The sequence below is a fragment of the Vitis riparia genome, chromosome 19 (assembly GCF_004353265.1).
Source record: "Vitis riparia cultivar Riparia Gloire de Montpellier isolate 1030 chromosome 19, EGFV_Vit.rip_1.0, whole genome shotgun sequence".
NCBI lineage: Eukaryota > Viridiplantae > Streptophyta > Magnoliopsida > Vitales > Vitaceae > Vitis > Vitis riparia.
Window position 1 is genome coordinate 17,967,648 of NC_048449.1, and position 72,089 is coordinate 18,039,736.

Sequence of the window (72,089 nt, forward strand, 5' to 3'; positions counted from 1 at the left end):
CGTCTCTAAAACTATGTATATAAAAATATTGAGACAATTTTTTAATTTTGTCGCTAATTGATACATTTAGGGACAATTTTTTTCCCCAATCTAAAAATTTTGTCGCTAATTATTCTATTTCTTGTAGTGGTGGGTTCTAGTTTTCTGGAATGCTTCAACAATGTTGGCTGGAATGGAGAGTGACCGGAGTTGGACCATCTCCCTCCATGTCCAGCGTGTGCAAAGGCTTGATCTGAATCACTCTCTGGCGAAGGAAGTATACCCTAGGCTTAAGGATTCCAACGCTCCCGCTGGTATGATTCCATACGTGGTCATATTCCAATGAGTTGCCAAAAATTACATCGGAGAGAAAAGAGATGAAAACGGTGTGACGCATAGTATCGGAACCTAGGGGAGAAATCACCTTCCATGAAAGATTTTCCTTTTTTTAAAAAAAAATTCCTATTCCACCACTTTACAATTCTATCTTTTTCTAAATATTGTACACAATTTAAATAAAATCATAAAAGATATTTTTTTTCACATTTATAAAATATTTTTAAAATGGTGGAATAATTTTTTTATATGAGGTTTTATTATTATTATTATTATTATTATTATTATTATTATTATTTGGTTGTTTTCTTTCCTATGAAATCCTTTCCTTTGTAAATAAAATAGAATCATGGTATTTTTTGTAAAAATAAAATTCATTAAAACTATCGAATTGGAAATCAAACTATTTTTTAATACTTATGAAATATTTCTTTTACAAAAGTAATAACATTTATTTTCTTGTGAATAAAATTTTTAAAAGTATTTTCTTTAAATGAAATTAAAGCATTTTTCTTATTATTTAAATTAATCAAAACCTTCTTCTATAAATAAAATTTATTAGAACTATCGAATTGGAAATAAACTGTTTTCTTTATAAATCAAGACTCATGAAATCTTTCGAAAATGTGTAATATTATGAAAGTCAAACTACATTTTTTTATAAAGAAAACAGTTGATTTCCTATATTTGAATATGACTTTCATTGTGAACTATGCCTATATTTGATAGTGCTTGGGTGTCTTGATATATATGTTTCATTTGTTCTATTATTTCTGATAAAGCGCATGCTGGATGATATACTATTTGAACTAACTTTGATGTATTGTGATAGCGCTTAAGAAGTAGTTCAGGTACGCACCCTAAATCTTCTTCATGATTGTGATTAGTTTTCTTGTTAGGCATGTCATTTTTGAACTCACCTAGCCTACCTACATACCCTCAATCAACCAATTAATTGCCACATTCCCCTTAATTTAGTCAGTAGAGACTTCTTTAGGGCTTAGAGGGGTGCTACCTCTTAGAGGTACCTTCCCAATAAGTAACCTAATCCTCGGACCTAGACTTGGGTTTTTCAAAGACACGCTTTTCTAAAAATTATGGAGTCATTTTTTTTAGGGTTTTCTTTCTTGTTTTATTTTCCCTTTTAAAATAAAATAAAATAAGTGGTAACTCCGAATTTTCCAAAACCATTTTTTCACCCAATAATAATAAATAAATAAAATGCAAGTCTCGCCGATTGAGTGGGGGCGCATGTGAAAAATGCGGGTCCCACAACTCCTGGACACTAGTAGTTGCCAGTACATATTACCTTTAGTCTAGAAATAAAAATGGTCATGATTATAATTTCACACATTCGGTTACACTTTTACACGTGACTTCAACTATATGATTTATCTGTACTTTCTATGGTCATACTTTGTCACGGTCGACTTTGTTCACAATTAAATGTTATAATCATGTTTTTTCCCGTGTTTAATTGTGGGATTTGGTTGTGACTATAAACTTGTTTTTTTGTAGTGAAAGTTGTAGTGCATTACCACCTAATTTGAGGGATGATTTGTCTTGGCCATCAAGGTGAGTTTCTCATGTTGAGTACACTAGTGTTTTTGGTTACACATTGGACAGGGCTTACAATGAGTCATGACATAAGGCTATCAAGTAGTCATGACTTCACCAAACTACTTCACTGTGTTGTCTCTCAACCTTGAGAGAATATTGAGCTTGTGCTAAAGTTAGCAATTGATTTGACATATTCCCTATGGATTGAGTTATTGTTGATGGAAGCCAATAGAAATAGGAATTTTCAATAGAAGCACCTTGATATCTCATGAGATTGAGACAAAGTGTCCTCTTGGGTGATCCTAAGGAGGTGTGTTCATGTAACCTATGGTCATAGTAGTTCTTTAAGTGGAACTTGACATAGACTCTTTGAGAGCTAAGACATGTAAGTTTAACACACAATAGGAGGATTTGTAATTCAAGGATAGTAGAGGTAGTTTTGAAAGACTGATAACTTTTACCTTATTAGACTAGGACACCACTTCATAGAGAGACTGAACGCAATGAATAGTAGGTCATGGATCTAAGCACTTAGTGTCTTGTTGTTATTTACATAAGGTACTATATTGCAATTGATTATCTATAATGGGATATTGAATCAACTTTATAATTGGATTTTGAGGGAGTTAGTATTGTCCTATGGGTCCTTATGATCCTTGCTCAAGTTCATATACTTTGTGGCATGATTTATGAGGGTTGAATTAGCTTTAGGTTCATTTTTGTGCACAAAGGCGTTTTGCATAGGATTAAGTGATACAAGGCCTTTAGATTGGGCTAATTGATTAATTAGTATGTCCTATTGAGTTAATTAATCAATTAGAACCCATTTTGAGTTAGATTAAGTTATTCAAGCCCTTAGTGGGTTGAACTTAAGTCCACTAAGAGACCTTATAAATACCCCTTTAATGGTTAGGGTTTCCATAGTTTTTCCATAGAGTTGTCTTCCATCTCTAGAGAGAAAGAGAGTCATCACCTCCACCTTCTTTTCCCCCACATCGGAAGTGTGTCAAGATCAGGGAAGAGCCATTGAGTGGAAAATCTTGAGTCGTCGAGATTTTTTACTACATCGATTTGATTCTTCAACACTTGGATTCAAGGTTTGGGAACATCTAAACCTAAAGGTTAGCACTTTAACCTTAAAGATCATTTTTTTTTATTAAATTGTTATTACTTCAATTGCTTAGATCTAATATGCCAACAAATGGTATTAGAGTTGATCCCTAACCCGACGTATCTATTTGTTTGGCCCTGTAATGTTGTGGGACACAACGAGCCTGTTATGTCTGTATGAGGGGATGATTATGATACCCCACATAGAATGGATGGGAGGAAGAGGGGGGGGGGGGGGGGGGGGGGGGGGGGGGGGGGGGGGGGGAGGGGAGTTCCTGGTGCTATTTTAAAGTCATGAAAGCTCATTTGGGTCTGGAGTGGATAATATATACACAGTTGAGTGCAAGTTGTTACAACTAGTAGCTTTGATTAATTTCTATTCTACTATTACTTTTTTTCTCAATTTCTATTCAATATTTATGCAAATTCCAACACTAAGGCCTTATTCGGTAATTATTTTTAAAATAATATTTCATTCTCCAAAAAAAAAAAAAAAAAAAAAAAGAAATCACATTTAGCAATCCAAAAATAGAAATTCATTTTCTGTTCTTAAAAACAAAAAACAAGGTGTTTTCAAAGAATACATTTTAGTTTTTTCAAAATTTTCACTTATTTTTTAGGATTGTTTTACAAGAAAATTACACAACTATGAAGAAAAATTAAAAATAAAACACCATATAAAAAGTTATTTTTAAAATATATTTAAAAACATAGAAAATATGTTAAAAATATTTTAGATTCTCAAATAGACTTTTATTTTATAGAACATCATGGAATATCAAAACTGTTTTTGAAAACGCTTCCCTAATAGAGCCTAATATTTTTATAGTTTCAAATATTTTAATCTTGGGGTTCCAACCCCCCCCCCCCCCCCCCCCAACACACACACATACATGTATATATCCATAAATAAATAAATAATGTATAAATAAAAGAACAAGTCACCCATTTCTTGTTTGAAAGCTATTTGTCTTTTTCTTAGATCTCTTCTGTCTATTTTAGTTGAGTTTGGATAGAAAAAGACACAATTTAACACTTTGAGTGGAAAATTACAATTGATCATTGAACTAGTGTTGGTCCCCTACTCTTGATTATGTATCTTATCATGTTGGTTCAAGAATGATTCCCATCCATATGATAATACAAGAAATGTAACAATTGATATTTATCCACATATATAATTATATCATCAAATGTTCTATCTATCATCTTTTCTCTTATTTCAAGAAGGGGAAAAAAATATCCTTCCAAGGTTGAGAGTCCATATAGTATAGTAGCTTGGTGAATTATGACAATTGATAGTCTTACGTTATGATTCATTATGGGTCCTATCCAGTGTGCATTAATTATACTAGTACACTCACCATGAGAAACTCATCTTGACGGCCAAGACAAGTTAACCCTCCAATTAAGAGGTGGTGCACTACAACCTCAATTGGATTGCCCAAATCCATGAATTGAATGCAAACAACTTATCTACTTACAAGGAACCCATGACTTATATCCTCTACACAACTCCTAATGTATCCAAGTCATATTCAATATAAGATATATAGGTTGAATGCTTAATGATTCGTCCCCATTGCAGTCATGCCATTTGATTATGGCTCAGACAGGTGTTATCAACAAAATTTATAAAACCTAAATCACCTCACACTAGGGTAGCATAGCTAACATAGTATAGTGGCTCTAGGATCGTCCACAGGGGTGGGTTTTCATCGTATAGTTGACTTAACTAAAGGAAATAACATGGTGCTTTTTCTTATGAAAGTTAGCTTTAAAAGAAAATGAAATTGTGGTTTCAAAGATTGATTTTAAGTTAAGCAAAAACAATAAGTGAAATTAACTATAAAGAAAAGGTCTCTTGGAGCTTTAGGTCACTAGGATCAAGTTCCTTAGGCAAATGGGGAGATTTCGGATCTTCTCATCACGTTGGGGATAATAACATAAAGGATGGTTATCTCCCGAACCGATTTTATATTTAGCAATTAAGATTTGATCCAAAGGTTTCATGAAAAATGATAGTTGCTTCCCATTAATGTCTTCAAACACTAAAGACTCTCACCTTGAACCACCTTCCAATGGCTCGTAAATGATAACTAGTAGACATCCATGGATCTAGCAATAAGCATCCATGGAATCTGAAAAGCTTACCAAGTATTGGCCATTCAAGGTGATTTTAAGGGATTTAAGGCTAAACCTTAAATTAAAAGCCATTGATGGTTAACAACTACTGTCATTTAAAGCAATGACAACTCCCACATTTGCATTCAGGTCCTTCACCTAACTTCCATCACTCCAAGAAACGTAAAACCTAGCCACTCATCCCCTGAGAAATCATCCTGAGAGGTTGTTTGGCTAGAAAGAAAAGTGAAGACGAAATGAGAAGGAAAAACAGAGCAAAAGCTTTGTATATTTCTTACTACGGGAATTTTATAAATGTTTTTTTTATGAAAAACATGCATCATTCTATCACACATATCTCTCCCTTTATATATCTGCTACCTAAAAGATATATAAAAAGATATAAAAGAATATATCTAGGTTGGTTACAAGGAGAAACTAGGAAATTACATAAAATATTTGAAGATAAAAATCTAATGGAGTCGGTGCACAAGAAGATTTCGCATACCATGTGAAATTTGGCATGGTTTATGAAATCCTCTAGCTGCCTCAAGAGGTTTCGTATGGTGTGCGAAATTTCGCACAGCCATGCGAAACTGCTTGTTGTTGGATTTCTTCCCCTGGCTTTCCTCCTTGCATCTCTGATTAGCTTGAAAAAGGGCTATGAAGTGCTCCAAAGCTTGGATTCTTCATGCATTTGAGCTTTAACTTGCATTGCCATGGATTTCACCAACTTTTCCCTCATTCTTGGCTTGTTTCAATGATCAAATAGCTACTGAAAACACCAAAACTTGCCAAAAACTAATTAGTAACCTTTGCTAGGTTCCTTAATGTGCCAATTGAGTTAAAAGGTATTAACTACTACTCAAAAGTCTTTAAAACGGTTAGTTTCAAGCTATAGAAGAGTACTTTTTGAGTAGTAATCACTTAATACATAAAAAGGATAGCCTGGGGGTAATGAAGTTTGACTTTGTTACATCACATCTTGCTTTCAAGGGCTTAATCCCAACATAAGAACCCCTTTTATAAGGCAAGGAGTGGTGTAGATTTGGACAGTTGTCCTCATCTCCTCTAAAGCCTAATTCTCTTAAAAAACCCCTTAAACCAAGACAAAACTGCTAAAATGCAATAACCTAGTGTTAAGGCTCATACAAACACTCCTAAACTAGGCCTAAGGACCTTAACAAAGAAAAAAAGAAAAAAAAAAGAAAAAAACTAACTAACTAGAGTGACACTCAAGTCACGCCATAGATAAAAAAGATCCCTCCAAAAGGTCTCCAAAATTGGATCAAAAGTCAATGCCAAAGTCAAGTAATAGGTAGACCACTAAGGAGCACGGAGAACAAAAAAGCTAAAGAGGATCCTATGCACACATTTATGCAAGGAATGAAGTTATAGGTATTAAATATGGTCAAAATCATGTGTTATAAGGACAAAAAAGAAGGTTTATGACATTATTACCAAATGTTACAAATTTGATCATAGATGTATTATTTTTTTTTAATAAAACAATCTCATTATGAATATTATTACTTGTTTTATCATTTTAAAAAAAAAATTTACAATATTTTTATTAACTTTGATCAATTTATGTTGTAATAATATTTTTCTCCATTTCTATTCAATATTTCTACAAATTCCAACCACTAAGACCTTATTTGGTAACTGTTTTTTTAAATAGTTTTTTGTTCTCTAAAAAAAAACACACACACACATTTGATAATCCAAAAACAAAAAACCATTTCCATTCTTAAAAACATTAAACAAAGTGCTTTTAGAGAACATCTTTTAGTTTTTTTCAATTGTTTTCACTTGTTTTTAAGGATTGTTTTAAAAAATAATTATACAACTATGAAGAATTATCAAAAATAAAACACTATATATAAAAGTTATTTTTAAAACATATTTAAAAACATAGAAAATAACTCAAAAATATTTCAGATTCTTAAATAGGCTTTTATTTTATAAAATAACATAGAATAGTTTTCAAAAAATTGTTTTTTAGAACTGTTTTTGAAAACGCTTCCCTAATAGAGCTTAATATTTTTGTAATTTCAAATATTTTAATCTTGGTTCCAACCACATATATCCATGAATAAATAAATAAATAATATATAAATAAAAGAAGAGGTCACCCATTTCTTGTTTGAAAGCTATTTGTCTTTTGTGAGAGAAAAACACCTAACCAAAGATCTCTTCTATCTGTTTTAGCTTAGTTTGGATGGAAAATGATACAATTTAACACTTTGAATGGAAAATTATAGCTAATCACTAAACTGGTGTTGGTCCCCTACTTTTGATTATGTATCTTGTTGTGTTAGTTCAAGAATGATTTCCATCCACATGACAATACAAGAAATCTAACAATCAATATTTATCCACATATATAATTATAACCTCATATGTTCTATTTATCACATTTTCTCTTATTTCAAGAAGAGACAAAAAAATATCCTCTCAAGGTTGAGAGTCCATGTAGTATACTAGCTTGGTGAATCATAACAATTGATCATCTTACATCATGATTCATCGTAGGTCCTATCTAGTGTACATTACATATACTAGTGCACTCACCATGAGAAGCTCATCTTGACGACCAAGACAAGTCATCCCTCTAATTAAGAGGTGTTGTACCACAACCTCTATTGGATTGCCCAAATCTATGAACTAAATGTAGACAACTTATCTACTTACAAGGAACCCATGACTTCTATCCTCTATGCAACTACTAATGCACCCAAGTCATGTACAATATAAGAAATATGAGTTGAATGCTCAAATCAATGTTAATGCATAAAAGGGATAGCCTAGGGACAATGAAGTCTAACTTTGTTACATCACGTCTTACTTTTAGGAGCTTAATCCCAACATTAGAACCCCTTTTATAAAGTAAGGAGTGGTGGAGATTTGGACACTTGTCCTCATCTCCTCTAAAGCCCAATTCTCTTTAAAACCCCCTTAAAACAAGCCTAAACTACTAAAATGCAATAACCTAATGTTAAGGCTCATAAAAACACTCCAAAATTGAGCTTAGGGAACCCTCAACACACAAAAAGAAAAAAAAAAAAAGAAAAAAGAAAGAGCTTAGGGAACCCCCCAACACACAAAAAAAGAAAGAAAGAAAAAAAAAAGGATGTTGCTCAAATCACTCCATAGATCCAAAATTCCCTCCAAAAGGTTTCCAAAAGTATCTCAAAAGTCAATGCCAAAGCTGAGTAATAAGTGGACCACTAAGGAGCATGGAGAACAAAGAAGCTAAAGAGGATCCAATGTGCACATTTATGCAAGGAATGAAGTTATAGGCACCAAATATGATCAAAATCACCTGGACAAAATAGAAGGTTTGCAACATTATTACAAATGTTACAAATTTTATCATACAAGTATTATTTTCTTCAATAAATTAATCTCATTATATATATTATTACTTGTTTTATCATTTTTTAAAAAGTTTTTGATAATATTTTTATTAACTTTGATCAATTTATGTTCTAATAATATTTTTCTCAATTTCCATTTAATATCTTTTTGCAAATTCCAACTACTAAGGCCTTATTTGTTAACTATTTTTTAAAATAGATTTTTGTTTTCCAAAACAAAAAATTTGGAAAACAAATTTGACAATTTGAAAACAAAAAATCATTTTCCATTCTTAAAAACAAAAAACATGATGTTTTCAAATAACATATTTTAGTTTTATTTGATTGTTTTCACTTGTTTTTTAGAACTATTTAAAAAAATAATTATACAACTATAAAGAATAATTAAAAATAAGATATTATATACAAAAGTTATTTTTAAATATAAAAAATAGGTTAAAAACATTTTAGGTTTTGAAACAAACTTTTATTTTATAAAACATCATAAAATATTACTTTTCAAAACTATTTATGAAAACGGTTCCCTAGTAGAGTCTAATATTTTTACAATTTCATTCAAATATTTTAATCTCGGTTCCAACCACATATATCCATAAATAAATAAATAAATAATATATAAAGAAAAGAAGAGGATAGCCCTTTCTTGTTTGAAAGCTATTTGTCTTTGCGAGAGAAAGACACCTAACTAAAGGTCTCTTCTGTCTGTTTTAAGCCGGTTTGGATAGAAAAAGATACAATTTAACTCTTTGAAAGGAAAATTACAGCTGATCACTGAACTGGTGTACTGGTCCCCTACTCTCGATTATGTATCTTGCCGTGTTGTTTCAAGAATGATTTCCAACCACAAGATAATGCAAGAAATCTCACAATCGATATCCATCCACGTATACCATTATATCCTTACACGTTCTATTTATCACCTTCCTCTTATTTCAAGGGAAAAAAACTTATATCACCTCCATTTTAAAATGAAAATTAGGTATTGAATTTTGGGAATAGATCCATAGAAATAAAATAAAAGTGAAAAATAAAAATAATTTTTTTAATTATTCCCAAAAAAAAAGAAAAAAAAAGCAAAAGAAAGGTGGAAAATATTAGAATAGTTATTTATTGGGTTTACTTATTTCTGCCCGGAGAAGCACATAATAGATACGGCATGAGCATGTACATCATGAAATTTATGAGGCAGATAAGGTCAAACAAAGAATATTTGGAGTATGGCATTATTCCAAGATATAGCAACATCATTTGTGGAAGAAAGTACTTGGCATTTTTGTGGTGAAAAGATATTATGTTCTTCCACTGTACAGCTTCACTCGTGATTCACAATGTGCCATTTTCTAGCACCTAGCCATGATTAAGCTAAAAATGTAAGATAGAAATTTTGTTAGAGTAAGGCTATAATGACATTTTCGAAAAATATATGAAATGACACATAAGATTTGGATATGTGATGAGATACAAAAAAAATGGTACTGACCCAAGTTACAGTGAAGTATCATTAATGGTCCTGTTACCGATACTCATCTGTCAACTGGAAGCTAGACCACAAGCTTTTGCTGACATTAATTGCTGCCAAAAGGTAGTACTACCATCATTTTTTTGCAAGAAATAATAGAAATAGACCATATGGATATGCATGCCAAGCATTATGACCAAAAATTTGTTAAGAGAATTAGAAAGCAGGTTCTTGACCAGGGATTCAATGCCAAACACTATGATTATTCTCTTGCTTCCCTTGTCCTTAATCACAAATATTTAAGTTGTGGCTGTAGTACTTTTTCTGGTTAAGAAACTCTTATTCACACTTGAGGCAATGCTGGAATTGAATATCATTTATTGCCGTAATCCTTTTGAGCTCGAAGCTACTGTTGGATTCATGTAAATTCCTAACATTATCTTCAAATTTCTCCATTGATTTCCCACCACTACCATTTCGGTATCAGAGTGAAATTGGGTGTGAATTTATGAAACTTAATTACTATTTTTATCAGTATTGAAAATGTCAAAGTACATGTTATACATTGTTAGTTAAATTGTTTAATATGACATTGGAGCCTCCTTGGTAAGATTTTCTTAATTTATTAAATCCAAAAAAAGATAAACCGCTTTATTTTTCCAATTTATAAAGTCTAAATGAGATTATCCATGAGAGAAACGTTGAGGTGTATTTCGGACTCAAATCCTAAGAATTTAAACTTTTAGAAAAAATGGTTATTTGAACTCGAAATTCAAAATTTTAGATTTTCCATCCCCCAACAAAAATGTTTTGAAAAACTCTTAATTTGACTCGAAAACTGAGTATATATATATATATATATCCTACTTTCATGCTATTGAGAGATTTAGAATTCGTTTAACATTGATTTTATAAAGTGTTTTTAGTTTAAAAAATATTTTTGAAAACACAAAAAAAGAAGGTATTTGACAAAATTTAAAAAACATCTTTAAAAATTTGAAAAATTATTTATAATGTTAGAAAATCACTTGTAATATTTTATAGAAAAACACTTGATAGGTGATTCTCTAAAAACACTTTTAAGAGAAAACACTTTAACTAAAAATACTTCGAGTAGAAATATTGTCAAAAGCACTCTTAAGCAATTGAATTTCAAGGTCATGAGTTTAATAATATTGTGATAACAATCCTTATCCCTATATATGTACTGATTTAAATTAATCTTCATGCTAGTGAGCTTGTTTAAATCTTTGGAAGCAACACAAAGGAAATGCTTGATCATCTTACAGCTAGCAAATCTCACAAAAAAATCTTGGTTTCTTTTCCCTCGCATTCTGATCAACTTGATGAGTAAGCTTTGTCGGATTATTTCGCATGGTTTGGAAAATGGCTCACCCTAGTAAGCCCACTGAGTTGAAACCTCCCAACTCATATTTTGATCATAGAATTATCCCCCATAACTATCGATTATCGGCACAAAACAGTAATTTATATCTATACTTTTTCCATGGCTTCATGGCCCCTGAAGTATAAACGCTACTTCATAAATCAGAATTTGGGGCTTATGAATAGAGAAACAAAGGATCACACCTCAAAGAGACCAAAACGCTTTTGTTTTTTGGTTCACCAACAGGGGCATTCGTGACTGTTAACTCATCACAAAGTTTTGGTCGATTTCAATGGCACATACCTCTTGAATGACCGGATGGAGAAAAGAAAGTTTGTAGCAGTATTTGCACATGGATTTTTTATTCATGCATGACTTATCCTTTCAGCATTAATCACAAGAAAAAGTGGAAGTGGAGTGACAATGCAGTACCATGGAGAGTCACCTCCATGGTTTGGTCCCCTCTAGAAATCGTGTTTCCGCGGAAAGGTGGGACACGCAATTAACCTCATAGCCAGCAGTTCTTGAGCCAAGCATGTTAAAAGGGCCTTAAAGTCTGATCGTATTCAACCCACATGCCTATGGACCACATGATAGCTATGTCCCCTTCCCAAAAATGCCTACTACCACAACTTCAGCCTTATAAATTCACTGGAATGAGCGTCCACCAACACAAATCATCACTCCTCTCTTTTCTCTACTTCTTCCATTTGTTTTTCCCTCTTATCCTTGAGTCCTCTATGCCTGCTTCCCTTACTTTTTCTTTCCTACTCATTCTTTATTCTGGGGTTCAGTTTCAGGCACTTTCTAGTTCTGTATTTGGTGGAATCCTATCACCATTTTATTGCCCGATGCATGAAATGGCGAAGTCACAGAATACAAGGTTCACTATGGAGGTTGCTCCCCCACGATTCATCTCTGTAACCAAGCGCCAATTAACAAAAATTTTGGACACGATCATGGAGGAAGAAAAAGAGTGTAATGTGGATGAGAAGCTTGTTTCATCCATTCATGGTTCAGCTTCATTGTACCTCTCCACACAGATAGAGAGGTCTTTCTTGTTGAACAACTAGTAATCAGCCTGCAAGCTAGCTAGTATTTAGTCATGTAGAAGTGAGATAAATAAAAAAACCCATGAACTGTTTCCTAGTCATGGGCCAGCGGCAGAGTTGAATAAATGAATCTGAGGACTGATGTCGGTGCTTAGACTAGTACTGCTCTCTTCTTACTTGTGAACCACGTAGTGTTTTATGTCTGGTCTCTGGGATGAAAAGTTTTCAAGCTCCAACCTTATTTCAGTGTTGGCAATAACTTTTATCTGTGTACTAATCGGAGACAAATTAAATAAATAGAATCGATCCCCTTTCTGGGTTCATGTTTTTCTTAAATTTCAAGTGAGAAATCAGGCTGCGAGGCCTAATAAAAACTAATGTACGTACCATGCGTTGAAACTTTGTGGTTTTCTTTAATATTTGAACCCCTTAACTCAGCATATGAAATGTAATCCGCACTTCCATTGGAGTGAAGGAAAAGCGCTCTCTTGCCCCGTTATCTGGTTTCCTTGCTTGCAATTCCTTCATTTATTTTCTGACGAAGTAGTCAACCTGTTCAAGCCTGTTACCATGATTGCCAACTTAATAATAATAATAATATTGATACAACTTTCCTTGAAGAGGATGGGATGGTGTTGACCAGAGCCCACAAAGAGTGACCAAAGTCAGACATCCTTGGGAATAATCTTGGGTTGATGCCGGTCAAGAAGTAGGGGATGCCACTTTATAGTGCTAATATTTGTGGATGAAACTTTAGACTTGGCGAAACCACACCTTCCATCATAACATGTTCTAAGAAAGAGGACTCACAGAAAATACGTTAGGGAACCAATTAAGAACTTGTCCTCTTTCATTTCCTCCTTCATACATATAATTTGGGATTCAATATGCTTAACCAGGATTTCCAAATATAAACCAGAAACCAAAGCAAATAATTATGACTTCGACACAAACTTTTTCTAAGTTCTAAAATAATGATCAACTACGTTTGACCCTTGAATCAAATAAAAAACGCTTATAACTATAGATGACACCAATAATGGTATATCTACTTTCATGAGGTAGTCACTATGCTCTTGAACTGTATTTCTCCACCTAGAATTTGAAGGCAATGCCTCCCAAATGTTGAATAACCAAAGAGAAACCCTTGACAAGGAAGGATTTGTCCATTGATTTTTACAGTGTGTTAATACATTAATTCAATAACTAAAGAAGAATATTTCTTTTTGACTCATTTGATTTCACTACCGCAAAACTCTTCAAAAGTTTATAAACTTGCCCTTTTAGCCTTTGTTAGATTCTCCAAAATTTGAGAAAAGTGAAAGACATAGAAGAGATATGCAGAGATGATTCAAAATCACACTCTTTCATCCGTTTATAAGCATATTTTAAAATAATGAGTTAATAATTACAATTTTTCATTCTAACTCTACAACTTTTGTAATTTTGTAAATTCACTTTTCTTAACTGATAAAGTGAATTCCTATAAATAATATAATGCAATAATGTTGTGTCATAAACTTTTAACATTTCAACAACAATCAACTTTGTTTTGATAAATTAAGGTGAGGAGGTATTGTGAGAAAGTAAAGACTAATGTTGAATGAGAAAAACACCCGAGAGGGGGGTGAATTGGGTTTTTCAAAATCTTTTTCAACACAACAAATTCAAGCACAATAGAAGCAAATATAAAGAAATAGAGTTAGAGAAATCAAACTCAGATTTTATAGTGGTTTGACACTTCCTTGCCTACGCCCACTCTCCTCAAGCTCCTAACCGAGTGAGGGTTCCACTAACTTGAAGCTTCAACCAAGCTTCTAATTTCCTTTACACTTGGATTTCGGCTCCAATGGGCTCTTACACAATCTCTTCAAGATTCAACTCACTTGAAGGCTTTAACACTCAATTTTACAAGAATGAATCCCTCAACCTAGCTCAATGATAGCTTAAATACAAATCAAAGTTAGGATGAATCACAAAAGTGCACTAAATGATATGCAAGTAAAGATTTAATGCACCAAGAAAGAAATGAAAGCTTTTAAGGCAAGAACAAGTGGGTAGACAAATAAATGCAAGTGTTCTCTATGTCATAAATTAAGTGGAGCTCTCAATTTATAGGTTTCTAACCTCGGGAGCCAAGAAAAACAAAAAGGAGCCTCAACCGGTCGAGTTGGGGGTCGACCGGTTTACTAGCCGTTGGAGCATTTAATGCTTTGGCAGGTTACCATTGCTTCAACCGGTCCTCAACTGGAGATCGATTGGGAAGGAGGATACCTTGATCGGGAAGAGAAGACTACTGGATGAGAGAGAATGTTTTTAGCACTCCTCGACTGGACCTCGATCGAGCAAAGGGAACCGGTCGACCGGTACCTTGGCCGGTTGAGCCGGTTAGCCCAGTGCCTTGACTGGTTCAATGTTTTGGCCTTGAAAACCTATATTTTTCTATTCTTTTCTCTTCTAACACTTAGGCAAGGCCTTTAGGTAATTTAATATTCCAATTTTAAAATGTTTTGTCTAAGGTACACTTGATAAAACTCGGTTTTTAATGAAACTTTAACTTTAAGGAATAAACCGAGTTTTCCAAAGATGCTTGAAAGAATATGTAAAACCTAAGTGCACCCATGCATTCATCTTACATTTGTTTCCTATGATTAAAGGTCTTCCAAACATCTTGATCTTGTATCCATTAGGTCCTTTGATGAATTTCCAAATTAATACCTGAGATTTTTTATAATTCAAACCAATTAGTAACTTAACCATAGGTTGTTATCATCAAAACCTGATTAGGAAAACCCTTGGGCTAACATATTGCATAGGACCTTTCCAATAAGTAATGTAGATCAAATAGGGATGTTAATAATAATTATATCTTTTTTTTTTTTTTTAAATTTCATCCAAAGAAAAAATATATATTATTAAATTTCCCTTTGTAAATGTACCGGTATTTATAATTAATCCTTCTTTTGAATTCATAACATTAAGAATTTTAATTTAATTTATATGTGACCTAATGTTATATATATATATATATTCCCTCGAACTATAAAAGTAATAAGTAGTTGATCCAATATCTACTAGTAGCTCTCATATATCTCCAACCAATATCAAAACTATATCAAAGGAAATATAACGCTTAGAAACATTCATGCTAAGTGAAAAGACTTTTAATATGATAATAAGAAGTCCTATTATTTTCTACCATTCGAGTTTGATAATTGGGTATCATCTTATAGTCATTTATAAAATTTACTAAATGTTAATTTTACTTAGACCTATGAGGTTTGATTTAAATACACCTTATTAGGATAGAACCTTTAAAACATAATATGATGCAATAATAATGGATTTATTATTTATTAATAAGATTCTAGTTCTCAATTAATCTATCTTAGTCATGCATTACCCTTTTTAAGCATTCTAACTTGATATCTCTTGCATTGTACATGACTTTGGTGATTGAGGAGTTACACGAAAAATCCAAATCATGAGTTCCTTGCAAGTAGATAGTTAGTTCATAGTTAGTTCATGGACTTAAGCAATTGAGGTTGTAGTGTACTATCTCTTAATTAATTGCAGGGATGATTGGTCTTGACAATTCAGATGAGTTTCCTATGCACTAGTGTGTACGGTTATATATTGAACAAAATCTATGGTGAATCATGATATTTACAATCAGGTAGTTATGATATTGATTATCAAGTAGTCATGATATCACCAAGCTATCCTATTATATGGGTTCTCAACCTTGAGAAGATACTGAGTTTATGCCAAAGTTTTTAGTGGTTTTGACCTATGAGTGAGATCTTAAAGTGGTCGTATATTTTCCATAGATTAGGTCACTATTGATGGAGCCTAATGGCAATAGATATATTCAATATAGATATCATGATATCACAAGAGTTTGAGTAAACATGTTTCCTTAGGTAATCCTAAAGACATGTCAAATATCCACAAAATTTTGCACAACTGCTATGAAGGGATAGGGCAAGTTTTTAAAATGCCCTTAAGGGTATATCCATAATTTGTGAACCAAAATTGCCCAAAATACCCTTCATAGAGTTTTTAAAAAATTATACATGGAGATAGATGAAGTGACAATTATTTAATGGGAAGAAGACCAAAATATGTCAAAATCCCAAATGTGGTTTATAATTTTAAAACTCAAAACCCCTAAAATCTCGAAATATTTGTTAATAGCTTAAAATTTAATTTTTTTTTTACTATTATGCATTTTAAAATTTTTGAATATAATGTTTCTTTTGAATATATTTCTTGTTTTTTTTGTTTTTAAAAATAGAAATTAATAATAATTTTTATAACTTAAGAAATAAAATTTCTTATATAAAAAATATATGCTTATTTTATATCCTTAAAAATTAAATTTAAAATTTTTAAAATTTGAGATGGTAAAAATTTCTAATACCTCAAAATTTTAATTTTTTAAAACCATTACTCTTTTAATATAAGCCTCTAAAAGTTTTTATATTTTATGTAAAAGTTATTATTATTTCATGTTTTCAAATTATATCTTAAAATTTAATTAAAATATTTTATTTTCCTATTTATTTTTAAAATATTTACAAATCAAGTGAAAGATATATATATATATATATATATATATATATATATATATATATATATATATATATATATATATATATATATATATTTAGATATTATTTTTCTATTTTTAATTTTATCTTTCAAAAAATAACAATCTATTTTTATGTTAATTAGATTTTTTTTTAAAAAAAATTGAAAACAAAATTTGATACTTGCTTTTTTTATTGTCATTTGTAAAAATGTTTCAAGTGTTTTGGTGAAGGAAAGAAGCAAACAAGTTGTAAAAAAACACTCAAATTCCTTCACAATGGTCGGTTTTGTACAACTCTTGTACAACTAGTTCATTGGCCTTGTAAGTTGTGGAACTGTTGTTGTTCAAAATCCATGTCCAAATTCATGTAAATGTGCACAAGCATGTTAATCATATGTTCCACTGGTTTGATAAAAGGAATTCATAATTCATGGACATCTGCACAAGTATGTTAATCATATGTTCCACTGGTTTGGTAAAAGGAATTCATAGCCCAGTTGCTTCCAAAGAGGAAACCCATATATTTAGTGAGGGTAGAGATTCAAAATCCCAATGTATTGGTGTACAGATGTGTATAGGATGAGTATGTGATGTGTTAATGTGTTTCTTAGAAGAGAAGAACCCCTAGGTGAGGGAAAAAAGTAGGGAAGTTGATAAGAAATACTCAAATTCTTTCATATGAATTGTCTTGCACACCCCTTACATATATAGTTAGTTCATTAACTTTGAATAATTAGTACAATTGTATTATATAGTTGTTCAAAATCTACATCTATATTCTATTGGCATGAGCTGTTAGAAACCAACTTAGGAAGGATACAACTTTAGACGTAAATATAGAATCATGCCATACAAGTATGGCATGATCTTTGCCGAGATATTTGTATAGACAAAAATAGAACTGTAATTTTCTTATTTATTTTGTATTCTCTCCATGTAAATAATATATTGAAAAACCCAGAAAAGTTGATATGGTATTAGATCAAGGAATTCGATCCTTGGCTCCCTTCATCAGAAAAACTCTAGTTTTGTCTGTTTGATCTGTGCCCTTCATCTATGACCGACACCGACATTATCACCAACTCTAGTGATCCTCCATCACATACCGACTCCATCATCACCACCCTTACCAGCCAAATGACTGAAGCCTTATCCAAAGTCTAAGTCTTGACTTCAACCATCGAAAACTCAACTACTCCAATCGGTATGAAGTTGGATGGTTCCAACTACACCCTTTGGTCCCAGGTTGTCAAGATGTACATCTCTGGCAAAGATAAACTGGGTTATATCAACAGCGATTGTCCACCACCGCCACAGGAAAATCCATCATTTCGAAAATGGCGTACTGATAATGCCATTGTCAAAGGATGGTTGATAAACTCTATGGATCTGACACTCATTGGCAATTTCATTCAATTTCCCACAACAAAATTGGTCTGGGATGCCATTGCTACGACTTATTTTGATGGCAGCGATACTTCTCAGGTCTATGAACTCTAACGACGTGTGACTCGTCTACGACAAGGTAGTGGATCCCTTGAGAAGTTCTACACCAAACTACAAAGACTATGGCAGGAAATTGATTTTTGTCATCCTAATCTTATGGAATGCACCACCGACATCTACCACTACAACAACCTACTCCAAGAAGATCGTGTTTACACCTTTCTTGATGATCTTGATGATCGCCTTGACAACATCCGCAACGATGTGCTTTAGATGCGCCTATTTCCCTCCATCGAGCAAGCTTATGCTCATGTTCACAGAGAGGCTCTTTGGCAAGCGGTCATGAGCACTAGCAATCCCGACAATACCTTAGGCATGGTTCTGACTACCAAAGGGTTGAAATTGAGTTCAGTCAACACAAACTTTGTTGTAGTCTCTAACCAGCGCCACACAAGTGAGAATTGTTTCAAAAAAATGGTTATCTTGATTGGTGGTATGAGTTGCAGGCAAAGAAAAAGAAGGACTCAGCTGGTGCGGATGCAAACAAGGGCAAAGTGGCTATAATGTCAATCGAACCTCACCTTTCCTTGATTCCTCAGGCTGAGTCTTCTTAAGATGCAGGACCCGTCTCTTTTATAGGTAATTGTGGTTCTAATTTAGTTACCTCATTCTATGATGTTGATCGTGGTGCATGGCTTCTTGACTCTAGAGCCATAGACCACATGACTTTTGTAACTACCGACTTTACTACAACATCTCCACTGCGACGCACCAGTGTTGCCAATGCTAATGGGGTTGTTTCTCCTATCACAGGGGTCGGATCTGTGTATTTATCTCATTCACTTCAATTATCGAATACGTTACTTGTTCCATCGCTCTCACATAAATTACTATCTGTTAGTCAAGTTACAACAGAACTAAGTTGTGTTATCCTAATGTATCCTACATTTTGTATTCTTTAGGATATTCTCACCAAGGAGATAATTGAGCTTGGTACTAAAAGCCGGGGGGGGGGGGGGGGGGGGGGGGGGTCTATACTGCATGAAAGATGTTAGCACAGGTCATGTTCACCAAATAAAAAATGATGTGAGAGAACGAAAATTTTGGCTTTGCCATCGACGTTTGAGGCATCCAAATTTTGATTGTTTGAAGCATCTATGACCTAATCTTTTTTCTAATACGGGTTGTTTGACCTTAAATGTAATACCTGCATTATAGCCAAAAGTCATCGGACTTCCTATCCACTAAGTATGAATAAAAACACTTTTCCCTTTGCTTTAGTTCACTATGATGTGTGGGGTTTTTCCCCTATCTCAATTGGTTCTGGTGTTCGTTGGTTTGTCATATTTGTTGACGACTGTACCTGTATGACCTGGCTTTACTTGATGAAACATAAAGATGAAGTATTATATGTGTTTCAATCATTCCATGCGATGATCCAAACTCGGTTTTCTTCTCCACTCTGAGTTCTCCGCTCTGATAATGGTGGTGAATATGTTAATTAGCGCTTCTGTACTTATTTCGAACATCATGGACTTGTTCATGAGACATGGTGTCCTTAGACCCCTCAGAAAAATGGCATAGCTGAGCGGAAGCACCTCCATATTCTTGAAACTGCATGAGCTTAACTACATGAAATGCATGTGCCACCCCAATACTGGTCTGATGTGGTGTCCACTACCGTCCATCTACTCAATAAACTACCCTCGAAAGTCTTAAATTTTAAGACTCCGCTCCAAGTTTTGGCATCACAAGTCTCTTTACCCACAACCCTAATGCTTCCTCCTAGAGTATTTGGGTGTGTAGCTTATGTACATCTTCACAAAAATCAAAGAACCAAATTGGATCTGTGTGCTCGTCGTTGTCTCTTCCTAGGCTACGCTGTGCACCAGAAGGGTTATCGGTGCTATGATTCCTCTACTCGATGCACCTATGTAACTATGGATGTCACCTTCCTGGAGTCTGAACCTTTTTTCCTAGCCCCCACTTCTTCTCTTTAGGGGGAGACACGAGATGAAGAGTAGAAATGGTTGCACTTTGACTGGCCAAATAGTGAAACTATGGTGGATGAAGCACCAAGACTAGTGTCAATTGATCCCACAAGACTAGATGGACCCACATAGCATAATACAACTTCAGAAAATTATATGCCTTCAACAACTGAACCAAGTCCCCCCCTCCTCCTTAGTACATGCAGACCCACCTCCTAAGAATATCCCTGAGGTAAGCATTCTTGACACGCCTTCCAATATAAGTGACTTGAATACTTCTACTAGATATACATTGTCTTTCAAGGAAAATTATGGCAAGCCACCAACTAGATATTCTCTTGATATTGAAAAGTGAAAATCAAAGTATCCAATTTCCAACTATGTGTCTACCAGGAGATTATCTGAACCCCTCAGAGCATTTGTCTATGTATTTTCCTCAAGTCAAATCCCAACTAGAGTTCAAGAAGCCTTGTCTGACCTGAAATGGACGTGGAGGCACTACTAAAGAACAACACATGGACCATAGTTCCGTTACTTGAAGGAAAGAAAACAGTAGGATGCAAATAGGTATTTTCTATCAAACACAAGGCAAATGGTACGGTCGAAAGATACAAAACAAGACTGGTGGCAAAAGGTTATACACAAACATACGGGGTAGACTACCAAGAAACTTTTTCACCAGTTGCAAAAACTGAGCATTGTAAGGGTATTCTTATCTCTCGCAGCCAACCTTGATTGGCCATTACATCAATTTGATGTAAAAATGCCTTTCTACACAAAGATCTTAAAGAAGAAGTGTACATGGAACTTCCTCCGGGATACACGACATCTACTGAAACCAAGGTTATGTGCAAACTACAATGAGCACTATATAGATTGAAACAATCACCTCGAGCGTGGTTTAGGCGGTTCAATTTAGCAATGAGGAAATACGGATTCAAGCAAAGCAACTTGAACCATACACTATTCATAAAACACAAAGTGGGAAAGGTAACTGTGTTGATTGTCTATGTGAATGAAATGATTATCATAGGAAATGATGAAGAAGAAATAACCAGACTACAGAAGGAGTTAGCCATCGAATTTGAGATGAAGAACTTGGGAGGACTCAAGTATTTTCTAGGAATTGAAGTAGCCAGGTTCAAACAAGGAATATTTCTTTCCCAAAGAAAGTATGTGTTGGATATATTAACTGAGGTAGAAATGTTGGAGTGCAAACCGGTGGATACTCCAATTGTCCAAAACCATAGACTCAGAGAATACTCAGATCAAGCACCAATGGATAAAGAGAAGTACCAAAGGTTAGTTGGCAAACTCATATACCTCTCACATACTCGTCTAGACATTGCATATGTTGTAAACATAGTTAGCCAATTCCTGCATAACCCTAGTGAACACCACATGGATGCAATAATCAGGATACTAAGATACTTGAAGTCCTCACCTGGGAAAAGACTTCTATTTTCAAAGAATGGTCATTTAAGAATTAATGGCTATACAGATGTAGACTGGGCTAGAAATATCTCAGACAAAAGATCTACTTCAGGTTATTTTATGTTTGTTAGTGGGAATCTTGTTACATGGAGAAGCAAGAAGCAAAAGGTGGTAGCACTTTCTAGCGCTGAAGCAGAATTTCGTGGAATGGCAAAAGGGGTGTGTGAACTACTCTGGATCAAGAGACTACTTACTGAACTAGGTTTCACCTTTGCCTCAAAAATGGATCTTTATTGTGACAACAAAGCTACTATTGCAATATCTCAAGACCCAGTCCAACATGACCGTACAAAACATGTGGAAGTGGATTGACATTTTATCAAGGAAAACTTAGAAGCAAAAATAATTCGATCTCCATTTGTGAAGTCCGAAGACCAATTAGTAGACATACTCACAAAGGTGGTATTAAGCAAAGAGTTCCACAACTCACTCAACAAGTTGTGCATTAGAGATTTGTAGGCATCAACTTGAGGGGGAGTGTTGGCATGAGCTGTTAGAAACCAACTTAGGAAGGAAACAATTGTAGACGTAAATATAGAATCATGCCATACAAGTATGGCATGATTTTTGCCGAGATATTTATATAGACAAAAATAGGATTGTAATTTTCTTATTTATTTTGTATTCTCTCCATGTAAATAATATACTGAAAAAACCTCAGAAAAGCTGATATATTCTTGGATGCGTGCACAAGTGTGTTAACCGTGTTTCAAGTGGTTTGATCAAAAGTAACCATAGACTGATTGCTTCCAAAGATGAAACCTTGTACATTTAATGAGAGTAGGGATTTGAAACTTCAATGTATGGTTTGACAAACGTGCATGAGATGGGTATGTAATGTGTCAATGTATTTCTTAGAATGGAATAACCTTTAGGTGAGGGAAAGAAGTAGGGAAGTTGACAAGAAATACTTCAATTCCTTCAAATAAGTTGCCTTGTACACCCCCTTATAAAGTTAGTTCATTAACGTTGTACAGTTAGTACAATTATTGTATATAATTGTTTAAATTCCATATCCGTGTTCTTAGATGTGTGCACTAGTATGTTAACCATGATTCAATCATAATCCATACAATAAAAATCTACACGAGCACAACTATGTAGCTCAAGTTTTAAAACTTTAAAGATTAAAACAATAAGCACAAAACTCAAATTTCATTTCCAATCTTCTTCTCCTTTTCTCAACAACCAAACAAAGTAAAGAACAATCATTTGACTTAAGTTTCAAAACTTTGAACACCAAGACAACAACAATCACAAAAATCAAATTTCATTCTCAATCTTCTTCTCATTTTCTCAACAACCAAATAAAACAAAGAAGAGATTGACTAGTAGAAGTGTTTCTAGAAAATGGAAGAAAAGAAAACCCTTTTAGGTTGATGACGAAGACGGGATCACAACTATAATTGGTGCCATTGGGACAATAAATTATTCGGTTAAGAGAAAGATTGAGATCATGGATTGTTGTGATTTGAAAATTTCTTTACTTTATTTCTTGGCAATCAAATAAAGCAAATAAGAAAATGAAAGGAGTAAATAAGAAAATTTTCACTTTAAAAAGGCAATTGATTTCATTGTTAAAAATATCATTAAGAACTCGATTGAATATCAACTTTGATTAGGGTAAAATGATCATTACATAACATAGCAAATATAAATATGTTAAAAAATTTAATCAATTTTCTCTATTTTAATATAAAAATCAACCTTTCTTTCAAAATCATGGTATTATTTAGAAAACAATTCTTAGCATTTTCAATGTTTTTTTTATTTTTTATTTTTAAAAAGAATACTCCTATTGTTCTATTTTAATTAAATTCAAGTAAGCATGTTTATGATATTAGAAGTTTTCTTTTATGATTTACAATGAATAGTATAAAGTATAAATCTCCAAGAGACAATGCTCCCAAGAGGATGAGAGAAAGAAAAATATATGTAAAAAAAAATTGTGAAAAAGGTAAAGAGAATAAAAGCTTGTTTGGTCATGTGATTAAAAAACAGTTTTTAGAAAATAAGTAGAAGTTTTTCTATATTTCCAATTTTTAAAAACAAAGTGAAATAGAAAACAATTTTTAGAAAATAAGTAGAAGTTGTTTTTACTCATTTTTTAAAACAAAGGGAAAACATGAAGATTTTAAAAAAAACCATAAAAAATAAATAAAATTGAGCATTATATCATTTTTTTCTCTCACTATGATTTAATGCCAATATAAAAAATCTTCAAATATATTCTTTCTTTAAATTACACATAGTTTTCTATTTTTTTTTTTTTCTAAAATTTTTCATTAAACAAATAATTCAAAATCAAACTATACTATATACATAAAGTTCATTAATTTTAAAAATTAATTTGAAGATAATTTAAAAGTCGAACTCAATAATATTAGAAAGTTATAGATTAAATTTGTTTTAAATGACTTGGTTATTTTCTTCTTTACATATAATACATTTTTACTAATTTTTTCACTAAACAAATAAACTCCAAATTAAGCAAGACTTAATGTGTTGGATTTATTAACGAGTCTAATAATTTTTAAAAATAATTTAAAATTGAAACAATGATCCAATTAATATAAAAAATGTATAGATAAAAATTGATCCAAAACGACTTTGTTTTTTATTTTCTACATAGAATCATTATTATTTTTTTATTTCTCTAGGTAAATGAACTCCAAATTAAACAAGACTCAATGCATTGGATTCATGAACAAGTCTAGTAATAAAACTCAAATAGTGAATCAATTAATACCATAAATTTATGGATTAAAATTGCTTCATTATGGCTATTATTTATTTTTTACACATAATTATATATATTTTTTAAAAATTTCTCACCCAAAAAATGAACTTCAAATTATGCAACACTTTGTATTGAATTTATTAATGGGTTTTAATTTTTTTTATAAAATAATTAGAAATTAAAAAATAGATCTAATTACAAAAAGAAAATAGATCAAATCTAATATGTTTTGAGTCATGACTTTATCGTTTCTACATACAACTATATTATGTAATTTCTCACTAGGTAAATAGATTATAAATTAAATAATATATAATTAATAATTTAAATTCTTTAATGAATATTTTATTTTTTAAGAATAATTTGGAATTCAAAAAACTAATCTAATTAATGGTAAATTAAATCAAAATGTTCTAAAATATTATGTTTGTAATTGAGTACTAAATGTGTGCATATAATGAAAGAGTTGGTACATTTATATGTCAAAAGGTTAAATTTTTTTCATTATTTATTTTTAATAAAAAAATTTACAAAGATATTAATATCTTCTAACATATTCTAAAATTGTATATATATTTTATATAAAAAAATATAATTTATAATTTTATTCTAATATTATTATTTATATTTTACTAAAAACTATTTTTAAAAAAAAATTATTCATAAAAAAAATTATTTTTACTTTTAATAAGATTTGAATTGACTTTAATTAATATTATATTGTTTTTAGGAAACCAAAGTACAAAAATTACTTTTAAAAACAACTTATCCAAATAGGTTTTCTACTTTTTATTTTTAAAAATAATTGTCAAACATTCTTATTTTCAAAAAATATTAAAAAAATATTTTTTTGTCATTTAACTTAAAACTAGTTTTTAAAAATAAGCGTCCGAGAACATGGCCAAACGGGCCCTAATTAACTGGGTTTTTTAAGCTCCAAGAGGATAAAGGCCATACCATGGAGGAATGAATGGACACGTTTAGATCATAGGGGAGAAATTGGTCCAATAAGGCCAACTAACTTAATATGCGTGTGCTTGTAGTCCACCAGTGCTCAACCTTTGTCAGCACTGCACGCCATAAAAAGCTTTGCTAGCCCACGATCCATGTCCTCCATGGTAGATTGATTCACTCTTAGTGCATGGCAAACTAGGCGCTTGTTGCCCTCCTCAACACGATCCCCATCATTATTGATTAGTGTCCCTCCGATCATGCATTCGCACCACTCCTTATATGGATTATGATATGGATATGTCACTCTCCTCAGCACAACCTCCATCATTATTGATTAGTATCCCTCCCATTTGTGGTGGACTCACTTTTTTATCACTCCACTATATCAAAAGCCCCAAAAGACGCTATCTTATAATAGACAACTAATGCGAAGGTTATTTTATCCTATTATCATAGAAAATAAGTTGGTTGATACAAAAGCCAATTATCCGGTTGATGATGCTGTCACATTTTCGATCCCATAGAGCAAATGGAAGAAGCACCTAAGGCTACCTTAGATCAACCTAAATAGTATTAATTCGTGTCCCGTGCTCTTAGAGAGACGAGTAGGAAATGCCAATAACGGAGCCCTCTATTGTTAATCCAAACAGAGTGGCAAAATTTTCAATTTTACTGAAGGGATTAGTGTGTAGGACTCTCGGAAAAACCATAGAGCGAAACCAGCGTCTGGATATGAACAAAACATTCAACGATGGAAAACATGATGAAATATATTTTGTTTCAGTAACCTCTCAAATAAATCAGAGTGGCGCAGCGGAAGCGTGGTGGGCCCATAACCCACAGGTCCCAGGATCGAAACCTGGCTCTGATAAATAAAGGGTGATGTTTTCCTTGATGCTCGCTGCTTGTCTCTTTTTGTTTGGCCGAACATAATAAGAGCCTACTTTGAATAAAATGTTAAAACCAAAAAGTTAACAATAAAATAATTATAATTAAAATTTATTGGAAAAACATCACCTCAAATTCTATTATATATATATATATATATGTAATTAAAATTTTTATAAAATATATTTAATTCGCAATTATTTTTCAGAATGTATTTAATAATGTTTCTATTTAAAGTGTTTTTAGTGAAATCGTTTTTTCTAAAAGTGTTGTTAAGAAAATCATTCATCAAATATTTTCCAAAAAACATTATAAGTATTTTTTAATATTTCAAATAATTTTTTAAAATTTTAAAAATAATTTTTAAATTTAATTTGTCAAACATCTAATTTTTTTTCAAAAACATTTTTTTTAGTCTAAAATAACTCCCTACAATCACTATCAAATAAAACACCTAGTCCACATTTCATGTTCATGTTTAGCCGCGACTTGGCCTCCCACATGTCCCACAAGTCATTCACCTTCCTACAACAAGGACAGTATCAAGTTGCATACAAAGAAAGGTTTCAACAAATGTTAGATACCCATGCACTCCTTCATTGAATGTAAAGACAATCGACAAAGGAATCATTGTTTGAAAAGTAGGATGAATTATTGATATGGCCCAGAGGTGATTGCATTTTTCATCAAGAAGGATAAGATTATATGGTCCTCAATATTCGTGCTTACTCATACAACAACTTTCCTTTGATATTATACTTTTCTCTACTCCAGTCCAAACTGTCTTCTCACCTGCAAAATAAAGTCATAGACCTTCTGCTGGTGAGGGAGAGAAGAGGACACACTCTCCTTTTCCTTGCACCTCTATGCCCATAAGTTCAGTTTGGGACACTCTTCCTCTATGCTGAAGTTGGCAAAGGTCTCGTATGCGTAAAAACTGCTACAAAATGGCACCAGAGCAATGTCCACTAATCCCAACTTTACACCACCGAAGTAGGATTTGTCTGCAGGCTCTCCTTCCAGCAGCTTAAGGCATTCTATGAATTCCTTCTTGGGCATCTCCAGATTTTCTTTTTTTGACCATATCAACTTGCTCCCAAGGTTGTATATCTACATTTCACGGTCAGTCTTATCAAGGAAAAGAATAAAAGAGAACATGGAGTGACAGAACATGGAATGACAATAATAAAGGTAATTCATAAAATAATGATATGAGTCTACTTCTATCAATATTTCCATAAATGCCAAATTCTATTGTCAAATAATAAAATTACCAAATTCTTCAAGTCCGGTAAATATTTTAGCTAGAAAAAATTGTTTGTTAATGAATTCTATGTCTTTCGAGATAAGGAGAGGCAAAAAAGGAAGTGTTGGAATCCATGCAACGATTTATGGTGAAAAATCAGGGAAAACGAGAAAGAAAGAATACGCAGATTTAACGTGGTTTGACAAATTGTCTACATCCAAGGGAATAGGGAAGAAGAATTTCACTATGTATTAAATTAGGGTTACATAAAAGGGTATTTATACTAACCCTTAGGAATAAAATTCCAAAAATACCCTGAACCGTACTGCCGAGGGCATTGCCCCCCGCACCCCCCAACCTATCATTCACCCACAACAATAGAAATACAAGCCTGAATGGAAAATGTCGTCACTCCACTCCACTCCACTTCGCTCCTGCATTTGCCCTTTTTTCTCCATATGTCTTTCGCTCAAATATAAGCCCTATACTACAACAATCTCCACCTTAGCGAATATTCTCTCCCCCCTCCCCCCTCTCTCTTAGGAGACAAGAAACATAGCTTATAACTCCACCTGTGACAATAGGTTGGGGTATCTCCTATCTAGCATCTATGGTAAGAGGCTTTGTCAACATGTCTGATGCATTCTCAGAGGTGTGAACCTTCTCAAGTAACAATTCACCAAAAGAAACCAATTCCCTGATCTTGTGAAACCTCACATCTATGTGTTTGGTCCTTGCATGATACACTTGGTTCTTTGCCAAATAAATGGCACTCTGACTGTCACAATATAATTGAACTCCACCTCGCTGAATACCCAACTCCTTGACCAAACCTGTAAACCATAATGATTCCTTTACAGCCTCAGCTATTGCCATATATTTTGACTTAGTAATAGATACTGCAACTAAAGACTGTATCATAGACTTCCAACAAATAGGTCCCCCACTAAGAGTGAATACATAACCTGTGGTAGACCTCCTGTCATCCAAGTCTCCTGCATAGTCTGCATCAACATATCCTCTAACTGAAGGATCACTCTATTGTTTGTTGAACGCAATGCCATAGTCTGTAGTATCCCTTAAATATCTAAAAATCCACTTAACTGCATCCCAATGCATTCTTCTCAGATTTGATAGAAACTTGCTCACCACCCTAATAGCATGTGCCAAATCTGGTCTTGTACAAACCATAGCATACATCAAGCATCCCACTGCACTTGCATATGGAACCTTTGACATGTCATTTACTTCGTCATCTGTCTTTGGGCATTGACTAGTAGACAACCTAAAATGATTTGCCAAAGGTGTACTTACTGGTTTTGCATTATCCATGTTGAACCTCTCCAATATTCTCTTGCCATAGCTATGCTGAGATAACCATAATCTCCTTGAAGCTCTATCCTTGTGAATCTCCATTCCAAGGATCTTCTTGGCTGCACCTAAATCCTTCATGTCAAACTCCTTACTCAACAAAGACTTCAACTTATTGACCTCAACCATACTATTTGCAGCAATTAACATGTCATCCACATAGAGTAATAGAAAAATAAATGATTAATCATCATCTAGGCTCTTTACATAAACATAATAATCACACTCACATTTTTTGTAGCCAATCCTGATCATGTAGGAGTCAAATTGCTTGTACCACTTCCTTGGGCACTACTTTAACCCATAAAGTGATTTCCTCAATTTACAGACCAAGTGTTCTTGTCCATGTTGAATAAACCTTTCTGGTTGTACCATATAGACCAACTCCTCCAAATCACCATGAAGAAAAGTTGTCTTTACATCCATTTTCTCCAACTACATGTCAAAATGTGCTACCAAACCCAACACTGTCATGATGGAAGTGTGTCTCACCACGAGGGAGAAAATCTCATTATAGTCAACCCCTTTCCTTTGTGAGTAACCCTTTACTACTAAAAGAGCCTTGAACTTTTCACCCTCTTTTTCTAAAACTGCTTCTTTCTTCTTGTACACCCATTTACATCCTATTGCTCTCTTCCCCTCTAGAAGCTCCACCAAATCCCACGTCTGGTTCTTATGCAAAGACTGAATCTCCTCCACTATAACACTCATCCATCTACTTTTCTCTTGGTTGTGTATTGCCTCTTGAAAGGTAGTAGGATCCCCACTACTAGTAATCAATGCATAAGAAGCTAAATCTTGAAAACCATACCTAGTAGGTGGCTTAATAGTACGACTGTGTCTGTCTATGGCTATACTGTGATGCTACTGATCTTTTGAACTAGACTTCCCTGTATTCCGAGCATGATCCTCTATATCATGGGTCTCTAATTCCACCTGTATCAGCTGCTCAATACTGTTGCAATTTTCTCTCATTTCTGAGTACACTGTAACATAGGTTTCTCATCAAAAACCACATCTCTATTGATCACCACCTTATTTGCCTTTGGATCCTAGAGCTTGAAGCCTTTCACCCCTTTCTGATACCTCAGAAAGATACACTGTCTAGACTTCGCATCAAACTTTGATCTCTTCTCATTAGGAATGTGCACATAGGTTGGACACCCAAATACCCTCAAACCAGAATAATCTACTGGACTGCCTGTCCATACCTCCTTTGTTATTTTCCCATCTAATGCTGCTCTGGGTGACCTATTGATCAAGTAACGTGCAATGTTCACTACATCTGCCCAAAATTTCTTTTCAAGGCATGCATTCAATCTGAGACATCGAGCTCTTTCAACTATTGTTCTGTTCATCATTTCTGCTATACCATTATGTTGTAGTGTCTTGCGTACTGTGAAGTGTCTCTTAATCCCATGTTGCTCACACAATTCTGTGAACTTTGAATCTGTGTACTCAGTACCATTATCTGACTTGAGGCACTTTATCTTTCTCACTGTCTGGTTTTCTGCTTCAACTTTCCACACTTAAACTTGGCAAACATTTTTGACTTGTGTCGCATGAAGTACACCCAAACCTTTCGTGAGTAATCGTCAGTAAAACTCACAAAATACATATTTCCTCCCAATGATGCTACCCTTACTAGTCCCCAAACGTCTGTATGAACATAGTCAAGAAACCCTCTGTCTTGTGTGTGGCTATCTTGAACTGCACTTTATTCCGTTTCCTAAAAACACAATACTTGCGGAAATCAAGTTTACATGTTTTGATACCCTTCAACATATTTCTCTTATGAAGCTCCATCATCCCACGCTCACCCATATGCCCTAACCACATATGCCACAAAACTGTACTGTTTGACTTAGACTTTGCGGTTGCAACTCCACCTACAATTATGGTACCTAACAATTTATAAATATTTTGTGCTAGTTTCTGCCCTTTCATCACTGTCATAGCATATTTGCTCATTTTCATTACTCCACCTATAGATTTGTAACTAAACCCATTATAGTCTGAAGTCCCCAAAGAAATCAAATTCTTCCTTAAATCGGGTACATGTGTAACATCACACAATGTTCTAACAACATCATCAAACATTTTAATTCTGATATTCCCTATTCCAACAACTTTACATGAAACGTCATTACCGTCAGAATAGAACCATAATTTACTGACCTGTATGTGTTAAACCAATCTTTTTGGGGTGTCATATGATAAGAGCATGTTGAATCCAAGATCCACGAATTTGTAAGATGATTTGAACTAGATGAAACTGACAGCATATCACCATCACCACTCTCCGAGTCTTCTTCTGCCACTACATTCGCAGACTTTGATGAACTCTCTTTATTTTTCGATACCGAGCCCTATTTCTTTTTCTCTGGACAATCTCCTTTCATGTGCCCCTTTTTCCGCACTTATAACATTATATGTTCTTTCTCTTCCTGGATTTAGATTGAGATTTATTATTACTCTATTCACTCCAGAATTTGTTTCTCCCACATTCCTGATTACTCTTTGCCACATGCCTTTCACCCTGAGAGCTCTCATCATTAGCTTTCTTCCTCTTATTGAATCCTAAAAGAACACTCATGATCTCCTCCAAATCAAGAGTTTATTTCCTCCACATCAGAGTTGTAACTAGATTTTCATACGTAGAAGAAGCAGGAAGGGAATTCAGTAACATCAACGCTTTGTCTTCGTCTTCGAACTTCACATCAATTCGCTTCAAATCACTAATGATTTGATTGAACACGTTGATATGTTGGCTTAGATCTAAGCCCTCTACCATCTTAAGACCATACAGTTTCTACTTAAGATACAACTTGTTCGTCAACGACTTAGACATATATTGACTTTCCAACTTCAACCAGATTGCCATCGGTGATTCCTCATCCATAACATGGTATATCACATCATCAGCCAAACAATGCCTGATCGTTGCCGCAGCCTTCACTTCTAGATCATTCCAATCCATATCGTTCATTCCTTTTGGTTGTGTTCCATATAACGCCTTCACCATACGTTGTTGCACTAATAGATCCTTAACCCTTCTTTGCCATAGGTCGAAATTCCTAAATCCATTGAACTTTACCACATCAAACTTCGCAGAAGAAATCCCAGACATCGAACCTAGAGTTTTGATACCAATTGTTGGAATCCATGCAACGATTTATGGTGAAAAAATTAGGGAAAACGAGAAAGAAAGAACATGTAGATTTAACGTGGTTCGACAAATTGCCTACGTCCACTAGAATAGGGAATAGGGCTTTCACTATGTACCAAATTAGGGTTACATAAAAGAGTATTTATACTAACCCTTAGGAATAAAATTCTAAAAATACCCCTAAACCGTACCGCCCTTTCCCCATATGTCTTTTGCTTAAATATGAGTCACATATTACAACAGAAAGGCAAACCCTCAGAGATATGACAACCACAAACAAATCCCACATAATATAGATCAACACTAAGGAACACCACTAATTAAAAAGACATGATAAGTAAGTAGCAAAATAACATTAATTTTCAAATTAAACAAGAATTCATTGTCCGGAAAGAAGCTTAAACTGGCTGATACATATAATTTTGAATGAATAGCAGAAAAGACTTACCATCTTGTTGATGTAATCAGCCCAAAACCTAGCTTGAGCTTTCTGGTAAGGATCAGTGGGCAACAATGGAGACTTATCATTCCAAACTTCATCAATATATTAAACTATTATCAATGATTCACAAATGGGTTTGCCGTTATGGATCAAGATTAGGATTTTCTTATGAACTGGGTTCATTTCAAGAAGGAGAGGGCTCTTGCTTCTCAAGTCCTCTTATCTGTTTTCATACTTGATACCCTTCTCTGCTAATGCAATTCTGACCCTCATACAAAACATGCTAATCTAGAAATCCAACAAAACTATTTCATCTGCCATTTTTGGTTCTGTGCTAAGATACAAAGTAGTTCAAGGGATGAAGAATGATCTACTATACCATATCTAATAATTCACAAAGTCTCTTCAACTTTGAATGTTCTAAGGTTGAATGGTCTACCATCCCATATTGTTTTTCTAGCCATAAACTCTCTTTATCTCTAGTGTACATAAAAAATAATTTTGTAATTTCCTTGATTTTTATTAATACTAAATTTTTGGATAAATGTTTAAAAATTTATTCAAAATGTCCTATAGCAAAATATCGATCTAACTTATGGTTACATTAGGTTACTTATTTTATTTTATTTTAATTGAAGTCTGAATGAATTTGAATTTATTTAAAATTTGAATAAAATTAAATACAAAATATCATTTGAACTTCAGAAATTAGATAAAAGCTAAATTCTTTATACAAAGGAAAAGTCATATAGATAGATGAGTTTGAGAATAGCCTCAGCTTCGTCTAATCATTGCTTAGGAGTAGCCATATATTGGATATGTCCAATGCGTTTCATTGTTGAGAGTATGTTATCTTTTCATAATAGGTAAAAACAAATCCTTGTGAGAACTTTTTTCGGAAAAATGTCTCACCTTTCATAAAGAATACACTAGATCTAGCTAAATATGTTGATTTGATCTACTGGTGTATTAAAGTGTTATTTAAAGTCCGTTTGATAGTGGTTTTAGGAAGCGCTTTTAAGATAGAAAGTGTTTTAGAAAAAAAAAAAAAAAAATAGATGTTTGACAAAATTTTAAAAATACTTTTAAAATCTGAAAAGTTACTTATAGTATTGGAAAGTTACTTATAGTATAGGAAAATCACTTATAAGTAAAACAATTAATAAGTGATTTTCTTAAAATCACTTTTAGAGAATTTTTTTTTTTTTTTTACTAAAAACACTTCAAATAAAACATTGTTAAATGCATTTTAAGAGTGTGTTTGACAATGATTTTAGGAAATGTTTCTAGTCTTTCTAATACTTGAAAGATAAAAAATTTCAAATGTTAAAAATGTTAGAAACGCTTCCTAAAATCACTACTAAACAAACTCTTAATCTTTAGTAATGTTGATTTATATGTATTAGAGTTACAAGCAATCTTCCCCAAATATTCTAATTTCTTGAAGTCGAGTGTGGTGTGCCTGGGAATGCTCCTATGTCTTTTCTTACTCAGATGATTGTGAATTCATGTTAGGACCCCTTGTACACACTGACTTTGCACCAGTACTAAGATAAAAAAGATAGTAACAATTATCAACCAAAAGCATAAAATATTAAAAATAAAGCTGCCATTAGAAAAGCCAATGCACTAAGGATTTCTCCCAAGTTTGGCTTACTATATGTTGAGCTTTAGAGAGAAATAATTTAAAATAGAGTTTCTTATTAAATTAATTAAAAGAAATTTCACTAAGAACATGATTAATATCAATCATACCACACTATATTTGTTGACTCCACCTCAAACAAGGAAGTCTCCCAAAGGCCTTGTATTGGGTATTGTTTTATAGAACTTTGATTGCAGTTTCCCAACTATACGACTTCACAAGAGACTTTAGAATTAGCCCCTATGACATTGATTAGCTCACACCTAATAACTAGAGAGTGTTTGACATATTGATGGTGGTCTACTAGTCATTCTCCATTGGTGTATATATTAGTTGGATACTACAATAATAGTAGTCTATTGAGTGGTGCGGCATGACCCCTATTAGAGGAATTTGTTGGGATATTTAAAAAAATAAAAAATAAAAAATCTATTCCAAGCTAACTTTGGATCTCAAGGGTGCTTGCATCTATCATACCAAGATGCTAGATCTAATAGCAACAGAAGCATATATACATTAAAACAATAAATCCAAGAGTTTTGAAAACTTTACCTTTGATTTAGATGTTCCCACATCAAATCTAGTCAATGAAGAAGATCTTGAAAACACATGAACTTTCTACTAAAAAATTCTCTCTCGTGCATGAAAAATCCAAGTCATGTGTTCCTTACAAGTAGGTGATTAGTTCACAAGCTTTTATGCACAAAAGCAGGTTAGGACAACAAGTCATGCAAAGATTGAATTATTCAATAAACATAAAAGTGAGATAAAAATCAAAACAAAAATTCTACAACATCTCAAGATGTCTAGAATACATTACAAAATTCCAAGGAGCCTAAACATTCACCAATTAACCTAGACTTTAAAGAACAATTCACAACTCTAGACTTAGGTCAATATAGAAAGCATGAAAAGATGGAATTAATTCATAAGCTTGACAAATGATCTTCAAATAAAAGCAAAGCTTACAAGCTTATTTAAGAAGTCTGGAATAGAGAAAAATACATCAAAATTAATAAATAAATAAAAAAGAACTATGATTGATTTGTCAAACCAATTTATTTAATAAACTTGGAGATGACTTATTCAATAAAACAAAAATTCTTTGATATATTTGAGAAGTCTGAAACACAATCCAAGTTTCAAAAGATTTTTTAACAAGCCAAAAAGTCTAGATTTACTAAAACATTTGGGATGTAAAAAATAAGACAACAAACGAGGCAATTTTGAAAACATTTGGGCTTAAGACACTTAAACCCACTAGAAGCTTATAAATACCCACCTTTTGGGGGTTAGAACTTGATGTTACCATTCACTCTTTCTTTTGTACATTTGAGAGATAGAGAACACTAGTCACAACCCTCTCAAAGTTTTCCATCCTTCTATGTTAAGATTTAGAAAAGGGCATCAAGTAGAAGATTGAGTTTACGAGATCTTATGTGGATCTAGAGCTTTCTACACTTATAGGAATTGATCTGGGAACATCCAGATTTAAGGTAATACACTTTTCTTCTAGATCAATGTTGTTTTGATACCTATTTTTTCTGTTGTGCATAGATCTATAAACTTAAGAATGTTTTTCTTGCACCTAGCTGATCTAAGGCCAAAGAATGGATAATCCATATTTCCCTACATCCCCATGGTGATGTAGTTAGTCAAATAAGGGTTTTATTCAACAATTTCTCTTGCTAAGTTTTCAATTCCTTCCAATTAAGAGGAGTCATCCTATAGGGTGCCATTGAAATAAGATATGTTCTTGGATATACCTTGATACAAAAATCAAACTCTATGCATTGGTGAACTTGATAGTTCATTTAGAATTATCTTATGAAACTTCCACACCGTTGGAATTTCTTTAATGTTATTTTAGGTATTTTTCCTACTATGGAGACATGGTAGAAAACTTATTGATCCTTTCCTTAACACATATTGATAATGTGGATTGGACAGTGTAAATGGTAAATTAATACTTCCAGCAAAACAAATCTTGAATCCATCTAGCAAACAAAATATTATCTTACAGTGATGATAATCAATAAGTCCTCTATATACACTCCTAGCCAATCCATACCTAAGATAACAGCATATATAGTCATGTCTAGAACCCTCAAATCAACCTAAAGCACTCCAATCGCCAAGGTGATAACACACCCTTTACATATTGCGTCAACTCTAGAATTCATGTCGATATGGGACTTAATGTATAATAAGTTTTCTACCCTTTCAACCCTAATGCGTATGCATAAGACACAGAGATAACAAAAAGTCTTGCACCCGCATCAAACAAAACATGCATTCAAGTTCTATCGATTAAAATCATACTTTCCACCAAAATGACCTCGTTTGTTTATTTTGTTAGGGTTAGTGCAAAAACTCTAATTGATTCTTGTCTCCTTTTTCCTTTAACACTTGACCCTTGAAATGATCTAGCCCGACTACTTGTAGTAGATGTTTTGGTTCCCTACATTGATGAGGGTAACAAGGATGCTTGGTAGTAAGGCAATTGAACTTAGGGAAGTTGAAAAGGTAAGGTTCATTTTTGTTAAGGGTTGAAATTGGGTCTAAGATGCACCTCTCAATGAGCAAACCCTCCATAAATGGTTACTACCCTTTGAACACCTTATTCACTCCCAACATAAAATGATAGATGTTCATCATAGTATTGGTATTATTTCCTTTGCTATTGATTCTAAGGCCTCTTCTAGGATTTTTTTTTTTTCCCTATTTTTTGGTTTCCCTTCCTATCTCCCCTCTATTCTCGAATTTTGTTGATATCATCTATATCTTATTCAACCATCAAGACTCTTTTGACTAACTTAAAGTACCTTACAGCTAATAGAACCACCATTTTTTTTTTATAGTAGGCCTTAATCCCTATTGGAAGATCTTTTCATTCTTTGTTTCCTCACTAGTCATGCCTAAAGAAAATATGGACAATCTAGAAAAACATGACCCATACTCCAACACTATCATGGTCCCATAGATGAGATACTCAAAATTCATTCTCAGCATGCTTAGCCACTTCCAAAAAATATTTATTTAAAAAGATCCTCTCAAATTGCTCCAAATCATCGCTAATTTGTTATATATTCTCTTTACTGTCTCCCACCAAAGGCCTACTTTATTCATCAACATATACATCACCAAACTCATTATTCTCTCTTTAGGAATGTCTAAACCCTCTAATATTCTTTTTATACTCAACAAATTTTTTTGCCACCATAGCATTTGGTTCCCTAGTAAATTATAGGGGTTGCCTCACCATGAATCTCTTCATAGCCTCCATTTGACTCATAATTGTCGTAGTTAGGTGAACTCTCCTCTAAGAATGATTAAAATCTTCTTAGGTCTAGATACCCCTAATTTCCTAACTCTAACCTCTTAGTAGTTGAGTAGTTTCTCGTAGTTCCCTTATTGCTTCTCTTAATTCTGCTATAACTAAATCCATTTCATCTCTCTCTATTATGATTTGTGTCTTTCCTACCATTTTCAAATACATGATAAGACCTAATCCAATCACACTTCAAGGTGAGCAAAAACAGATTCACATAAAATAATCTAAGAATTTTAATATCTATGACAATTTTCATATAGCCATAACCATCATAGTCATTATGGTATCACATGTTACTTCCATCAACAATCACTACCACAAAAAGGTCATCAAATACAAGTCCATAATAAATAAATAAATAAAAATATAAACAAATAAATAAATCCATAAATAGAATAATACACATAAATAGTACCCCCAAGGTACTGTTGCAACCTTGGCTTTGATACCACATTATTATAACCCAAATTCTAAGTGACTCGGAACTTAACCCTAACCCTAGGTTAAAGGTTTGACCCTTATGGTTACTCTTACTCAAATTAACAGTTAACCTGTACACCCAAAATTTCTTTTTTATCTTAGAACAAATCATAATTTAATTTTTAATAAAATTTGCTAAACTAAAATTTTAATTAAATAAAATTTTCCTACCATTAGGTTTCACTAGCTTATAAATGGTATTAATGTCCAACTTAAGATAATCATCCAAGTCTCTACAATCATTTCTAAATAAAATGTTCCTATAGTTCATTTACAACCAACCAAAGTGTAATGACATTTCATTTACCCAAATTTACCAAATGAATACATGTCCAAAAGTTTAACACAAGTGAGCACTAATATTTTTAAGTAACTCTTGAATCTCCTAGGATATTCTAAAACCCTCCTTGATATATTCACCTATGGGTCCTTATAAATAATATTTGTATCTTAATATATATGTATTAAAGAGAAAGGGATGAATATTTCCACGTTGCTTAGTAGGGTGTCTAATACCTAAAGGTCATGTTTGGTTGCTTGGATATATAATGATAGGATAAGATATGGATATTATATCCTATCACATCATCAACCAAACATGGGATAAGATAAATGGTGGGATATATCATCCACCCTCTTTTTTATATCTCTTCCACATGGTATATGTTAATCCTATACTAAGATACAGGATATCGATATCCCATGTATAATATTTTTTTTTCATATATTTATCTTCCAAATTAATTTTTTTTAATTATAAATTAAATTTTTGTTAAAAAACTATAAAGGAATTATAAAATAATATTAATGTGTATTATATATAGTATTTTTATATATTGAATAACATAATAGAAAAAAAAATTATAAAGTTTAAATATTTTCATCATGAATATTGTTAAACATAAAAGGAATTTTACTTTTTTAAATAGAAAAATATTGTAATGCGATATAATTCTTATTTTAAACATTGAAAAATAATACATATTCCATTTTTTTTATTTGTTTTCACAAATTAAATATGAACATAATATAATGTAACATATTCCATTCGATATGCTATCTTAGGATATTATGTCAATTGAATATAATATCCAAATATATCATATCCCATTAGAAATCATATTCTAATATGCATTTCCTATCTAATAGAGTATGATATCTTAAGATATACATATCATATTCTATCATATCTAGCCAACCAAATATAGCCAAAATTGTTAAAAAGTAATAATCAAATGTTAAAATAAAAATGGACATTTAAACATTAATCCAAATATTTTATTTTAACCCAAATATATAACATACACATATCTTGATAATTAATAGAAAATGCAAATGAAAATGGATACACTCAATCATAAAATGCACTATTTTTCTCTTGATTTCACTCAAAGATATGTGTTTGTACCCAAATACACTTTCCATTCAAAGTCTTTCGAGGTGAATTTTTATGTCTTTTACATTAAAGATCTTGCTCTTATTCTTAATTAATACTTTTCCCAAGCCTTTTTTCATCATCTTTTTCTATTTCTGATTATTATACATAAATGCATACATACATATATATTGAAATTATTAATTATGAATTAAATTTTTTTCATCATCTTTTTCTATTTCTCATTATTATACATAAATACATACATACATATATATTGAAATTATTAATTATGAATTAAATTATCAACTAATGATCATTTCATTTTCCTCTACCATTATTTCATTAACATAAAAAAAAAAAAATTCATAAAATTACTAAGAAAACAAAATTTAAACAACACTCATATACCAAATCACATGTAGGCATCACAATTATATAAGTAGATCTATTCCACAACATCAATAACTATGATTTTTTTCTTCTAAAATATATTAAATAAAATTTTTAAGGATATACCACCCTATCAAAAATCAAGAATCCAACCATTAACTTTAAAATTAGACTTTATATCAATGTTTCCTACATAAGTAGAACGTCCTCCTAAATTTTCATACAAAATAGGTCATGTTCTATCACACGGTCTTCCAAAGATCCATGGTATGGAACTCTCCATTTTATTTCTTTCTTTCTGTTTTTTTTTTTTTTTTTTTTTTTTTTTTTTTTTTTTTGTCTCACCTCTCTACTAAACATGAACTTCTTTGTCTCTTTTTTTTTTTTCCCTTTTTTTATCAAATGGTTTTGAACTTTTCACTATTTCTCTTTCCCTTTCTTTTGTTTGTTTTTCAAAAAATAAATTATTATTATTATTATTATTATTATTATTATTATATTTATTTGTGTTTTAAACTTTGCATTTTTTTTATTCCCTAAATTAAATTTCCTATGTCTTAACAAAATTTAACTGCTAATAATACTAAATTATATACCTATATTTTTACCAATATAATTAATTCTTCAAAACCAAAAATATTCATTATAATAATAGGTAAAACTTATCTTTCTAAAACATTATCTTCAATAAAATTGACTTTTTGACTTTACAAACATTACTTTTGCTAGAAAATTTTCAACCTCACAATCTCCATGAAATGTTAAGATATTATATTTTGCATCTAATAAGTTTTATTTCACAAAGCCTTCAATTGGTCCAAATCTTGCTCAAACTGGTTTCTAGAAGTAGAATTTTGAAAAGCCCTATAGAAATGGAGGAGAACAATGAAGAAAATGAAGCACGGGAGTCTCTTTAAATTCCCAGCCCCGATGAACGTTGTCAACAAGTTTGACTTTTCACATGAAATGTTAAGATATTATATTTTGCATCTAATAAGTTTTATTTCACAAAGCCTTCAATTGGTCCAAATCTTGCTCAAACTGGTTTCTAGAAGTAGAAATTTGAAAAGCCCTATAGAAATGGAGGAGAACAATGAAGAAAACGAAGCGCGGGAGTCTCTTTAAATTCCCAGCCCCGATGAACGTTGTCAACAAGTTTGACTTTTCACATTTTGTGCATTTTATCGTTTTCTAACACCCCCCCCCCCCCCCCCCCCCCCCCCCTTTAGTTGAAATCCCCAATTTATTATGCCCAATGCCAATAGAATTTTGATTTTTGGTCAAAATTTGACCATTTATCTAAGTATATGTCTATATGATGCATATGACATGAAATTCATGCAATCAGAAGGTATATTCATTAAGCAATCATTAGATCATAAAGAAATCACCCCTAGTTGTCTTCTAATATCAACAAATTGTTCTTCACTTAGAGGTTTTGTAAATATATCGGTAAGTTAATCTTTTGTGCTTACAAATTCAAGTGTTATGTCACCCTTTTGTACATGGTCTTTAAGAAAATGATGTCTAATCTCTATATGCTTAGTCTTAGAGTGTTGTACGAGATTTTTTTTAAATATTTATGGCACTAGTATTATCACACTTAATAGGAACATGCTCAAAAGATAAATCAAAATCATTAAGTGTTTGTTTCATCAAAAGAATTTGTGCACAACATAAACCGGCTGCTATGTATTCAGCTTCCGCCGTTGACAAAGCTAGCAAATTTTGCTTCTTACTATGTTATGAAACAAGAGAGTGTCCTAGGAAATGACAAGTGCCACTAGTGATTTTTCTTTCAACCCTACAACTGGAAAAATCGGCATATGAGAATCCAATTAATTCAAAGTTATCACTCTTAGAATACCATAAGCCTATGTCCATTGTCTCTTTCAAATATCTAAGAATTCGTTTTACAACACTTAAGTGAGATTCTTTAGGGCAAGATTGAAATCTAGCACACAAGCATACACTATACATAATGTCGGGTCTATTAGGGGTCAAATATAGCAAATAACCTATCATGCCTCTATACATTGTTGAGTCAATGGATTTACCTTTCTCATCCTTATCAAGCTTGTTGGATGAGCTCATTGGAGTCTTCATTATTTTGGCTTCTTCCATGTTGAACCTTTTGAGAAGATCTCTTATATACTTTGCTTGATTGATGAAGGTTCCTTCCTTTAGTTGCTTGATTTGAAGTCCAAGGAAGAAGTTGAGTTTTCCCATCATGCTCATTTCAAACTCACTATGCATGCACTTAGAAAATTCTTCACAAAGAGAAACATTAGTAGCACCAAAAATGATATCATCAACATATATTTGAACTAAGAGCATATCATTTTCTTTGGTCTTTATGAAAAGATTAGTGTTAATTTTTTCCATTTTAAAACCCTTTTCCAAAATAAATTTACTCAATATTTCATACCATGCTCTAGGTGCTTGTTTTAAACCATAAAGTGCCTTTTTAAGTTTAAAAACATGGTTAGGAAAGTTAAAACTTTGAAAACCGAGAGGTTGTTCAACATATACTTCTTCATTTATAAAGCCATTAAAAAAAAAAAACACTTTTCACATCCATTTGATATAAAACAAAGTCTTTAAAACATGCAAAGGAAAGTAGCATCCTAATGGCTTCGAAGCTTGCTACCAGGGCAAAGGTTTCTTCATAATCTATCCCTTCTTCTTTATTAAAACCTTGGGCTACCAGTCTTGTTTTATTTCTAACAATTATGCCATTTTCATCCATCTTATTTCTAAATACCCATCTAGTTCCAATAACACTTTGATTTGAAGGTCTTGGTACTGATTCCCATACTTCACTTCTTTCAAATTGATTTAACTCTTCTTGCATAGCAATCATCCAATTTTCATCAACTAAAGCATCATTTATAATTTTAGGCTCAATTTGAGAGGTAAAAGCAAGATTATTGCAAATATTTCTAAGAGGTGATCTAGTTCTTACCCCACTAGATGGACTACCAATAATTTAATCTTGTGGGTGGTTGATGATAAACTTCCAATCTTTAGGAAGGTCTTGGCTTGATTCACCTTGCATTTGTGGAGGAGGGGGTAGTGCCAATGGTGATTCCTCTTTCTTTCTTGGGATCCTCTCTAATTTCTTCTTGTTGCCTTCTATCTTCAATTTGCAATTTTCCCATTGAGGTCTCAAAACCTAAATCATCATAAAAAAATCTCTCTTGCTTGGAGAGAATTGGTAGATTCATAAAAAATAACATGGATGGAGTCCTCTACAACCATGGTTATTTTGTTAAAAACTCTAAAAGCTTTACTTGATGTTGAGTAACCAAGGAAAATTCCAACATCCGATTTTGCATCAAATTTTCCAAGATTGTCTTTGGTGTTTAATATAAAACATTTGCACCCAAAGACTTTGAAATAGCTAATGTTGGGTTTCTTGTTTTTCCAAAGCTCATAGGGAGTTTTCTTAAGAATGGGCCTGAATAATATTCTATATAAAACATAATAAGAAGTGTTAACCGCTTTGGCCCAAAAATATTTTGGTAAATTGTTTTCATTTAGCATGGTTTTAGCCATTTTTTGAAGAGTTCTATTTTTCCTTTCAACTATCCCATTTTGTTGAGGAGTTCTAGGAGCCGAAAAATTGTGGTTAATACCATGCTCATTGCAATATTCATCAAAATCAATATTTTCAAATTCTCTCCCATGATCACTTCTTATACAAGTAATTGTAAAACTTTTTTCATTTTGAACCTTATTGCAAAACTTTGAAAACTCATAAAAGGCTTCATTCTTTTGACTTAAAAATAAGACTCATGTGTATCTAGAGAAGTCATCCACAATAACATATGCATAAGACTTTCCTCCAAGACTTAGTGTCATAGAGAGACCAAATAAATCCATATGCAACAACTCAAGTGACCTAGATGTGGAAATGAAGTTTTTGTTTTTGAAAGAGTTTTTGATTTGCTTTCCCACTTGACAAACTTCACAAACTTTGTATTTTTGAAAATTAATTTTGGGAAGGCCTCTAACATGTTCATCTTTGTTGAGTTGGCAAATGAGGTTCATGTTAGCATGTTCCAACCTCCAATGCCACAACCAACTTTGATCATGCATGCTTGAAAAACATCTATCATGGCCATCATATTTTGAAATATTTATAGCATAAACATTATCACATCTATGGCCCATGAAGATGGTTTTATCATTTTGAATGTCCTTGATGATGCAATGAGATGTTTCAAAAATCACTTTAAAACCTTTGTCACAAAGTTGACTAATACTTAAAAGGTTATGTTTTAAACCATCCACTAATAAAACACTTTCAATAAGAGAGGATGTGTCATTACCAATGTTGCCTTGACCAATGATTCTTCCTTTTGCACTGTCTCCAAAGGTAACATATCCTCCATTTCTCTTTGTAAGGAAAAAAAACTTGGATTCATCTCCGATCATGTGTCTTGAGCATCCGCTATCCAAGAACCACTTATCCTTCTTTGAACCATACAAAATAAAACTCAAGTTGATTTAGGTACCCATATCTTTTTGGGTCCTTGAGGATTAGTGACCTTGGATTTTTCAATCCAAACCTTTTTAGCTTTTGCATTTGAATTCTTTTGAGAACCATTTCTTAAAGGACATGTATCACTAACGTGCCTTCATCTTCCACAAAAGTTGCAAGTTGTGGAAGGACTTGTACTTGTGGATTATTTTACAAAATAGTTTTTAAAATACTTTTGATTTTTTGAAGATTTGAATCATAGCCCTTGTTTGTCAAAAACACATTTTTGGCTAGCTAGAATCATTTCAAAATATTTTTGTCCACAAGGAAATATTGAGAGAGAGGAGGTCAACCATTCATTTTTCTTTCTCAAAATCTCATTTTCATTTTCAAGATGAGTTTTAGAAATTTCAACAATTGAAAATTTTTCTTTCACTTCTTCAAGTTATTAAATTTTCTTTTTAAGAGAATTATTTTTCAAACTAAGTTTTTCAAAATCCTCATACAATTCTTCAAAAACATCATGCATACCTTCATCACTAAAGTTAGAGTTTACCTCATCAAGTTCATCTATTGCCATGAAGCATATGTTTGCCACTTCTTTCTCCTTTTCTTCTTTAGAGGATTCTTCACTTTCACTCCAAGTGGCCATCATTTCCTTCTTCATTCTCCTATTGGCTTCACTTTTGTAGAGAGGACAATCATATTTAATGTGTCTCGGTTTTTTGCATTTGAAACACACCAAATCTCTTTTCTCTTCCCATTTCTCCTTGTCACCATGAGATGAAGATTCCTTTTTAGAAAAGTCTCTTCTAGAGGTGAACCTTCTTCCTCTAAACCTTTCACCTCTCATGTATTTGTTGAGCTTTCTTGTGATGAGGGCTAAATCATCATCTTCTTCACTTGGTTTTTCTTCTTCAACATCTTCTTCTTCCTTAGTTGTAGCTTTGAGAGCTATGCTCTTCTTTTTTTTGTCTTCACCTTCTTGTAGCTTCTTTGCCAAATTGATCTCATATGTCATTAATGACCCTATGAGCTCCTCCATAGGAATCACCTTTTCGGATTCCTTGTAGGTCTTTCCCAATGCTTCAAGACCATTAACAATGTCGATGAACCTAGTGATCATCTCAACAATAGTCTCATTTTCTTTCATTAAAAACAATTCATAGCTATGAACAAGTAAATTAATTTTTGACTCTTTCATTTGATTTGTTCCTTCATGACTTATTTCAAGCAATCTCCAAATTTCTTTAGCCGATTTGCATTGACATTTTCTATTATATTCATTTCTATCCATAGCACATTGCAATGTGAAAACGGCCTTAGCATTTAATTGAAAATTTCTTCTATCAAGCTCATTCCATTCTTGCTTGGGTTTTGGAACCATGACTCCATCAACTAGTTTTGTAGGAAAAGTTGGGTCATCTTCAATGACGTTCCATACGTCTAAATCGGTTGATTATAAATACCAAGTCATTTTATTTTTCCAATAGGGATAGTTGGTTCCCGTAAAAAATGGAGCTCTATGTTTTGAAAAAATTTCAGTGTGAGATGAGCTTGATGGAATAGCCATTTCTTCTTAGACTATTAAGTCTTAAACAAGAGGCCTTGCTCTAATACCAATTGAGAAAATGATGGCTAAACTTAAATGAGAAAAACACCCAAAAGGAGGGTGAATTGGGTTTTTCAAAATCTTTTTCAACACAACAAATTCAAGCACAATAGAAGTAAAAATTAAAAAGATAGAGTTAGAGAAATCAAACTCGAATTTTATAGTGGTTCGGCACTTCCTTGCCTACGTCCACTATCCTCAATCTCCTAACCGAGTGAGGGTTCCACTAACTTGAAGCTTCAACCAAGCTTCTAATCTTCTTTACACTTGGATTCCAACTCTAATAGGCTCTTACACAATCTCTTCAAGATTCAACTCACTTGAAGGCTCTAACACTCAATTTACAAGAATGATCTTCTCTCAACCTAGCTCAATAATGGCTCAAATACAAATCAAAGCTAGGATGACTCACAAGGGTGCACTAAAAGATATGCAAGTGAAGATTTAATACACTAAGAAAGAAATGAGAGCTTTTAAGGCAGGAACAAGTGGGTAGACAATTGATTGCAAGTGTTCTCTATATCATAAATGAAGTGGAGCTCTCAATTTATAGGTTTCTAACCTTGGGAGCCAAGAAAAACAAAAAACAACCTCAATCGACCGTGCTGGGGGTTGATCGGTTCACTAGTCGTTGGAGCATTTAATCCTTTGGCAGGTTACCGTTGCTTCTACTAGACCTTGATCGGAGGTCGACCGGGAAGGAGGGTGCTTCAACTAGGAAAGGATATCTATTGGATGAGAGAGAGTGTTTTTAACACTCTTCGACCAGATCTCGACCGGACAAGGGCAACCGGTTGACCGGTTCCCTAGCTGATTGAGCCGGTTGGCCAGTGCCTCGATTGGTTCAGCCTTTTGGCCTTGAAAACCTATCTTTTTCAGTTCTTTTCTTTTTTTAACACTTAGGCACAGTCTTTAGGTAAATTAATATGTCTTTAGGTAAATTAATATGTCAAATTTGAAACGTTTTGCCTAAGGTACATTTGATAAAACTTGGGTTTTGATGAAATTGTAACTTTAAAGAATAAACTGAGTTTTCAAAGATGCATGAAATGATATGTAAAACCTTTGTGCACCCATGCATTCATCTTACATTTGTTTCCTATGATTAAAAGTCTTCCAAATGTCTCGATCTTGTATCCATTAGATCCTTTGACGAATTTCCAAATTAATATCTGATATTCTTTACAATTTAAACCAATTAGTAACTTAACCATGGTTTGTTATCATCAAAACCTGGTTAGGAGAACCCATGGGCTAACACTTCCCAAACCTTTCTTGAATATATTTGAGCCTTGGAAGAGTGTTTTGAGGGCATCATTATTATAAAACTTGCATATCATTAGTGCACCATTCAATCTTAGTTTTCTTGTATCATTTGAGCTTGGTTTTTTGTACTAGGATTTTGTGAGATCAATTATTTGTATATCTTTGAGAGTAAGATTCTCAAGTGTGGGATATCACTTGAGATCAAGGTTGTTCAAGAGTGGGGTATCTCTTGAGGATTGTAAAGGATGCTTGGTGCCAAAAATCCAAAAGGGTGAATTGGAATCATAATCCAATTGTATTTCTTGAAGGTTTGGTTTGGAAGCCTTGAACTAGTGGAACCTCAAGCTTGGGATTGAAGCTAGAGAAGAGTGGATGTAGGTTGGGTTGCGCCAAACCACTATAAAATCTTGTATTTGCATTATCTCTTCCCTACTCTTTTACTTTATATGCTATTGTCTTTATATTGTTTTATTATATACTTGCATGTATGTCTCTTACATTCACATAGTTTAAATTTGCAAAAAGAGACCATCACCCTATTCACTCCCCCTCTAGGGTGATTATCATAGGTTGGATTAGCCTAATTTTTCTAACAATTTTAGTTCCCTAAAAGTTTAGAAAATAGTGTAAAAAAATCCTATTAAATATAATTAATTTTTTTTTTTTATTTCTTAGAATTTTAAAAAGAAATATTGTCAAGCAAATCCTATTTAATCATAATTACTAATGTGAAAAGTAACAAGATTGTTTATTAAATAATAAATAATAAATTTAATAATATATAATTATTTTAATTATGATTAATTTATTTAATATAAAATAATTATTTATTTATTTTTATATTATATATCAAAGTACAACCATATTACAAAACATTTTATATCTAAAAAACTCTAACAACAAATTTTATTCTCTATTATATTAAACAATTATTAATATTATATAATAAATACAAATTTATTATTGATTTATTTATTATCAAGAATATGAATTTATTTTTAACTTATTAATACTAGAATAAACTCTTTTTTTTTTTCAAATTCTTACTTTATAATGTTTTTAGAGAAAAAAAAAATCTCAAATAATAATAATAATAATAATATAATAATAATAATAACAATAATAATAAAATATATAAAAGGAATGGAAACATCTAAGAGGAGTCTAGTTGTCCATTGATTTGGATAACATAGTAAGTAAAATGGACATTCTTTTTAATAATTGAATGACTCATTAAAAAGTGCATGTATTTCAAATTATTTTAAAATAAATGAAGATAATACTAATTTAAAAAAATTGAGGTTATTTTTTTCATATATTTTCATATTAGCCAATCAAATCCCACTTTTCCCTTAATAATTGATTATGCTTGAAACTTTAATTTCGTTGTTGTAAGAGTGAGTACACATGAAGAAAGGATTTACCAATGTTTTGCATCCCTTTCTAAATCACACTTAGAAAGCACTTCCTTATTAATAAAACAAACTCCAACTTCACACAAGCGAATTCAACCCAAGTGTTCTCCCCAACATTTTATAGCTAGCTTGCACTGTTCTACTCTATACCATGCCACTTCTTCAATTGTAAAAAGAAGTCATAAAGCTTCTGACGATCAGGAAGAGAAGTGGACACACTCTCCTTTTCCATGCACCTTTTAGCCCATGTAATCAACTTTGGGCACTCAGCTTCTATACTGAAGTTAGCAGCGATCTCAAATACATAAAGCCAACTAAAATATGGCATAAGATTCACATCCACAAAACCAAAATTTTCACCACCAAAATATGGCTTATCTCCTAGCTCTCCTTCCAATAGCTTAAGGCATTCAATGTACTCCTTCTTGTTTGCCTCCTGCTCTTCTCCTTTGGTTCTCCATAACATTTTCCCGAGAAGGTGTAGCTGCATTTCATATATAGTCTCATGGAGGTTAATTATTTTATCATAAACAAACACTATATGATTTTATAAAAGATGAATGGATTCCAAGTACGTCCTGATTGTTAATTCTTCCCATTTTGATATAAAAACATTTTCTAGGGAATGGGTAATGCTATACATCAATAGTGAGTTTTAGAGCCTATTTGACAATCATTTTAAAAAATATTTTTTTTCTAATTTTTCTTAAAATTAGGTATTTGACAAATTTTACAAACACTTTTAAAATTTTGAAAAATCATTTATAATGTTGTAGAATTATTTGTAATATGTTTTTTTGGAGAAACACTTGGAAGATAATATTTTTAAAATATTTTTACTAAAAATACTTTGAGCAAAAACACTGTCAAACATACTCTTAGTAACATTGTAAATTAGTACCTTGAGTTTGCTTTTTTTCCTTAATGATAAAAAATTGACCACTTAATTTGAATCTTGCAATAAGGTAAAAAACAAATTGGATGATAGGAATCCTAGGCATTGTTTGTTTAGACTCTTTTCTCTTTTCATTTGTAAATCAGTACCTTGAGTTTGCTTTCTTTCCTTAATGATAAAAAAATTGACCACTCAATTTGAATCTTGTAATCAGGTAAAAAACATTTTGGATGATAGGAATCCTAGGGCTAAAAACATGTTTAGACGATAGAAAAATTGAAAATACGAATTTGATATTTTCAAATTTTTTTTTAAGAAAAGTGAAAACTTCTAAAATGTTTAAAACAAAAAATGGAATAAATTAAAAAAAAATCTTTTAGGACTCATGATATAAAAGGAATGCAAATATTATAAATATGAAAGAAAAATTAATATTAATAAAAAGTATCTCATATATATTTGAAATTAAGTATTATCTTAAAAGTATGATATAAATATTTTATTTATTTATTAGCCTATACACTATTATAAGTGAAAATATATATATGTGCGTGAAACAATTTATATATATATATATAAAATCTCTTATGTAATTTTTCATAATTATTTAAAAACACGTACATGCATATTTATTCATTATTCATTCTACATGTAAAAATGAATCAAATTTAAGGATCATGAAAAACCATAAATTTACATTTGAACATTTTTGTTATGTCTAATCCTTCATCCTTAATTTGAAAGTATTGAGGAAAGTAAAAATAGGTAAAAATTGATTTTGGTTATGCTAGAACGGTTTCACGTGTGATGCACGTGGATGGTGCATGTGAATTATGGGTTCCAATACTTCACCATATGCAAATGTCTCCATAGCTAACAAAATTTTAGAGTTAAAAAAAGAAAAATGAAAAAAAAAACCATTATTTTGCAAAAATATCATTTAATGGTCTTTTTTTTTTCACCATCTTTGCATAACTTAGCTCACTGCAACACAAAAAGTAAATAAGGTAAAAAGAAGAAAAATGAAGTAATAGCATGGAAGCAACAAGATCTAATATCTTAAAGGAATTATCCAATTAAACAAGTTTGACCATCAAACTTAGTATTAGTGCTCAAACAAAGAGCAAATATTCAAATCATAATCATATGTCCATGAAGAATTTATTTAGTTGCTAAGAAACAAATATATATATATATATATATATATATATATATATATATATATATATATATATATATATATATATATATATTAAAAAAAAAAGAATAAACAGTATGAAAATTAATTTCATTAAAATTGAATAAAAAATAAATCAATAAGGGTGAGAAAATGCATGGAAAATATATGCAAAAACATAGTTATTCTATATGAGGAAAATCTGCCAAACATAGTGATGATAACAACTTAAAGTTTCCTGAACTCTTTTTCTTAGTTTCTATTATCTTAAATCTCCTATTAAAAACACTATTTGTTCTTGCACTTCTCTATCTCTGATCTTCACTAACCATATTTTGACTTCTAATATAAGCGTTTTTTAAGTATAATTTCGAAAGGAAAATTCTCTATCTATACTCTATATTATATATAAAATGCATGTGTCTATAATTTATTTTATTTTATTTTTGGTTTAAAAGAATCCTATTAAAAAAATTGCTTCCTTTTATATCCAACAAACACTTGAAACATTGTTTAAAATCTTTAAATCCTCCTACCTTTATTATATCTATATATATATATATATATATATATATATATATATATATATATATATATATATATATATTATTTTAATTATCTTGTTGAGTATGGTTAAAATTAATTCACTAAAGTTTTCAATATTAGACTATTAATAAATTGAAAAAAAAAAGATAAAAAACTTATCAATTTTATTTTCTTTGAAATTTACCATCCATAAAAAATTTAAGGAAAAATAAAATTATTATAAAACTTTATTTTCCTCAAACTTCCATCTGTTTTTTTTTTTTTTTCATTTTTTAAAGGATTTTTCCTTGCTTTTTCCTAGTGACATTAACACAAGAAAATATAATTTTTTTTTATTGACTACCAATAAAAAGTATGGGTTAAGAAAGAATTAGAACCTATCCTTATAATTTTTATAATTTTTTTCTCTATTTCATACTAGAGGTGTTAGGCAAAAAAAATGTGGACATATGAGATAAAAATTCCAAAGCAAAAGAAAATGCTAGGAATCAAAGTCTTTGTTAAATACCCCATTTAGATGCTAAAAAAATAAAGTTCAAAAATTCAAATTTTCGAATCTAAAAACTCTTTCCTAGATGCAAAAAAGTGAGTAAAGCAATTTAAAAGCATTGACATCGATTTTCACTTAAGCAAAATGTCTAGATAACAAAACAAAAGATATTGAACAAGCAAGCAAAAGATATTGCTTCACTCATTGTGGACCGAAAACCTTACTAAGCAAGAGACTAAAAATGTCATTTTCTTTCTTTTATTTATTTTTCTTTAGTAACCAAAATAGAGGGCACAAGCAAATGGAAAAATTTGAATTATAAAAGACGGGATTTAGAATTACAAAAGAAGAAAGTTAATGGATAAATAAATTAATAAGGAAAATCAGAAACAAACCCAAGAAGTGCAATCTTTAAGGATGTGAGGGTTTCTCGAGTGATATTTTCTACTATCAATCAACCAAGAAACCAAATCTATTTTAGCCTAATAAATAATAGATTATAATAAGCAATTGACATCTCTCTCTTACTTTTCATCCATATTCTTATTAAACAAAATAAGGGGCACAAGAAAAGGGAAGGGAAAAAAAGAACTTGTTTTCACTATTTAGACTTGGCTTGTCATTCTGTGTTAAGTCTACTAGCATTGTTTCTACTTTGGATCTTATCTTGCATGTAGAAGGGAGAGTTAAGATTGTCCACAGGAAGAATGGTGAGTCATCTAAAGGGCAATGTATAATTTGGAATGATCGTGGGATATGAAAGAGATAATGTAAAATATATAGAATTGTTTCTAATGGGTTTTTGAAGAAGGGTTTCACTTTGAGAATAAATTTTTTTTATAGGTTTTTCTGAAGAAAAATTAGGAAAACCAACAGAAATTGAAAAGACATGATTGGGTAGAAAAGTTTTAGCAGGAGCTCGTACTTTTAGATTAGTAATAAATAATAAATAATAGATAATAAATATTAGATTATAGATAATAGATTTGAATAACATAGGAAAGGGTAAAAAACAATAAAAGAGAGAGAGAGAGAGAGAGAGAGAGAGAGAGAGAGAGGGGTGGGGTTGGAAGAAGTGTGTTAACACCTGGACTAGAACTACCTATGCAACCATTAAACAATTTCCATTTAAATTTTTAATATTTTCACCTCAAAAATTTTAACTTTCGATCTCAAATCATTCAGCTACATCCAATTTGTTGCTTTATATAACAAATGCTAAATATATATATACCTATGCAACCATTAAACAATTTCCATTTAAATTTTTAATATTTTCACCTCAAAAATTTGAACTTTCGATCTCAAATCATTCAGCTACATCCAATTTGTTGCTTTATATAACAAATGCTAAATATATATATATATATATATATATATATATATATAATATTAAATAAAATAATATAATATTTTTAAAAATTATAAAATTAGTTAAAATTAAATAAATTTTTTATTTTTAATATATTTATATTTAAATATTATACATATTTCATTCAAAATACATTTATATGTATGCATAAGATAAAAAAGAAATATTATTAATTTTTAATTTATTTATATATCTTTTTAAAAAATATATAATTATTTTTAATTTTAATAATTTATAAGAATATATTTATGATGTCATTGATTCAATATCGATTCAACTATATAAACTGATAATTCTTTTGGTTCAATAACTAATCCAATTCTGAAAATATTGGTTAGAAGATTAGTCTATACAATTTTTCTCTAAAAAATAATTGGAAAATTTGAGGAAAATACTGTCCTTAATAATTTAACTTTTTTTCCTTTTTATTCATATACAATCAAGTAAATAGTCATTGCTTTCCTTTTTCTTTTCTCTTTTTTTTTTCTCCTTCTTTCTCTCAAACTTTCATAAAACAAAACGTACCTCTTTTTTATCTTATTTTCCTTGGTAACATTTTCCATCCTTTCCAATTTTCTCCCCCTCACTTCTTTTCCCATACTTACTGTGGTCCAACCCCCAACAAAAGAGTATTGGAGCAGTTGAACAATTATTATGGGGCACCTTAAACTTACTCATAAGGAGATTATGGGCAGAAGAATGCCCCTTTCTGCTGCATTTCTATCGAACTTATCTAGTTTGATAAAATTTTCAGATTCCGTTACACAGAAAAATCTCACAGTTATTATCAGATTATGTGAAAAAAAAAATCATGATTTGTCTGTATAGTAAAATTATAACAACATATCTGACCACAATCAAAATGTGAGGCAATCAGCATAGACATACCTTCTTGTCTATGTAGTCAGCCCAGAACCTGGCTTGAGCTCTATGGTATGGATCCGAGGGCAATAATGGAGATTTATCCTTCCAAACCTCATCAATATACTGAACTATTATCTGAGACTCACAAATGGGTTTACCATTATGGATCAGCACTGGGATTTTCTTATGAATTGGGTTCATCTCTAGAAGTAGAGGGCCCTTGTTGAACAAGTCCTCATCTCTGTATTCATTTTTGAGACCCTTCTCTGCTAGTGCAATTCTGACCTTCATACCAAACATGCTCGGCCAGAAGTCCAGCAAAATAATCTCGTCTGCCATTGTTACTACTCCGATCAGAATCAACTGAAAAAGGGAAGGAGAATTCTTAAGATTATATAGAGAAAACCTAAGGCTGCGTTTGGTTTGAGAGACATTTTCTATTTTTATTTTCTAAAATAGCTTTGGTCTCCACTTTTTGTTTTGTTTTAAACGTTGTTTTACAAACTGGAATTTGTAAAACCTTGTTCGATTTTTATTTTTTATTTTTGTTTTCATTAGCAAAAAAAAAAAAAGAGTAAAAAAAATATAATTAAAATTTTATATGATAAACTTAGAGACTGTTTGGCAATAATTTTAAGAACATGTTTTTAACCTTTTTAATACTTAAATGATAAATGATAAAAATTTTCAACATGTCATTGAATATCAAATCAATACATTCTAAGAAGAAATATTTGAATATCAATCTCATCGATATCATCAATTTCTTAAGTATCATACCAATCCTATCAATCGAATCACTTTTTCGAGAAATTCATGATGTCTAAGTCATACAAATAAAGAGATCTATTCATTGATAAGAAAAAGAAAAATCGTAAATGGTGATTGGATTGATGATAAAACAAAATCCTAGGTTGCGAATTCGATTGATGATGAAGAAAGAATTTTTGGTTCAATACTTCACCTTAAACATGAAAAAAAAAAATGATTGTCTTAAAAATATTAAAAACGTTTTCTAAAGTTACTGTCAAACAGACTCTTATGACATAATATTTGATTTGAAATACATATTAGTTAATATTAATATTTTTTTCATATTTCTTTTATATCTTACCATAAGTCATTTTTAGCTCAATAAATATGGGTTTGATTTATGTTTTCTTTGAGTGCAAAAAATTTTCAAAAGAGAGAGGACCTTATATTTTGTTAATTTCTAAGATTCTTAAAATTTAAATAGATATAAAATAAGAAATAACTAAAAAGGAAAACTATGTGTTTTTATAGGTAATACATACGGTTAAGAAAACTTGTAACCTAAATAGGTAATGTTTATATAAATTCTACTCTACTATTTTCAAATTACCTCAAAGGAACTAATTGTGCTTCCATAGAAGATTGTTACCAAATTAATTCATATTCCTAAATTATGCTATTCTTAATTAAATAGATAATTTTTTTATAAACAAGAAAAGAAAATTGCTTTAAATTCAAAGAGTGAGAAAAGAAAAGGAAGGAAATTTTGTTTTCTATGAATGCATATCCATTGAAAATCTGCTGACCTAATTATTGACTTATTTATATTTCACTATTAAAGAAGAAAATAAATTACCTTAAATGGATTTTCTAGCATACGGAGGATATTAAAAACCTCCCCTTTTAATTGGTTATGTCCCTAAAAAGTTAACCACAATTACAGTGTATTCTCTCAAATTCTTATGTTTCTAATAGATACTCATCATTGTTTTTCTAAATAGAAAACTAAGGGCTTATTTGGGAACTGGTTTTAGGAAGAAAATTTCTTAAAAAAAATACAAATACCATATTTGACAATCAAAACTGTTTTCTATTTTATATTATTATGAATAGAAGATACGATGTTTTTTAAAAACATCTTTTTGTTATTTTTTTGTTATCTTCGCTTGTTTTTTGAGGACTGTTTTAAGAAATAATTATACAAACATGTACAATAATTAAAAATAAAACATTAGATCTAAAAATTAATTTTAAAACATATTTAAAAATATTAAAAAATGGTTCAAACATTTTAGGTTTTCAAACAGATTTTTGTTCTACAAAAATCAAAAAACAATTTTCAAAAACTATTCTTAAAAACTATTTTTCAAAATTGTTTTTTTTTTTAAATTACCAAATAGGCTCTTAATTAATATATATATATATATATATATATATATATATAGATAGATAGATATATTTATCTCTCATGTTTGAATAGATTTTAATTTATTAACATGTGAATATAAGTTGATGGGAAATCATTATTAGACTTCAAGTTCTATATAAAAGTTAAAATTTGTACTTAGAGAAAATATTCAAAATAGGACTTAAGTTCATAGAAAATAAACATAAAGCAAAATAGGAAATGAATTTTAGAGGAAAAAAATTATATTTTTCTTGAGATTGCCTCAAACCCAAAAAGAAAGTTATGGATGAGTTAACTTGAAAATGAAAATCATAAGTCACAAAAGATGACATGATCAAGGCCAAAAACATGAATTGTTTTGCGTTGACCTGAATTCTTCAAAACTTGATTTTGAAAAACTATGGTTCTTAAAATCGCTATCATAAAAGAGAAATTAAATTATTTAGTACTTGTTTGGATATATTTTCTACTTTCTATTTTTAAAAATAAAAAAGAATTGTAACTTACCCAAAAAATGTAAGAATTGTTATATAAAAGTGAAGAACTTACCTTACATTCTTGAAAATTGCTTTTAAAATTTAAATTTTTTTAATACATCTATTTTTTAAAATAGTTTTTAAAGGTCTTTACCTTTTTAAAATATGTGAATGAATCTCAACGATGAACTACACCAAACAGGATGAACATGCATTTTTAATAATTTAAAATGATTTCCTAAGAATAATTGTCTCTTCTTTCACTATGTCAATTCTTCTTCACAACCAAGCCAAATGGCATGCAAGAATGGATTGTAATACCCCTAACATAAGCCAAGGGCATTACAACCCATGAAATTTAACTTTCATGGTTTAAAATAATAAAAAAGAAAAAAAAAATTGAGGAGTTTTAGGTTAAAAAAATAAAAAATAAAAAACAAATCTCTAGAGTCAGTGCAAAACAAGGAGAACCAAAGAGAAAAAGGCAAGATAAAAGTTAAGATTTCACCATAAAAAGAAATTTTGACTGTTTTTACTCTCTAAAAAGTAAAATATAAGGTAAGTATTTCAGGATTTCTATTTTCTAGAATAGATGTGTAAAACAAATTATTATTAATGATTTGTATAAGATGAGGAAGTTAAATTAACAAATTAATGGTAATAAGATAAATGTGGTCTTTGATTTAACCTTAAACTAATACAAAAATATTGTAGGTGAGAGTTTTTATTATTATTTAAGAGAAATTGATATACAATAAAATTCTGAAATAGATGTGAGTATTTGTCCATAAGAATTTTCTACAGATTTAAGAAGTGAGGTTTAGTGGAAAAATATAAATACAAACTAAAAAAACACATTTTAATTGTTCCGTAAAAGAATGCAGTGGAGAATGGATACTCAATGTGCAGAAAATATTTATGACTAAAGAAAAATTTAAAAAGTAGATAAATAGAATTTATGATAGAATGAAAAAGTTTTATTATGTAAAAGTGAAATATATATATATTGATGTTTGTTTTGAGGTGATTGATGGAAATGATAGAAGTAAAATAAATAGATAAATAAATTATGAAGTGTATCGTGGACGAAAAAAATTAATTATGGTAGTTGGAAATGTAAATTGAGGATAATGTATACAAAAGTAAAGAATAAATTAATAGCACGTGATAAATTCTCATTAAGTAAGAAATATTTATTTAGGTTTATATTAATGATATTTATTTTATTTGTTTAGGTGAATTTGAAGTTTAATCGACTTTATTGCTCAATTCAAATTTTACATGTGCATTAGCTAAGAAATTATCACTCTTAAATATTTTTTTCAATACTACTTTTTTGAAAGGACATGAAAATATTATACCATTCCAAGAAATTTTATATTGTGAAAACCATTATTTCTGTTATGTACTATGATATCCAGCATTAGTCAACAAGGATTATGTTGTTGACCCTTATTACCCAATTGTATGAGAATTGGAAAATCTAGTCAATAGGGTAATCAATGACCTAATTGTACCATTTGATTGCCTAGTCCCTTTTGAATTGAAAGACATGTTTCTAAGGGTTACCCTAGTTTGGTAAAAAATTGTTCATGTTCTCTATGTTTGAAAGTTTTGTTATGTATTATGTTACTTTTATTTGTATAAAAAGAAAAAAAAAATTGTTACTATATTCCTTGCTAAGCTAAAGCTTACTATCTTTGCTTTTGAACCCTTTTAAAGTTGTAGATGGCAATGAGTGAGTTTGGGCTAGGAAGGGTTCTTATTAGTTTAGTATTTTTGTTTAGCCTTAAAGCCTTTGTTTAGACATGTTGATTTGAATTATATGTTGTCTTTTAATTTTTAGCTTGACTTGAATTTAATGAACATTTTGTAATTATGTGAATCATTAAACTTCCATCTTGGCAAGATAGGTTTATCTCTATGATTTCACTCTAAAAGGAGTATCTATAACTTTTGTTCACTTTGACTATTTCGTTATTTTTGCATGAATGTGTAAAATTGACTTCTTAGTCTCAAGGTTAGGGATGTTACAAAGTGCTATCAAAGCAACAAGATAAGGTCTTATAGACTTCTTAGTTAGGTTGAGGTTTAAGTTAGATCTTGTGAGGTTTCAGAACCGACTACTCTTGTTCTAATATTTTATGTATTATTTATATTACTAATTGGTTCAAACCATGTAATGACTAGGTTATATCTCCCATGGTAGCCCTACATCAAGGGAGATTGTACCTTTTAAGACCATTAGAAATGAGAATGCTCTACCTAAGGCAAATGAAGGCTTATAGGCACATCCTTTGCCTATTGATGGGGTAGCTCAACATTTAGGTACTTGGGTTAGATTGGTTGAGCACCAAACTCATGCTACTAAGACTCAGACTCAATCTATTGAGATACATACATAGTGTCGGTCATTTTCTTCCATTGAGGATTCATTTGAGTAATTCAAGAAGATGGGCCCTCCTTCTTTTAATAAGGAGCCAAATCCTTCAGAAGGTGAGGCATGGATTTTGGATATTGAGAAGCATTTTGATGTTTTAGGTTACTCAGAAACTTAAAAGGTGACCTTTGCCACTTTCATGCTAGTGGTGAGGTAGAACATTGGTGGAGAATGGAGAAAAGGCTCATAAGAGGTCTGGATCCAACTTTATGGGACCAGTTTGAGGAAGAATTCAACAAAAAGTATTTTCATGAGAATTTATGATGCTAGAAGAAGATTAAGCTTTCATAATTGGTACAAGGTGATATGTTAGTGGTGAGTATAAGGCTAAATTTATAGAGCTCTCCCAATTTTGAGAAACATGAAAAAAAATCCAAAACGTATTCAATCTATGGCACATGATTAAAGAGATTTCACATTGGCATAATTATCAAAATTTGAACCTATTTTAGGAAATGTAAATTTACAACCACTTGAAGTATCATTCTTAATGCTACTTTAGTTTTGAGTCAAATAAATTGGGGTAAATTTAAGGCAAAAGACCTAGCACGTCCTTGACTAATTCAAAGGCCAACCTATTCCACATATTAATGAACAATAAAGAAAGAATGCCTATGATTTATCAAATATTTCTCAATACTTAAAGGCAAGACTTTACTCAAAAGAGTTAAGTGACACATTATTTTCTCATTTGCATCATGACAATAATTGACACACAAAGTCAATTGTCATATCTTTATCAAAAATTTTAGTGCAAAATGGAATAGTGGTTAAAAACTCTTTTACCTCCTTTATACAATCAATACAAACAAAACAATAAATCAAAGTCTCAAAATATCTTGCAAGACAAAGCTCGTGAGCTTATTGCCCGAACAAGTTGATAAAAAATGAAGGCCAATTGGGAGGGCCCTACAACTACACATAGCACTTGACCAAGTTCTTCAAATTTGTTTTTGAAAAGCCTTTGCTTTTTTATCTCGTTAAAATGGCTACTAGAAAGGAAGACAAATTAAATCATTTAAGAATACCTTTTTTCAAGTATATTAATTATAAAAAATTGTTATAAAAGTGAATTAACAACCATGTTCTAACACATTCAATCCATTAAACCACATGTAATGATGCACCATATAAAAAATATAAAATATTTGAGAGGTTTAAATTTTAAATTTTAAAGTACATATATTGTAGAAAAATTAATCGTAGAAATATGTATTTCAATAGTGAAATCATAAAAAAATAAAAAAATAAAAAAATAAAATTAAAATTACCCTATAACCCTCATCTCCTCATTTTCTGCCAACTATAAAAAAAAATTGTTGTTTTCTATTGTTTTGACATGACAAGTCAAAGAGCTTATCATTATTTCCTTTTAGAAAGAAAAATTGACACATGGCAACCAATCATGCCACATGATTTTGAATTTTTTATTTCTATTTTTTCACTATTTCATCTTTACATTTATTAATTTCGATTATTTATGGATATTTTAAATAAAAAATAAAAAATATAATAAATAATTAATGAAAACAAATTTAATACAAAAATAAATTCATAATGAACAAATTTAGAAATTTAAGACATAAGATTTTTTATATTCCTGCTAAATAACATATATATTTATTTTACAAATCTTATTGTATTGTCATATTATTTTATGTTTATATTTACTGAATACAACTTTTTATAAGAAAATATTTATTTTTTATTTTATATAAATTAAAAATTAAAAATTTAAACAAAACAAAAGTTTAGAACCACAATGAAGTTTTTATTTTACATAATTAAAAATACTAAACATTTTAATGAAGATGAAAGTTAAAGTTGTGCTCAAGTTACAAGCATAAGAAAACTAAAACCGTGATCATTAACTTTGATTTTCATATGAATTTTTTTTAAATATAAATAATTAAAAAAATTTGACAATGTAATAAGATTTATAAAATAAATAAATATTTTATTTAAGACGAATATAAAATATCTTGTGTCCTATGTGTCAAAATTTGTGTATTATGTAATTATTTTAATCTTAAATTTGTTCTTATTAATTATTTATTGTATATTATTATTTTGTGATTAAAACATCCATAAATAATTAAAATCAATAAATATAAAGAAAGGAATAGTGAAAAAAAATGAAATAAGAAAAATTTCATGAAGCTACACATTAAAAAAAAACAAACAAAAATATGGAGATATCATGGAGTAAAAAAAAAACAAAACAAAAAAAATCATGTGATATGGTTGTTTATCATATATTAAAGTTTTATTTAAAAAGAAAAAACAAAATAAACAAAATAAAACAACAACAAGAATAGTCTCTTTGGCTTATCATGTCAATTTTTTTTTTTTTAAATGTGGTAATTGACGTGAAGATGAGAGAAAGGTTAGAAGAAACTTTTGAAAGGTTTAAAGGACACTATTAAAAGTTTGATGATTTCAGTATTGAAGCGCATGCTTTCAAGATTATTTTATCCCATATATATATAGATAAAACTTGTTTTAATAGTTGTTTATGTGACATGACAAAAAGGAAAGATAGTTAAAGACTTTCATTTCTTTAAGGGATAATTGTGTTTTGGACCCAACTGATCCCAAAAATTAAGCTTTGGTTCATATAAGTGAACCATTTAAGGCCAAGACCCAAAGAAAGTGTCAAAATTGAGAAGAATTATATGAATTTTTAATATTTCTATAAATAGTCTTTGCTGACTATTAAAAAAAAATATAAAAAAATCCAAGTTTGAATTCTTACCATAATTTTTCTTTTTATTCAGCATTTCAGCCCTAGACAATGGTTGTTTTCCTTTCTCCCTCTCAATTTCCTCTCTCACTTATATTTCATCTTTGTGTTTCTTTCATTTTCTTTCAATTTTATCTCTCCCAACCATTTGATTTCAACTTAAATACATTGTCATAATCTCTTTCCTAATTTCAGTTCACCATCTATCGTTCCATCATCGATCCCTATTGGCATTACCCTTCATGTCGACCATAGTTGGTTATTTGAGGTTAGTAGGTTCTCCGATTTCATCTCTACCGACCATTTGATTTCAACCCAAATACATTGGCTTAATCTCTCTCCTGATTTCAATTCACTGTCTATCGTTCCCTCATCGATCCCCACCACCATTGCCTTCCATGCAAACCATAGTTGGATATTTGAGATTAGTGGGCTCTCTAAATCTCACCCTAGATTTGCTTAATCCTATATTTTGTTTAATCCTCATTGGTATGAGGAGAAAGACTTTTGTTTTCTGTTAACCTACGTTTTATGAAGTTAATTTTGGGTGCTATTAATATTTTTTGCAAACCTATCTCATATGGAAATAGTTCTTATTTATTATAGTATTTTTTGTGCTAAGATACATAGGTGACTTGTGAATTTTGGGTCCTTGGCTTTTCTTTTTTTACACTGATGGATTTTTCCGACAATTAAACCAAATTATTGGGATGGAATATATCAAAATTATGCACCATCCCTACATAATTTTTGGATAGTAGTATTCATCTGTACCCTATTTTATTAGTGATACTCACTAGTGGCCCTCGTTTTTTGTTCCAAGATAAGCAAGCATAGTTGTTATTTGCCTTTTATGAGTGGTTATGAATTTTTCTCCTCATGACATAGATTAAAACTATTCATGCGCTTGAATATAGTGAGTATCTAAATGGAATTCTATGATGGCACCAAGAAATACAATGTGTCAATATTCTTTTAAAAAAAAATTATTAACCATGTTACCCTTTAGCCTTGTAAACCAAGGTCATGGGGTTAGATTCAATCAACATTGGCTCACACTTACCTCAATATGAGCATAAACCCGTGTCTCATGTGAAAGAATAGATAGCTTATATTACTCATCAACACCAATTTGTAATTGCATAGCACATAACAAATTTCACTGGCAAAATTGGCATTTCTTTAGTAAAATAAACAAAATAATACAAACTGAAACAAACTTCAAATAACTTTTAGAGATTTCATGTGAATATGAAAATAAAGTTCTAATGAAAAAGGAAATTATATACTACTATTTTCCTTATTATTCCAAACCTTCGGCTCAGGGTTTAATTTCCACATTAGAAAAAGTACTCATCAAATAAAATGTACACAACATCACTACAAGTCCCATACCAAGTCAATTTTTAAATTTTTGTAAAAATAAATTGAAAATATATGAACAATCAAACTCCTATGCATTACAAGAACTAAAAATCAAAACTCTTATCTTCATTCACAAAGAAAAAGTGCTTACTCAAAAGTTGTTTTCAGATCATGATTTAACTTCAATAAATAAAAGGGTTTACTTGAACAATGTCAAGTGTATTGACTGGACTTGGTTTTCTTAATCAAGTCTTTGAATCAATGTTAAGTTTGATTTAATGATAGTAAGTTTTTTATTCTATTAGTAGTTTTGAGTCATATGTGCATGAGCATAGGTGCATATGATGCTATGAACAAACTATGGAACCTCAATTTAGTTCATCAATGTAAGGTTGAAGACCTAGTAGGGTATTTCATTCATAGGAACATGAATTGGTTTTATGAAGATTATAGAGCATAAGATCATATATGTTATTGAGGAAGCTAGGATTTATGGCATGGTAGTTAAAAGTTGTAGTAGAAGTGATATTCTAATTCCTAGGTTAAATGTTTCAACAACTACTATGTCTCATGTATTTGTTATTTTCCTTTTTTTTTTTCAGTGCATTATTATGATTTTAGAGAAAGTTTTATATTTTTTCATGCTTGTCTTTATGAAAAAAAAAAACATTCAAAATTGACCAACACTAAGTCATGCTAGGGTGAGCATCTCTTAGGGTCAGACAAGGCACCCATTGCACTTTAGCCCATGTCATTGCAATTGTCAATATAACAGAAAAAACACAAAATACACAAAAAGTAACCAAATATGTTTGTGTTTTACCTATTATTAGATCAATTGACTGTGAATGGAATGAGTAATTAAAAGTTACAAGTTATCCATCATGAAAAATACGAACCAAATTTCTATCAAGTGTACGAATCTGACCTAGGAAACAAGTCAATAGTTGAAAAGCTAGGCACTGAACTACAAAAAGTATTTATCTACCAATTATAATTGTTCTGCTACACAAATCCTGTTTATCCATCAAACTAGATTGATGATAATCTCCTTTCTAAATTTAGGGTCATATGGTCTTCTTCCCTCTTGTCCTGAATAGATGCCTGCGTCTAGGTTTCAACTAACATATTCATTTTCTAGTAATTTATCTATCTTAACATCTCTATTTTAGCATGCTTATTTTATGTGGGTAGACACCAATAGTACAAGGCCTGTTTCTAGGTAAATTGCCCTTTAATGTTAACCTAACAACCTAAAACTACTTTCCCACAACATCTATCATGCTCTAATCTTGTAGTTAATGTTCACTTCATTCTCCATATATCAATGATCAGTTGAAAGAGAACCAAATAGTCACTTGGCCATCAATTCTTACAATTCCTCTATTCTATTCTTGAAAATATTTATAAATTCTACTCTAGGCTTATTGGTTTTTTTATGGATAGGCAAACAATAAAATATAAAAGATGCCACTCAAAGAACACCGCAAGTACACGAGATAATTGTACTCTAGTTAGTAAAGTTATATTTTATAAAATTTATTTTTTGTTTCATTTAAAATCCCTAGATTGAAAGGTTCCTTTTCACAGTTATTGTAAGTTGTTTACATGCTATATATATATATATATATATAGATATATGATTCCAATGAATTTGCAGCATGAATAAAAATTGAAAAGACTAAGAATAGTCTACTTACCTCCAACCATTGTATGTGTTACTGTAATCGGTTTCAAAAAACCCAGATTTCCAAACTTTAATATCCTTTTTAGATGGTGTTTTTGAAGATAATTAATGAAGACGAGTTCGGGACCATTTTTAAAATCTTTATAACCATGGCTTAGATCATACCACGTTGCTCTTGGCACCATGTTGAGTAGTTGCTGGAACGTGATCCTTAACCACAACGGAAGAGTGATGGTGGAAGACATGGTCAAAGTGCTAGACCACATCTGAAGTGTTGGACGACATGGTGAACATGTATTCAGCGAGTGGTGAACGTGTATTCAGCGAGTGGTGAACGTGTATTCAGCTAACATTCTCCCACTTGGTCCACACCTTTAACTTAATGTCCTATCTCAGTCCATCAATTATCCCATTAAGTAACAAATACATGAATCATGGCAATAAGTCCTCTATTTAATGAGTGTTACCTTCCATGTATTATAGTGTACTCATTTCTTAACATTACACTTTATGTGGCAATATTACTTAATGAATAAACCTTATGTTCATTCTTGGTCTAATGAAGTTAAATTTTCTCAAAATTAAATAAAAATGTACATCAATATGAGAAAACATCATAATAAGAGTTTGTACAATAGAAAATACAAAAGGAAACCATGTTCACTACATGATCCTTGAATTTCAACGGTGGCATGCCCTTAGTCAAAGGATTAGCGATCATCAATTCAGTGCTAATGTGCTCAATAACCACTTTCTTTTCTTTAACATGTTCTGTTATAGCTAGATACTTAATGTCGATGTGTTTGCTTCGACTTCCACTTTTATCGTTCTTCGCCATAAAGACTACAGCTGAATTGTCGCAATATATACTCAATGGCCTAGATATTGAATCCATAACTCTAAGCCCGAAAATGAAACTCTTAAGCCATACACCATGTGAAGTAGCCTCAAAACAAGATATGAACTCAACTTCCATAGTAGAAGTAGCAGTCATGGTCTGCTTAACACTCCTCCAAGATATAGCTCCACCGACCAATATAAAAATGTATCCAGATATTGATATACGTGAATCAACACAGCCAACAAAAACTGAATCTGAGTAGCCAACAACCTCTAAATTGCTTATTCGTCTATACATAAGCTTGTAATCTTTGGTTCCTTGAAAATATCTCATCACTTTCTTTGCAGCTTTCCAGTGGTCCATACCTGGGTTACTCTGATATCATCCTAACATTCCAACAACAAATGCAATGTCAGGCCTTGTGCAGACCTGAGCATACATCAGACTTCCAACTACATAAGCATATGGAATGTTCTTCATTTGTTCTATCTCAAGATCATTTTTTGGGCATTGGTCCAGATTGAACCTATCACCCTTCACTATGGGGGAAACACTAGGTGAACAATTCTTCATCCGAAATCTCTCTAAAACTTTATTGATATAGGTTTCTTGAGACAAACCTAAGATACCTTGAAATCTATCTCTATGGATCTTAATGCTAATGACATAAGATGCCTTACCCATATCCTTCATGTCGAAATTTTTAGAGAGGAATTGTTTCACCTCATGAAGTAAACCCTTATCATTGGTTGCAAGTAAGATGTCATCCACATATAAAACAAGAAAACAAACTTTACTCCCACTGACCTTAAGGTATATACATTGATCCATAACATTTTCTACAAAACCAAATGAAGAAATTATGTTATGGAATTTTAAATACCATTGGCGGGATGTTTGTTTTAAACCGTATATGGATTTCTTAAGCTTACAAACCAATTGCTCACCATCACTAGAGGGGAATCCTTCAGGTTGTTTCATGTAAACCTCCTCCTCTAGCTCTACATTAAGAAATGTTGTTTTCACATCCATTTGTTGCAATTCTAAATCAAAGTGGGCTACTAATGCCAATATAATGCGCAAGGAATCTTTCTTAGATACAGGAGAAAAGGTTTTATTGTAATCGATTCCTTCTTTTTGAGTGAACCCCTTTGCAACAAGTCTGGCCTTGTATCTCTCAATGTTGCCTAATGAGTCTTTCTTTGTCTTAAAAACCCATTTATACCTAATGGTTTTTGCACCATTAGGCAACTCAACAAGGTCTCAAACATCGTTGCACTTCATGGAACTTATCTCATCCTTCATGGTATTGTACCACAATTTTGATTCATTACAACTCATGGCTTGTGAAAAATATTTGGGATCATTTTCGGCTCCTATATTATAGTCACATTCCTGTAGATACACTACATAATCATTAGGAATTGCTAACCTCTTAGTTTGAGTAGACCTTCTTAAGGTTGCACCAATATCTTCTAAGGAAGTATGAGGTTCAACTTGTTGTTTAGAAGTGTCAAGCAACTCCTGATCAACTTGATCTACTGGAATGTTGTCAATAGCTTATGGAACTTCAATGACTGGTTGAACTTCGGCGATTGTTCGTTCTTCGCTTGTTTGTACTTGAGGAGTGTTATGAATAATAAACAATCTATCACTTGAAGTGGAAGGTTGAGACTCTGTATGATCAATATCAGAAACTATGTTTCTAAATTGATCGCTCCTACTGACCAAGTAATATTTAAGAAATTTAGCATTTCTCGGTTCCACAATCCTAGTGCTGTGAGATGGACAGTAAAATCTGTACCCCTTATACTTTTCAGCATATCCAATGAAATACCCACTAATAGTCCTTGGGTCCAGTTTCTTCTCTTGCGGATTATAAATTCTCACTTCAGATAAGCATCCCCAAACGCACATATGTCACAAACTCAGTTTCCAACCTTTCAATAACTCAAATGGCGTCTTTGGGACAGCCTTGGTTGGAACTCGGTTTAATATATACACTATTGTTTTAAGTGCTTCAGTCCACAAGAATTTAGGAAGTTTTGAGCTGCTAAGCATACTCCTCACCATGTCCAATAAAGTTCAGTTTCTTCTTTCTGCTACACCATTTTGGTCTGGAGAACCAGGCATGGTGTATTAGGCAAAAATCCCATGTTCTTGAAGAAACTTCGCAAATGGCCTAGGTGATTGTCCATCTTCTAAGTATCTACCATAATATTCTCCACCTCTATCTAATCTCACGATCTTAATTTGTTTACCACATTGTTTCTCTACTTCTGCCTTGGAAACTTTAAAGGCTTCTAAAGCTTCATTTTTGTTATGAAGTATGTAGAGATACATGTATCATGAGAAATCATCTATGAAAGAGATGAAGTATTTCTGACCATGAGAGTCCATGTCAAGACTACATATATCAGTATGTATGATCTCTAGTATGGTAGAACTCCTAATAACACCTCTCTTTGACTTGTAGGTCTACTTTCCCTTAATGTAGTCCACACAAGTCTTAAAGTCAGTAAAATCTAGAGTACTAAGTACCCCATCATTCACCAACCTTTTGATTCTATCAAAGAAGATATGACCTAATCTCCAGTGCCACGATGTAGAGGAATCCTCATTAACAACACATCTTTTAATGCCAGTTTGGACATGTAATGACTTATGAGTGGTATCATTTTGTAAGAATATGCAATAAAGACCATCAGACAAAATACCATTCCCAACACAATCAGATTTATAAATCAAACTAAAAGATGTTTCTGAAAAATGAAATGAACATCCAAATGGTACAAGTCTAGAAACTGAAATCAAGTTTCATGAGAAACTTGGTACATAAAAGGTCTTTTGCAATTCCAAAACAAAACCACCATTTAAAGTTAAATAACATGTCCCTATTGCTTCCACGTACGAGCCCATCTTGTTTCTGAATAAGATGAATTGCTCACTTGTCACTGGCTTATTTAGGTTTTGCATACCCTGCAAGGAATTTGAAATGTGGATTGTAGATCTAGAATCAATCCACCATGTGTTGGTATTTACATTAACCATATTAGATTCTTACAAACAAATGAGGTAGGGTTACCTTTCTTCTCAAGCCATTTCTGAATTTCAAACATTTCTTCTTCACGTGTCCTTTCGTGTCCTTTCTTTTTACAAAAAAAAAACACTTTTTGTCTTTCTTAATGTCAGATTTGGGAGGAATTTGTTGCTTCCCTTTCTGACTAGCTTGAGATTTTCCTTTCTCTCATTTCCTTTCCGTCAATAGCATGGCACTTTCTCCTTGTTCCATCAATAACCTTTCTTCCTCTTAAACACACATGGTCATCAATTCATTGATAGACCACTTATCCTTATGTGTGTGTAAGAGATTTTGAAAGGTCCATACTGAGGCAGAAGAGTATTAAGGATAAAGTGCACCAAGAAGGATTCAGACATTTCTACCTCGAGCTTCTTCAATTGAGCCACTATGTCCCTCATCTCCATGATGTGTTCGTGTACACCTCTTATACCAGTGAGCTTTAAGGATGTGAACTTCATAATTAGGGTGCTTGCCAAGGCTTTATCTGAAGTGACGAATTACTCGTCAATAACCTTGAGCAATTCGTAGACATTCTCATGTTGCTCGATCGAACCATGTATACCAGCACTAATTTTTGTCTTAATGTACATCATGCTGAGGTGATTAGATTTCTCCCAGCTTTGTACAATAGTATTTCTTTAGGTGTGCTGGTATCATTGATTTTATGTGGTTCATCTTTCCTTATGGCATACTCTATGTCCATGCACCCTAATTGAAGAAGAATTCTCTTCTTCCATATCTTAAAGCTATCTCCCCTAAGTTTGGGAATTTCACAACGAACATTAGATATGCTAGGTAAAACTGCACAAAAAGATTACAAGCTTAAAAAAAATTTGAGGCTTTAATATAAATTCATGCTTTACCAATGTTGAACATGCTTAAAATTGAATCTAATTTTATTAAAAATTACCTGTGGGCTAAATCTTTAATTCAATTAGATTCATTATCTTTATGATATACTTTATCAAACTATTTTATTGAATTATGAAATTTATTATGAATATAGTTTGATATTTTCTGTCTATAATCTTTATGATAAACCTATTAAATCAATTCTTCTTAACTCCTCCTATGGGTAAATTAGGAAAAATTAATTTTAATATTTTATTCTAATTAATTATATAAACATAATGAAAACCTTGTGGGGTAAAATCATCATATTTATATAATTAATTACAATTAATGTCCATAATGTGATCCTTATTTACTTAATATATAATTTTATATAATTAAGGATGTTGTGGCTATTCCTTAATTATTTAAAATCATATGGTTTCATTAGACATTAAAACTATATGATATAATTTTAATATATCTACCACAAATTTAGGCAATAATTGCATGCATTAAAAGCTACAATTTTAATTTAGGCTACAAACATATAAAATAGTATATAATTATTTATTTTGCATGTATAAAATTTACATGATAATTTTAAAAATGATTTAAAGGTTTCAGATTATGAATGAGTGCCTAAATCCAAATAAAACACAATCAACTCCATGCCTAATAAAATTAAAATAAAAATTCAAATCGGGCCAAAAAGGGCCTAAATTGGTCCACATGCCTATATTGAGCCCCATGGCCCAACAAATTTTATTTCTAGGCCATTACCGGTCAATCCATATTTAAACTCAAACTTTAGCGGGCTTCATTAGAAACCCAACCCTTAGTATTCAAAATGGGCCATTGTTTATGCATTAAGCCCAAAGGGCCTAATAGCCTCTTATACCTAGGCCCAAAACCTTAGTAGAACCCAATCTCTCTCTAGGTTCTTTCATTATTTTAATATCACCTTTAGCCAAAAAAACCCAAGATCCTATTATTATTATTATCATAACATTTAAATATCAACTTGCAACTGAAACCTCCAAAATCTTATTTTGATGCCATCCGCATGGACTACACCAACACGGACAGTGCCATGCACGCCATGACCTGTGTGTTTTGCATCGACACCGACTACACCATACCGAGACTTCAGCGTGGCAACCTTCCAACACCTACAGCACTCCATGCTTTGGAGCTGCCTGCATCAACGGGTAGGAAGAGCCTCACATATGTGCCCTCCTACCGCTTGCAACGGTGCCTCAGTGGCGCTTCCCATCTGAATGAGATGGTGCTTAAATGGAGCCTCCAATGGCGCCTCTTACCGGCATGAAAAGACGCTTGAAACGGAGCTGCGAATAGCACTTGAACGGCTCTTTCGAACGACGTCTGAATGGCGCTTCCAATGTCATCTCCAATGAAGCCTTAATAGTGTCGCCGAAGCACCCGAAGACGACGCCTGAATGGCTGCTGGAAGGCCTGTAAATGGCTCCTTAACAGAGCCACTGAAGCACTCGAAAATGGCGCCTGAATGGTTGCTGGAATGGTAGCTGAGGCATACCTTAAATAGCACTTGAACGACGCCTAGTAACGACGCTGCAAGCGGTGCCTGAACAATGCTTGGTATGGCGCCTGAACAACTCTAGTATGACGCCTGAAATACGCCTGAATGGCTGCTTGTTGAACACCTGTAATGGTGTTTTCTAAAAGAATTATGCCAACTATATGGATCTACTCCAACAGCAATCATTTAAATAATTATTAAGAGATCATAAAACAAGAATTTTCATTCAGAATCAATACAACGTAGAGGTAAGATTTAACATGCTCTGATACCAAATGTAAGTTGTTTACATGCTATATATATATGATTCCAATGAATTTGCAACATGAATAAAAACCGAAAAGACTAAGAATAGTCTACTTACCTCCAACCATTGTATGTGTTACTGTAATCGGTTTCAAAAAACACAGATTTCCAAACTCTAATCTCCTTTTTAGATGGTGTTTCTGAAGATAATTACAGTAGACGAGGTTGGGACCATTTTTAAAATCTTTATAATCGTGGCTTCCATTATACCACGTTGCTCTTGCCCCAGTGTAGAGCAGTTGCTGAAACGTGCTCCTTAACCACAACAAAAGAGTGATAGTGGAGGACGTGGTCAAAGTGCTAGACCACATCTGAAGTGTTGGACGACGTGGTGGACGTGTATTCAGTGAGTGGTGAATGTGTATTCAGCTAACAGTTATAACTTAAATAAAATCCATACAATTTACACACCACATAGGAAAAAAGATAAGGATCTAATGTGAACCTTAAGATAAGCATGATTTGGAATTGATTTGCCTATCTCTCTTTTAATACTCATGTTTTTCAATGTATTAGTTATTTAT

At 31.6% G+C, this 72,089-nt stretch overlaps 1 protein-coding gene, 1 non-coding gene and 1 pseudogene across 2 annotated transcripts; 1 reads left to right on the top strand and 2 right to left on the bottom strand.

Annotated features, from left to right (window-relative positions):
* Positions 1-26,405: 26,405 nt before the first annotated feature.
* Positions 26,406-26,477, top strand: TRNAM-CAU. The gene has a single exon. It is a non-coding gene; the product is annotated as a tRNA-Met (tRNA).
* Positions 26,478-27,259: 782 nt separating this feature from the next.
* LOC117909517 lies at positions 27,260-33,043 on the bottom strand (annotated as a pseudogene).
* Positions 33,044-48,867: 15,824 nt separating this feature from the next.
* On the bottom strand, positions 48,868-54,411 carry LOC117909499 (probable glutathione S-transferase). Its single transcript, XM_034823540.1, has 2 exons — positions 54,097-54,411; positions 48,868-49,212 (listed from the first exon to the last, which is right to left on the bottom strand). Exons 1-2 carry the CDS (start codon positions 54,409-54,411, stop codon positions 48,868-48,870), a joined length of 660 nt encoding a protein of 219 aa, XP_034679431.1.
* Between the last annotated feature and the right edge of the window lie 17,678 nt (positions 54,412-72,089).

Bases quoted from the DNA above. Each gene is read 5' to 3' on its own strand.
- LOC117909499 (XM_034823540.1), bottom strand. From the start codon at position 54,411: ATGGCAGACGAGATTATTTTGCTGGACTTCTGGCCGAGCATGTTTGGT. The intron at 49,213-54,096 runs GTATGTCTATGC...TATGAAATGCAG, and splicing joins CTGACTACATAGACAAGAAG to CTACACCTTCTCGGGAAAAT.